This window comes from Manihot esculenta, chromosome 18 (genome assembly GCF_001659605.2).
Source record: "Manihot esculenta cultivar AM560-2 chromosome 18, M.esculenta_v8, whole genome shotgun sequence".
In the NCBI taxonomy this organism is placed as follows: domain Eukaryota; kingdom Viridiplantae; phylum Streptophyta; class Magnoliopsida; order Malpighiales; family Euphorbiaceae; genus Manihot; species Manihot esculenta.
The window spans coordinates 10,687,099-10,757,895 of record NC_035178.2 but is presented as its reverse complement, the minus strand read 5'-3'; the positions used below and the strand labels follow the sequence as shown (position 1 = coordinate 10,757,895).

At 30.7% G+C, this 70,797-nt stretch overlaps 8 protein-coding genes across 13 annotated transcripts; 3 read left to right on the top strand and 5 right to left on the bottom strand.

Moving 5' to 3' along the window:
- The first annotated feature begins 1,418 nt into the window (after positions 1-1,418).
- Positions 1,419-3,549, top strand: LOC110607004 (phytolongin Phyl1.1). Its single transcript, XM_021746045.2, has 2 exons — positions 1,419-1,522; positions 1,919-3,549. Exon 2 carries the CDS (start codon positions 2,272-2,274, stop codon positions 3,100-3,102), a length of 831 nt encoding a protein of 276 aa, XP_021601737.1. The 5' UTR covers positions 1,419-1,522; positions 1,919-2,271; the 3' UTR covers positions 3,103-3,549.
- A 1,860-nt stretch (positions 3,550-5,409) lies between these two features.
- LOC110607008 (tRNA-specific adenosine deaminase TAD3) lies at positions 5,410-15,011 on the bottom strand. 3 transcript variants are annotated; one of them, XM_021746050.2, is made up of 10 exons: positions 14,413-15,011; positions 13,685-13,784; positions 13,548-13,599; positions 13,331-13,404; positions 12,259-12,380; positions 10,139-10,221; positions 8,735-8,834; positions 7,828-8,274; positions 7,477-7,580; positions 5,410-5,924 (listed from the first exon to the last, which is right to left on the bottom strand). In XM_021746050.2, the coding sequence occupies exons 2-10, from the start codon at positions 13,764-13,766 to the stop codon at positions 5,699-5,701; spliced, it is 1,290 nt and encodes a 429-aa protein (XP_021601742.1). In that variant the 5' UTR covers positions 13,767-13,784; positions 14,413-15,011; the 3' UTR covers positions 5,410-5,698. The 3 variants fall into 3 exon arrangements, with proteins under 3 accessions (XP_021601742.1, XP_043809197.1, XP_021601743.1); XM_043953262.1 differs by lacking the exon at positions 13,685-13,784; XM_021746051.2 differs by lacking the exons at positions 13,548-13,599; positions 13,685-13,784.
- A 6,016-nt stretch (positions 15,012-21,027) lies between these two features.
- On the top strand, positions 21,028-22,551 carry LOC110606343. Its single transcript, XM_021745100.2, has one exon. The coding sequence runs from the start codon at positions 21,239-21,241 to the stop codon at positions 22,376-22,378; it is 1,140 nt and encodes a 379-aa protein (XP_021600792.1). The 5' UTR covers positions 21,028-21,238; the 3' UTR covers positions 22,379-22,551.
- Positions 22,552-23,037: 486 nt separating this feature from the next.
- On the bottom strand, positions 23,038-27,550 carry LOC110605959 (single-stranded DNA-binding protein WHY2, mitochondrial). The gene is made up of 8 exons (XM_021744654.2): positions 27,395-27,550; positions 26,801-26,901; positions 26,631-26,716; positions 26,450-26,542; positions 26,181-26,275; positions 25,977-26,050; positions 24,188-24,276; positions 23,038-23,376 (listed from the first exon to the last, which is right to left on the bottom strand). The coding sequence occupies exons 1-8, from the start codon at positions 27,427-27,429 to the stop codon at positions 23,260-23,262; spliced, it is 690 nt and encodes a 229-aa protein (XP_021600346.1). The 5' UTR covers positions 27,430-27,550; the 3' UTR covers positions 23,038-23,259.
- Positions 27,551-30,903: 3,353 nt separating this feature from the next.
- On the bottom strand, positions 30,904-37,021 carry LOC110607132 (laccase-14). The gene is made up of 7 exons (XM_021746207.2): positions 36,661-37,021; positions 36,394-36,545; positions 32,889-33,130; positions 32,669-32,794; positions 32,001-32,604; positions 31,129-31,478; positions 30,904-31,050 (listed from the first exon to the last, which is right to left on the bottom strand). Exons 1-7 carry the CDS (start codon positions 36,886-36,888, stop codon positions 30,911-30,913), a joined length of 1,842 nt encoding a protein of 613 aa, XP_021601899.2. The 5' UTR covers positions 36,889-37,021; the 3' UTR covers positions 30,904-30,910.
- A 4,313-nt stretch (positions 37,022-41,334) lies between these two features.
- LOC110607129 (disease resistance protein RPV1) lies at positions 41,335-46,163 on the bottom strand. 2 transcript variants are annotated; one of them, XM_021746199.2, is made up of 5 exons: positions 45,549-46,163; positions 43,806-44,886; positions 43,322-43,624; positions 42,108-43,208; positions 41,335-42,040 (listed from the first exon to the last, which is right to left on the bottom strand). In XM_021746199.2, the coding sequence occupies exons 1-5, from the start codon at positions 46,016-46,018 to the stop codon at positions 41,432-41,434; spliced, it is 3,564 nt and encodes a 1,187-aa protein (XP_021601891.1). In that variant the 5' UTR covers positions 46,019-46,163; the 3' UTR covers positions 41,335-41,431. The 2 variants fall into 2 exon arrangements, with proteins under 2 accessions (XP_021601891.1, XP_021601893.1); XM_021746201.2 differs by having other exon boundaries at positions 41,335-42,031.
- Positions 46,164-51,313: 5,150 nt separating this feature from the next.
- Positions 51,314-57,060, bottom strand: LOC110607133 (DNA-binding protein BIN4). Of its 2 annotated transcripts, XM_021746209.2 has the most exons (14): positions 56,947-57,060; positions 56,683-56,741; positions 56,294-56,570; positions 56,021-56,061; positions 54,563-54,803; positions 54,215-54,276; positions 54,078-54,131; positions 53,604-53,721; positions 53,176-53,222; positions 52,948-52,974; positions 52,673-52,748; positions 52,438-52,577; positions 52,153-52,279; positions 51,314-51,721 (listed from the first exon to the last, which is right to left on the bottom strand). In XM_021746209.2, the coding sequence occupies exons 2-13, from the start codon at positions 56,728-56,730 to the stop codon at positions 52,178-52,180; spliced, it is 1,233 nt and encodes a 410-aa protein (XP_021601901.1). In that variant the 5' UTR covers positions 56,731-56,741; positions 56,947-57,060; the 3' UTR covers positions 51,314-51,721; positions 52,153-52,177. The 2 variants fall into 2 exon arrangements, with proteins under 2 accessions (XP_021601901.1, XP_021601900.1); XM_021746208.2 differs by lacking the exon at positions 51,314-51,721 and having other exon boundaries at positions 52,002-52,279.
- A 3,315-nt stretch (positions 57,061-60,375) lies between these two features.
- LOC110607136 (probable ribonuclease P/MRP protein subunit POP5) lies at positions 60,376-65,079 on the top strand. Of its 2 annotated transcripts, XM_021746211.2 has the most exons (5): positions 60,378-60,715; positions 61,467-61,629; positions 62,655-62,842; positions 62,935-63,072; positions 64,658-65,079. In XM_021746211.2, exons 3-5 carry the CDS (start codon positions 62,665-62,667, stop codon positions 64,804-64,806), a joined length of 465 nt encoding a protein of 154 aa, XP_021601903.1. In that variant the 5' UTR covers positions 60,378-60,715; positions 61,467-61,629; positions 62,655-62,664; the 3' UTR covers positions 64,807-65,079. The 2 variants fall into 2 exon arrangements, with proteins under 2 accessions (XP_021601904.1, XP_021601903.1); XM_021746212.2 differs by lacking the exon at positions 61,467-61,629 and having other exon boundaries at positions 60,376-60,715.
- The last annotated feature ends 5,718 nt before the right edge of the window (positions 65,080-70,797 follow it).

The window sequence follows — 70,797 nt, the reverse complement described above, 5'->3', positions numbered from 1 at the left end:
GTACTATTCGGCGATCTAATTGTGTCTTTATCTACGAGTTATCGCTATGCCTTACTTTACCGAAGAAGGGGTGAAGGTGGTGGGGATATACTCTTCAGCGATCCAATTGCACATTCTCTGGGAGTCATTGGCATGCCTCCCTTTGCCGGAAAAAAGGTGAAGGTGGTGGGATGTACTCTTCGACGATCTAGTTGTATCTTTCTCTGCGAGTTATCGTCATGTCTCCTGCATCTAAAGAAGAGGATAACATGTGTAGGAAACTGTGAGCCTCCTAACCTGTATGCAAGGAGAGAACCACAATAAAAACCACATGATAGAAAAGAAAAATAAATTGAAGAATTCCTTTTATATAACTATATATCTACAAAAAGAGATAAAATAGAAAAAATAAAATATCAAAAGAAACCATTTGAAAGTGGAGAAGGAGACTCATCCTCCAGTTGAAGAGAACGGGGACGTTCCCTATCTAGACGAGGCAAGAAAAATCAATGTGGCAAATTGAGAGTGATGAATTAAAAAAAAAATCTCTTTAAAGTACAGAGAGGATAATATATTTTTTTTCTTTCTCTATGCATGAAAATATAAATTAAAAATATAAAAATCTCATCTATAAAATATTGTAAGTAATTTTAAAGTTTCAAAAATAATTTTAATTGGAATTTTAGATTTCAATAAATAAATCAATTAAAAAATAATAGCTAAATCTTCTGACTATTTCCTCCCTTGCCCTCTAACTATGTGTCCATTAAAAAAAAAATTGCGGCGATTCACTTTTAGATAACATACTAGTTAATTATTGTTATTTATATTTTTTATTATTATTGTTTGATTATATACAATTAATGAATTAAATAAAGAAAAAAGTGTCATAAATAAATATTTTTAAATAATTAATAAATTTAAATTACTAATAAAAAATTAGACAAAAGGTTTATTTTAACTTTTTTACATATGAGTCCATTGTCATATAACAATTATTAAAATAAATTAAATAACTCCTTCAAATTTTTTAAAATACATCAAATAGCACTCAAATTTTAAAAATTAAATAAAAATATTACAAATAAGCCCCTCCAATTTATATATTTCCTTTATATAATATCTCATATATTTATGATTAACATTTTTTTTATAAAGTCTATGAAATTATGTTGTTTACTCACTTATCAACAAAATAATTAGAATAAAATTTTATTAAATTAATTTTTAAAATTTAAAAAATTTATTTGATCTATTAATACATATGTTATACTAAAAAAATAATCAATATATGATTAATTTTACTTTTTTGCTGATAAATGATTGATAATATATAAATAATTTATAATTAATTATTCGATAAATCATAATTTCAAATTGATGTGTTTAATTTATTAATTTCAATCTAAATATATTTTTATAAAAAATTACAATTTAACGTTTCAAAGTAGAACTTTTCGTCTCTGCCCCCTCACTTCTCTCTCTCTCTCTCCCCATCTGCGGGCTTGACTCATAGCCTCAATGCTCTGAGAAAGTTTCACAGGTAATGATTCCTTCCAAGAAACGTATCTAATTGATCTGTTTGAAAGTTATTCTTTTAGTTAATTTGCACATCATCTACATGTTTTGATCTTTCTCTCCACTTCCTTCTCTCCAAACAGAATTTTGATTCCCATTCTTTATTTTGACACGAAACTCTCAGTTGCTTAGCTCGATCTTCCACTTCAGTGGATAATTTTATTGGGATTTCCCCAAAATTTGTACTTTTTGGATTGTTTCCTTTGCAAGTCAATTTTTCATTTAATATTGTAGATTGTGCTTTTGGGTTGTTGGCAGCTAAGATTTTTGATCGAAAACCCTAAATTTCTTATGAGATGTTGTCTTTTGAATGCACATAAGCTATTTGGCTTTGAATACGGTTTTAATTCGACTCTTACAGGTTCTGCTAGTAAGATTTAACTTGTTAATGCGGCTGGACTTGAAGAAAGGTATGACGGATTTCTTTCTCGATTTTGAATATTTAGCTGAAGGACTCTGCTGGTATTTGTTGGAAGCTTTTGACTTTGCTGTTGAAGAATTGATTGCTTTTTGTCTGATTTTCGCATCTTCTATTGAGGGATTTATTGGGTTTCTGTTCTTTCAAATCTTGGTCTCCTAATTCTTGTCTTATGCTCTTCTTCTGGTTGGTATTGACCTGAAACCTGGTAGAAAAGAAGAATTAGAAAGTTTAGTTCTTTAGTGGTTTGTAGATAAATTATTGATGTGAAACTTTCTGAACTAGTTATTAGCAAGATGGATTCAATTCAGAATACTGTTCATTATTGTTGTGTATATAAGGGTAACCGGACCATGTATGTGTATAGTGGGGGTGATCATGAGATTGAGAATTTGGCGGCATTGTCTTTGAAAAGAATTCCTGAATATCACAAGTGGTATTTTGAGACAATTGGTAAGAGGACTTTTGGGTTTTTGATAGAAGATGGTTATGTTTATTTCACAATTGTTGATGAAGGTCTTGGAAACCCAGCTGTACTTCAGTTTCTAGAGCATGTGAGAGATGAGTTTAAGCAGGTAGCTAGAAAGGGTTCAAGAGGAAGCTTTTCAGGTTTTAGCTCAATCAACATACAAGAACAACTAGTGCCTGTTGTTCGCCGCCTTATAACTTCATTGGAACATGTATCTCAACATGATTGGAATGCTGAGACTTCTTCATCTGATAATATGGGTCTCTCTCCATCACCAAGTGATGCAAATGCGCAAATTGAAATTCTTACATCTACTAAAGCGCCTTTGTTGGCAAAATCTAACAAGCAAGAGAAGAAGAAAGCAAAGGATCATGTGATTGTAATGAGAGATATTGAGTTGGAAGAGCATAGGAAATCTACAGATAGAGGAGTTAAAATTGATTCAATTTCATTGGATTCTAACACCCAAGGGGGAGTAGCATCTCCAATTTCATTACAAAAGGATTTGGGTTCAATCAGGATTCGGTCGAGCTCTCAAAGTATCCGGAAGAAGTGGTGGCGCCAAGTGAGGATTGTTCTTGCTATTGATGCTGCTGTTTGCTTGATACTATTCATAATTTGGGTGTCAATCTGTGGTGGTTTTGGGTGCACCCGTTGATTGTGAAATTGGAGCCAGAGATTCACCTTCTTACTTTATAAAGTGCCTGTCCAAGTACATATGAACTCGTTCGTGTCAGGTAATCAATCGTGGAAGTATGGGCGTGAAATTACATGGTGGTATCAAATTTACAAATTCTCTATTCAGTTCAATAGTTTTTATGGTATATATGAATCAGTTCATGTCAGGTAATCGGTTGTGGAGGTACGGGTGTGAAATTACATTGTGGAATCAAATTTACAAGCTCTCTACATAGTTCAATAGTTTTTATGGCATATACATGAGAATTTTATAATGGAGCATGATGCTACTATGTCTATGTTGCATGTGTTTGTGCTTTGTTTGTACCTATAGATATACATGATGTATATCTAAATGTTTTAATCCTAGCCTGTTTTCCATTTCATGTATAAAAATTATGCTGCATTGAAGCATCATTTGTGCTGCTGATGTCTGCCAAAATTTTCTTCAGCAAAATGGCATCATGCTTTTGTTTTTTAACCTTTACCATTTTCTTCCTCAACAAATTTGTTGCCTGATGATATGAGATGTCATTTGCACCATTAAATCTCACTCAGCCTATACTGAATTCATATACACCTCGTTGGTGTATCAATCTTTTCTTTTTGTAAGGTATCAATCTTTTTAGATAATGGGTTAGCCTGGTTGGTCTTCCAGCAGTAGGTGAGATTTTGATATTGACTTTTTCTATGGCCTTGACATTTTGTGAGATGGCCAAGTCAATTGACACTTAGAATAGGACTTGGTACTATGGTTGGGAAATGGAAACATTATACACCTCGTCTCTCAAAATAATGCAGCCATGTATTGCTTAAGAAGAAAGGTTGAATACTGAAAGTTACAATTAGACCCTTGTATTTTTCAGATAAAGTCAATTAAGTTTGCAAAAGAAGCCATATTAGTAAAGGAGAAAATAACAATAAAAACATGAACATTCAACGCGTTTTGTCCATTTGGGTCCCTTTCCTTTTCGTTTCCCTTTTTATTTCATTATTTGGGAGGAGTCGGTTGGTTCATTCCATAAAAAGTTGATTTAAACCTTTAAATGTTGAAATGCAAATGGATAAGTATGAATTGATTGTTGAGCAGTATTTAGATTTTTGTAATTATTTTATATTTGTTGATACAGAATATAAAATAGAGGAAGCCAAGGGAGATATTGAGAAATAGCATAGGGAAAGGAATAAAGGATGAGAAATGCAAGAATGAATGTTAATAGTGACCTTGTCTAAATATGTTTTTTTTATAAATTATTCTTATTTAATTCATAAAATTAAATTTAAAAACGTAATAATATAATTTTTAAATTAGAAAGATCAACTCTTGCATTGCATAATGATGATGCTTAATGCCTAAGCAATATATTTTTTTCTGATTTTTGTAAATAATAATTTTTAGGCAAAGTCAAATTTACTAAGTTTACTCCTAAATTATAGGATAATAATATGAAATATTAAATTTATTTATATATTCAATAAAAATGAAATTATTTGATTTTTTAATGATAATTATTAAAAAATAAAATTTAATCTTAAGGCAAATTTGATATTTTTCCAAAATTTTTTTATCATTTTAATTTTTGAAATCAATACACGTGAAATGTGTATTGAACAACAAAGTGCAAATGGGGCCACATTAATTTAAATTTATAAAACCTGAATGGTAAATTAAAGGAAAAAATTGCACGGCTATTTTTAATTTTTATTTAATATTTTATTACTTGTAATTTTTAACTATCAATAAAGAAAATTTATGTGATTAAATTTTAAAATTTAATAATTCATAATAATAATCATCTTTCATTTATACAAATAGAAAATTTTTATACAGTATTATTCTTAATGTTTAATTATATTTGATGATTTGAATAAGGTTCTGAGTAAACTTATATGAGAAGAGAGTGCTACTCTCCTTTTATTCTCTTTTATTTGCTAGTGACGTCTAATAACCTTGCTGCCACTGAAAGATAAGGACCTTACTGCCACTGGGCCACTTGTCTCTGACATACGAATACGTATATACAAAAGCGTTAGACATCCGTTCCACGCTGAACGGCCATTTAATTTTCCCCCTAACGTGTGCGTGAACAAATCTATTAGATGAATGAGCCGGTTATTTCCTCTCCTGATAAGTCTCTGACCGAGCTGGGGATAAAGAGACTGAAGCCCAAAGAAGCCTGATTTTAAGGTCAAATGATCCGGACCGGCCCATTTAAGAGGCTTCATGAACTTTGGGCTAGAGCCGTCATCGTAGACCCAGTCTGGTGAAATCCAACGATCATCAATATTGATATAAAACAATATTATATTTATTTATAAATTATCATTCGATATCAAAAATTAAATGAAAATACTGTAAAAAGTCAGGTCAAGAAAAATTAAATGACGAGAAGGCTGTGATGCAAAAAGAATACATCTGAACTATGAAAAACAAGAATACAAAAAGCCTAAACTCTCACATGCAGATTTGGAGAGAATGGAATCACCATGAAATCCTTCCCACAAAATGCTTGCATTTTTGGCAAGAGGAGAGAAATCACTCAATTGTCTTCATGGAGAGTATCAAAATACTCTTGTTAAGATACAGCAGTGGCAATTTGGTCATTATCATCATCAGCTCTTGCTACCACTTCAGCCACATTAAGAACCTCTTCTGGCAGAACTACCCTAAAAACAGCATAGTGATGATTCAAGCTTTTCTCTCCCTGTAGTCTGTGAACACTGCCTAGTGCACCAGCATTCGGATTGGGGAAAGCATAAAATATACGCCGAATTCTTTGATGCACAAGTGCCATTGCACACCTTCAAAAAAATAAAATAAAAAGAAAAGATTGTTTTGGTATCAAATGATAAGAGAGTTGAATCTCTAAGATATATATATATATATATATATATATATATATAAAGGCAAAACAAAAGAGAGAAAATAGAGCATCTTAATGCACTAATAACAATTTCCTGGAGGCAAAATCATCCAACAAAGTACGAGACTGACCAACTTATTATAGCAAAAATACTTTGAAAACCCCATTTCAATTACCCTTTCATTTCATGTCATGGACAGTATCTTCAAAAGAATGATTAGAGCCTATTTCAACTGTCTTTGTCGAGGGCACGGACTATGGGGTTAGAATTTAATGAAACATATATGAACAGGAGTAGCATGTGTTTCATAATATGATTAATCGAATCAACTAAGGTCGTTGCTAAATTTTATTTGGCTTGCAAAATGCCTTCAAGGAGAGGCAAAGAAAGATGGGATAACCAAGTAGTTTATGAAGTGATTTTGGCCAAGCAAAAGATGAATAAAGATGGTAACAGATTCCCAAATCAAATAATGAAGTTGATGTAGCATTGCATTTGCAAAGATAAGACTTGGAAGAGACTCCTCGCTAAAGAAATCAAGCAAGGGATAGAAATTTCAATCTGGCAATTGGCAAACTGGAAAGTCTGTAGAATGCAAATTAATTATTGGGAAGAAATGGAAAATCTCAATTCCAACCAATCTGGTTATATAGGTTGCTCTTGACAGCAGGGAAACTTTTGATATTCAGGTGCAGTATCTTACCACCGGAACCTGTTTCCTTGAAGTTGGCCAATGGTTTTAAACATTCTATTTTATTACTTTGTAAGTGTAAGGTTGCCTCTAGATAGACATCTGAAGTTCTGAACAGCCTTACACCAACTTGTTTGATAACAAGGATACAAAATGGTGCGTAACCAGAGTTTGATTTAACATCTCAGCAATCAAACTAATTTGATTTTGGAGGACTAAAACTTAAAAGGTCAATCTGGCAAGGAGTTTTGTTAAGCCTAGAAACCTCAAACAAATGTAAATTATTGAGGGATTTATTTCATTTTTCAACACATGTATTATGTGTTCCTCTGGGATGCCGGATATCTTCATCAATGTGCAGCATGAACTTTCTCCTCTTTTTTTTTCTTCCCCTTAATAAATATGTTTAGATTTGAGTAGAGTCCCTTGGTGACTTTGGCCAATGAAGCAACACCCAGCTAGGATAGCATGAGGCATGACAAAAGGCTACAAACATGCTCATTTGAGTCCGTGTACAGTGGCCAAACTTCCCTCCATACCTCTTTCAAATAGCTTAAGGTTCTAACACTGTTATTATTCCTATCAAACCAAAAAAGGGTTAACCTCCATTTCCCCCAACTCCAACCCCACAACAAAAAAATTTAAAAAAAAAGGAAAAAAGAAAAAACTTAAACAAGCAGTGGTATCCTTGACTAGAATCTAAAGAATGCACTAATGGACAAAAAGAAATTGCAGCCCTATAAGCAGAAGTTTGAATATGATAAAGCAACAGCTAAGTTATTGCATTAATAAACTTACATTGTACATGGCTCCCATACCAGGTAGATGTCATACCCAGTGCACAGATAGGGCCTCACTGATGTTACTTCAGAATCAGCATCCAATTCCTTCCCATCCTCCACCTGAAAAAGGATGACATGAAGTCATCATGCATTTTAACTATATCACAAGAAGAAATGCAATCATACAGTGAATGTGTTAAGGCCACAGAGCTTATGGTTTCTTTAACAATAATAAAATGTATCTTTTGAACATAGAAGAAGAATGACACATTTGAAGGAATTATAAAACCACCAGCTCTTTAGTGGTTTCTTAAACAAAAACCCAGTTCGACAAGGTTTCCCGCAGCAGAAGATAGAATTAACTCACATATGCAAGGTTAATTTTCTGTCTTTTTGCTGGAGAACCTGCACAAGAAGACTGCATATGTTTCACTTCAGAGGACTTCACAGTATGAAGCAAGCCAGGGAATAGCCGCCTATCCCTTTCAGCAGAAGATTCAATAGCAACAATGGCAGCATGTTGTAAAGGATGCAAATAACAGGAACTTCCCATATCCAATTGTTGCCCACACCAATGCCAAGGATTTAAACAAGAAACACCAGCATACAATCTTGCAGGTCCATTATGCAAATTGTTTGGAAACACAGTTAAATGATTTGCGCCACTGGGCTTGGGATTAGAAGCAAATGAGGCTGGCTGTTTAAAGTTGCTATTTTCAATGCCAGTCCTGCTATGCCATGAATAAATTTGATCATGTCCACTTGCAATAATCTGCTGAACTGAGGGATCCACTATAACAGCAGCATTGACCATCTGCAAAGATGTAAAACTGTTGAGTCCAGAGAAAATAGAGAGTAACAAAGAGCATGGCCTACTATAATAAGCAATCAGTGAAATTACGGTGCCAGCAAACACCACTAGACTCTTGAGTGCTTTGAATTTACTATTGTTAGCTGGCAGTTTACTGCAAATCTAAAACTTGAAAAGAGTGCATTGCACTATAAAAAAGTGAAAATTCTGCTTTCAATCCACAAAAAATGTTTATGGATGCTGGACTATTGAAATCATTCAAAACAAACTCACCCAACCTTAACTTGAGCAGTATAAACTACTATATGCCATCTTTCAGTACATAACCTGAATACAGCTTTTAGGTAAGCTATTAGTATACTTCCCTACTTCCCAGCTTGGCAACTTTGGCAGTTAACATTAAATAACCATATTGTATTCCTCATAGAAGTAAATTTAGTAAACAGAGGAAGTAAATAGTTACCAAACCACCACCAGATTTTGCCAAGTCAACAGCCACTTTCATGAAGTTGAAAACCGATTGAGAGTCCTCTTCGCCAAATCCAGTAATGCCGTTAATATTGCTAGAGTTGGAGGAAAAGAAAGAGAAAATCAGGAAAGCTGAAAATATCTCATTTTGATGGATGTATGTGAAAACTTGCTTAAAAAAAAATTAGTGGAAAGGAAGAATACAGGAAGAACCAAATATATGAATGATTTCTATCATCTAAGTAATCTATTGCCAATTCAGAAGCATGGCACACATCATATTAATAAATATCAAAGCCTGTGCTATACAGACTTTAAATACATTGCCAATAATTAACCTGATGCATGGTAATTAGTGTGGGGAGGTGGAAAAAACACTGCAATAGAATATAAGCACACTGCAAATTAGGATGCTAAGATGAATAAGTGAAAATGCAAAAGTGTAGCTAAAAAGGAATAAGACCACAGGGTGACTGGACAACTATTGAAGAAAGTAGAGAGAAGGAAGAATGAGTTTGTTCAGGAAACACATTATAGATGAGGGTTGAGCACGTTGAAGTGGTAGGATAGAAGAGACATTTGGTTGGCGGGGCAGACCTAAGATGATATGCAAGGAAATAGTGAAAAAGGACTCAGTTGATCTTAGATCTTTCTGAAGATGTAGCCCTAATTGGATAGACTCGAGGAAACAGATCCATACAGCAGACCCCAACTATTGGTATTAATCCTTGGTTATGTACAATTGAGTAATTAATTAATATGATGGCTGGATAAAGTATCTTCAGCCTAGAGCATAGTTACCTAAACAAGTAGGATAATGGACACATCTATTATCAATAAACAGCGTAACTCATCTCAAGCCATGCCAACCTAAACCACAACCCTGCTGAAGCTGGCTATATGTATTATTTTTCTTCTATTCTGCTTGGTCTAATGACAAATTTCAAAACAGAAAATTACCCCAAATAATTTCCCCTGTTCTGCAAAAGATGATACAACTGTCAAGCTAGGAGACTTGACCATTATATTCAAACTAATTTGGTCGTCATTTTTTCCCTTAATAACAGTTCCATTGACCACGGATTTCAGAGAAAGCATACACTATGCATCTTTAGAAAGGTTGCCTAATCATTTTGCATTACTTCAGCATCATAAAGGTCTAGCACTACAGCAGGTCATATAGCCGGCACAGAAATTTTTCCAAAAATTAATGACACAGACCCAAATACTCAGAAATTTTATGAATTAATTTTTTTGAGAAGGAAAAAACCAAATAAAGACAAAGACATTTTCAAAACCCTTCCATGTATAACTTAGTAGTTAGTAATCATTAAGTGATAAAGAAACAGGAGAGCAAATGAACATCAGGAAACAATATATGTGTACGGCATAAACTTACTAAGTAGGTGGATGATATGATGTTGGCCACAGTTTGCATTGTTCTTCCCACTCTTCTCTAGATGTTGCAGCCCATTTGCAAACCTGGAAATGGTTGAAATCCATATGGAAAACATCACTGCGTTAATAATATCCAAAGACATTGCTATATGATTAAAACTTTACAAAAAGGGAAACCATTTCAAAGAGGAATAACCAATGCCTAAAACATGAAATTCTCATAGCACAAACATATCCAAAAAACATGAACTTCTGGTGAACATATTTTTCAAATTTGGAAGATTATAGAACTTGGAAATTCCTTTCCCCAACCATCATCATAGATTGACGTCACAACTGAATTAATTTTATTTCATCAAATGATTGACCAAAAGGAAGAAATATTGATTTATATGGTTTGAATGTCCAAGAGATCTGACCAAATAATCACTAATTAGATTTTATGAAGGATGACAAAGGAAAAATTAAAGCACAAAAGAAATGAGTGACTGGAACTCAGAGATTGCCATAAAATAATTCTAGTTAATATTTGAGGAAGATATGGTATTCTAATTGTTAGAAGACCAACAAACATGATGCAAACAGGAAAATCTAGAATTATTTAATCCAATTATTTTGCGTGACAACAAATATATACAGGACATTGGATATCATCGACTTTATAAAAAAAGCCATTAGACATTACTTTGCAGCTTGACCATGAAGAGGAAAGAACTTCACTCCGAATCAAATTGTTTAAGCACAAAATTGGATCAAATAACCACAAGGTTAAGTAATGCATAATGATTGATCAAGTATACCATAAATTTCCTTAAAATCATGAAAAACCAGCTCTCGCAATAAGCAATGCAATATATCTATTTTGCAGGTATTAACACCACAATAACAATTCTTCTAACTGCTTGCTAGTAGTTACAAGTTACAACTAACATTATCCAATAATTTCTAGTGAGCTAATTTGTCCCTTAACTTGGTTGTATCAACAATGTCCCTAAACTTCAATTTGTGTCATAAAATTCCTTTTAATTTGAGTATTATTTAAGTCCTTGTAACCTGCTACCATCGTTTGATAAGTTAACTTATAATAAAATTTCACAACTTGTAGCTTAACTTAAATAATTGTATCACAAGTGCCCCTCAACTTTAAATTGTCACAAAAATTCTAATACTTCAGTTTAGTATATAAATAATGCTTAAAAATAATATAAGATTTGATACATTATTTTACTAATATAAATATAATATTAACCTATATAAAGAAAAAAAAATCAACCATATTAATTTGTGCTTGGATGTAATTAAAATAAAGTAAAATATAATATTGTATACATTAAAACAAAATCAATAGAATAAAATAAGTAATATATCAGCTTAAAATTGAAGTACAAAATTTTAAAAGTATACATTCAAATAAATAGAAAACCAATAAATTGTTTTAAATTTTAAACTATAAATTTTTAAAAGATAAATTATATAATTGTTTTTCATAAAAATTTTAAAGAAAAATAAGATAAATTCAAAATTAGAAACCTTTATTATGAAAATTGAAGTTGAGTGATAATTGCAATACATCAAAGTTTAGGAATGATGAGTGAAATTTAGACACAAGTTAACCTATAAACCGATAATAGTAAATTACAAGGACTAATAATACTCAAATTAAAGTTAGAAAATTTTATTATACAAATTAAAGTTGAGAGACGTCACTGATACAGCCCACTAAATTGAGAGGTAATAGGCGAAATTAATACCATTTCTAGCCCAATACTTCAAAAATTGAATTCAAATAAATAAATAATTCAAAAATCCTTCAAACTCCTCTCTATAATATCATAACTAAATCCACAAAATTAAAATGAGAAAAGCAATGGCAAGATAGATTACTACTAATATATTAAAAGAAACTAAATATTAAGCTTGTTCCCGAATAATATTAATAAGCCCCAATCAAATACGTGTGCAAATTAAAAAGAAAAATAATAGAGGATTATTCCTAAACCTACTTAAATATGCCCTAACCATTCATCACCAATGTGAAGACTGAAGGCAATCATAAATGATTATAAGAAGTTAAAAAATGCACAAATATGTAAAGGGAAAAAAAAAAAAAGAATGACCCACTTTTATGATAAAAGGACTCAACTGGTAAGAATTTATTAGCTCTTGTACATTCTGTGGCATGTTGCTTGACTGGTTATCATTCTCAGAAGCTAGGCAAAGGATCACAGACAACTGAATTTTCCCTGTCACAAAACCATTTACCATGATTATACTAAATAATGTGGCACACGGATAATATGCTTATAAGAATTACGAGAAGGTAAATGAAAAGAAATATTACCCTAGAAATCTAGTAGAAACTTATGATATATAGCATGCTATGAAAAAGCTCTTTATAAATAATATTTGAAAAATAAATGAAATGCTAAGAATCATCCAGCAAACCACTCTCTGCCTAGGAGCAAATTTTTCTAGGTGCAGCTAGAGATATAGGTGAAAATTCAAATGAAACTTAATACTTCAGTTTAATTCATGAGAAATAATAACTTTTTCACAAATATATCATCCAAACAATAAAGTGAGTATATGCTTTGTGCTGCATTGCTGTTATACTTCCATTGCTAACCAACTGATTTGATTATCATTACTTATTTATATCAACTGTAAATATCTGAAGGCACCAACACGTACTAAATACAACTGCAAAATTCTTTCATGCAATTTGATACTAGATTTTCAACTTCTTTTCGAATTTCACTGGCAATCAAGCAAGCATAATTTCCAAAAATAAGAAAGCATATAATACTTAAATGTCAAATCAATGATTAGGAACTTGTTTGGTATAAATAAGGTCCATAACTTTTTTATAGAAGTCATCTATGAGTCCACATTTGACAAGCTTGTTTTGAAATAAATTCATATGGAGTTTCACATTATTAATTCAATGGATTACACATTGTGTTTGTGCCAAATTCAGCTAGAAATGGTAGATTTTGCAAAATGGAATTAATAATTAAAATACCAAACATAGGAAGGAATTCATTTACAAATAAATTCTATTAATGAAATGCACTTGGAAGTTGGAAATAAATCCAATTTCATATATATTAACTCGAAAGATATTGTAGACTTCAACAACAATAAGAGTAGTTCAAAACAAATTTACAAGTATAAGATACATTCATACACTCACCGCTTTCATCATGTCTCTTCTGTATACGCTTCACATGGCGCATATCTTCAAGTGGAGCTATCTGATTTAACAGCCTAATTTCAACAAAATCCACAAATTCCACCACACCAATTTCAACATCCAGAAACCAAAAAATACGAATTTTTCAAGTTTGAATAAAAAAAAACAAAATAAGAGTATCTTTACAAATGCTAAATATCATAGACAAGAGCTTAACCTTATAAGAGCATTTGCAAGTTTTGGCTCAATCACTGAGGCAAAAGCATTCACTGCATATTGTTCAAAATATGAAATTAAAAACAAGAAGTGTGCACAGATTTAGTAACTAGAAAAAGGAGTAAATTTGGTATTCACCAGTGGGTTGCTCTTTAGGTGATATGGGACGCTTGTCAGGGATGTGGATAATTTTCCACACCTCTGTTTTCTCATTTGTCATTGCTTGCTTCCTCTAATACTGGATAAAAGAATGAGATTCCTTAGAAAATTTTTCTTTCCAGATGTTAGGGTTTCGAAATTGCTAAGAGGTTTATTTCAAAATTGAAAGCCCTTGATTTTACTGAGTTTAAATTTTTACTAGAGTATCATCATGGTAATATATTAGGGGTGTAATCAAATCAAGCTGAGCCAAGCTTTGGGATGTTCAGGCTTGTTTACTAAAAAAAATTTGAAGCTCAAGCTTGAGCTCAGTTACAGAAGAATTAACTATACTGCCATACTCACAAAAGAATTTGGTCATTCATGGGGTTTCAACTTAATCACAAAAGCAGCACAAATGAATAAAGTAACTCTAATATGTAGGTTGAGGAGAGCAATGACCTCAACCATTTCAAGGCTCTCACAGCATTCAAGGACACACGCCCAGTGACCAGTAACACTATCAAGCCTCAGAATGTAAGAGAAAACGTGCATAAACAGTAGCATGGATCTGGCCATTCCAAGATATTTTAGCATGTCACATATATACCAAAATGGTAAACAGCATTATCCTTTACAAATATGAAGCTTTAATTCAACCACAATGTAAATATCAAACCAGAACTTATTGTGAAAGATGTAACAACAACAAAGATTCAGAACTATACCCACGCCGAAGGAAAGTTTTGAGGCTGAGCAGAGGGAGCAAAAGGGTCAGTGAGGGCGATGACGCGGTTGGGTGCGGAGTGGCACTGGAAAGACTCGGTGAAAGGTTGTCTGTGCTTTTCCGGTTCTAATACACGGCCTCCGATTGCTTTGCCGGTTCTGCTACGCCGCTGGGTGCTTCGTCTTTGCTTTCACGGAACAACCCGAATCGGTGAATGCAGGTGGGTTTTCTAATTTTTGGGGAGATGATGAGGAAATGGTGGAATATTGATGGAGAAGAGGAGGAGCTGTAACAACGATGAAGGGGAGGACAATGGAGTGGGTTTCAGAGGATAAGCCAACGGAGAGAGGAGACGGGTCTATGAGAAATCGATGGAGGTGAAAACGATGGGAGAAGGAGCAAGGTGTGGTGAAGAAGAAGATGGGAGAACTGGATGTTGAACTTGAAGAAAGCGGTTAAGGGAGAGGCGAGATTCTGTGGGGTTGTGGCTCTGGTGATTGAAGGGGCAGAGGTCGAGGGAGGAGGTGGTTTTCGATGGGTCTTGGTGGAGGAAGGGATTCAGAAACGGTAGGCTTATCCGCGTTTTGAGGGAGAAGAGGAAAGTAATCTTAAACCTTTATACTTAAATAAATCCAATTTAAAACTTTTTACTAATTAAATGGGACCCGACTCTTTTGCCGCTTTTAAGAAAATAGTGTTTTCTAATGTTGTTTTTTAAGTCTATGTCAGAGGCTCGTGCTGTCAATAAAATTCATAAATTATTTTTTTCAATTTAAAGTTTTCATGTCATTGATCCTTTGAATTCAATTTGTTCAGAACCCTACTTTTATTATATTTATTGATAACTTTTATTATTATAATATATTGGATATCTTTTATTAATATTGTCCCCCCAGTTGAAACATATTTTGATCAGTCAATTAAATAATTTCGAACCGATTGGGATGAGAAATTTCAAGTCTTAACTTTTGATTTGGATACCTATAACATTACTCAATACATTTCTTACCCTCACTCACCAAATAAAATGGTTATGCGGAAAAAATATCGCCATATTTTTAAAATTGGTCAAACATTATTACATCATTTTTCTATTCTTACCTACTTTTGGATCAATGACTTTGAAATTACCGTTTATCTCATTAATTGTTTTCCCACTCTATGACTGAATCATCACACTCCTTATGAGATTTTGTTTACCATCAAACCTAATTATAGTATTTTTTTTGTCTTTGGTTGTTTATGTTATCTTTGGTTATATCCATATTCAAAGAGTAAATTGGAATTTCTGTCAAAACTATGTGTTTTCTTGGGTTATAATCGTACTCATAAGGGTTACAAATGCTTTGATCATTCATTGATTAAGTTTTTTTTTTTTTTTTATCTCTCATCATGTTTTTCTTTTTATGAAATTGTTTTCCATTTTCAGGCACAAGGTAATGCGACTTCCACTTCTAAATCCATGGCTGACTCCTTATTGATAATCAGTTTGCCCTTACCCGTGCCCACGCATGCCTTATCCGTGCCTATGCCTGACTTACTTGTACCTACGCCTACCTTACTCGTGCCCATAGCTAACATACCATAATCAGAATCACCTCCTTCCACTTTGGATACTACTCCATCCTCTCCATCTTCTCTAAGCATCCATACCATCATCCTCTCTGCCATCTGGGTCAGCAACATCTGCTTCTCATGGCAAAGACCTTAGTTTACTTATTGAATTTGATGTATTCACTTCTCCTGACCATGGCTCTGTTCCTGTTAGGAGCCAACCTTCTTCCTCATCTGATCATGCTTATCCCATGGTGATATGAGCACAAACTGGTAATCTCAAGCCGAAGCATATTCAGTCCTTCAATGCTTTTGTGTCTTCTACGTTGGAGCCTACTGCTTATGCTCATGCTGTCAAGCATGCCTCATTAGCGTGAGGCTATGTCCAAGGAGTATAATGTTTTTATTTTCAATGGCACTTGGAAACTTGTACCACTTTCTCTCTTCTAGAATGTTGTTGGTTGTTGTTGGGTGTTTAAGACAAAGTAACATGTGGATGGCACTATTGAATGGCATAAAGCCTGTTTGGTGGTGAAGGACTTTCATCAAAGACATAGAATTGATTTTGAAGATACATTCAACCCAGTTGTTAAGCCCACTATAATCCGTTTACTCCTTTCCGTTATTGTGGCTAATAACTGGTCTGTCACTTAATTGGATATTTTTAATACTTTCCTCCATGGGAAGCTTGATGAAGTTGTTTTCATGACTTAGCCACCAGGCTATGTTGATTCTAATCATCCTGATTTTGTTTGTCGATTGGAGAAGTTCATTTGTTGTAATACCCGGCTAGACTCCGGTATCGGAATTCCTACCGTCCGGTGGAATCTCGGATGTCGGAAACCTCTAGAAGGGTAAAATCATATTTTTATAAAATGTTTTAATGTATTTTATGATTTTAAGTAAGAAGGAAATTAAGTTTTGAATGAAAAAAGACCATGGAGGCATTTCCAGGTTCGGCCGCCGAACGTGGGATAGTTTAGGGGGGAAAGTTAGGCTTCCAAAAGTGGTTCAGGTTCGGCCGCCGAAGGTCATGTTCGGCCGCCGAACTTGTATGAGTTTTGGAGGCACCTTAGGCTGCCGAAGGTGGTCTGGCCAGCCCCTATATAAGGGCTCCATGGCCAAAACGGGCGAGTTTTCTCTCCATTTTCGGCCAACGGTAAGTCCATGCTCTCCCATGGTTGATTTTTGATATTTTCCTCCAATCTTTCGAGTTTTAACAAGTTTTATCTTGGTTTGAAGATATTTGAGCAAAAAAGAGCAAGTTTTGGAGCTTGGAGACCCAAGGTGCTAGATCTCCTCCCATCTCCAAGTTAGGGTCGTTTCTCCTCTAGATCTTCAAGAGGTAAGCTTCGATCCTACCACTCTTGTATGTTTTAAACAAGTTTTATGAGATTTTTGGGGTAGAAATGCATGTTTAGGTTTTTATTGAGCTTTTGAGCAATGTGGGTTGTTTATGCATGTTTGATGTGTTGTAGTTGGGGTTTAGGATAGTTTGAAGCCCCTAGGAGCTTATGTATGTGTGTATGCATGCTTTAGAAGTGTTTTGGTTGAGCTGTGAAGTTTGGGAGGCGTTTGTGCATGATAAAGGCTGGGTTCTGCCACTTTGGGAGGACCCAGGTTCGGCAGCCGAAGGCTCTTTCGGCCGCCGAACTTGCCCGTGGAGGCCAGCCTTTGGCTGCCGAACCCTGCCCCCGAAAGTGGACTTTCGGCTCTGGAAGGGAGTTTCGGCCGCCGAAGGTACCGTCGAACATGCATGAGTTTCGTCTCTGGAGAGAACCTTCGGCCGCCGAAAGTGCCGCCGAAGGTGCATGACTTTCGGCTCTGGAGGGACTTTCGGCCGCTGAACCTGCCGCCGAAAGTGCCCTATTCAGCCTTCCTTTGCATGATTTCCATTATTATTTTAAGGTGTTTTAGGGGATTTTTGGGGAGTAATTTAGAGTCATGTTCTTGTGTGTTGGTCCCTCATTTGAGTTCACCTGTGTAGGTTCGGACCCGAGGAACCGAGGACCCCAGCAGTGAGACAGCTGCTTCAGAGTCTTGTCTGAGCTAGCCTGAGGTTAGTAGAATGACTCTTTATGTTTCAAAGCAAATAATGAAAGTTTTAGCATGATTCACGCATCATGAATGCCATGAATTATATTAGGTTGTTGCATTAGAATTCACGAATATGTTGCATTGCATATTATGTTGTTGATGTGGATGAACATTGAATGATCCATTAGTCCTCATATGGAATGATATGATATGATGATGATACGGTACGAAAGTCCAGGAAGACCCATTCTACGTCCCTGGCACATTGGAATGTTATGATATGTTATGTAAGAGGAAGTCCAGGAAGACCTATTCTACGTCCCTGGCACTATTGGATATGTAGAGGACTATTGGTGACAAGTTCATCCTTAATGTGATTTGTCTGTAATGTGATGCATTCCATTATAGCATATATTTTAAATGTTTTATTATTCTGCTCACTGGGCTCTAGTAGCTCACCCCATTTTCCTAATCCCCCAGGTATGCAGGTACAGGTTAGGCCAGGAGGTCAAGAAGAGTAAAGTTATGTTTATGTAATAGTTAGATGTGGACATGATGTATTGTAAAGGATTGAATAGTCATGTAATAATGATATTGAAGATTAGAATTGTGCTTGACCCTATGTGTATGGTTATCCCCTTTGATACATGATCTATAAAATGTTTTTATGATGTTTATGTTTAACCAAGCTTAATGTATGTTATGATACCCCATTGGAGCATTGATGAGGGCTCCAGTGTGTGGTTTATGTTTATGGTTATGTGCATGCACAGGTTAAGCTTGGTAAAGGAAAGAGAAAGTTCAAAATTTTTTATGTATATGTTGATCATGTATGGGATTAAATAGGTGTACAGGTTGCATGTTAGGCTTGCTACGGGTCCCGGCGGCCTTAAGCCGATCTGGATCCTAGCGCCGGTAGCAGTCCGATTTTCGGGTCGTTACATTTGTAGTCTTAAACAAGTGTTAAGAGTGTGGAATCAGTGCCTCACGGATGCCTTGCAGGAGCTTAGATTCATTGGTTCTAAGTCTTATAGTTCTTTATTTTCCCTTAATCATGCCCATGGGAAGGTGTTTTGCCTCATATATATGGATAATATTATTGTCCATTAGAGCAGTACTATTATCGTCCACTGAGACTGAATATAAAGCCTTGGAAATGTATGTCTCAATGCATATATTTAGCCTAATATATTTAGCCTAATAGTACTATTATCAGATATTAGCCTAATATATGAGGCAAAACACCTTCCCACCAATCTAAATAGTACTATTATCGAAATAGCACTTCACCAATCTAAATATATTATCGTCCACTTTGGATATTATTGTCCATTAGAGCAGTACTATTATCGTCCACTGACACTGAATATAAAGCCTTGGCAGCGGCGACATCCGAGTTACTTTGGGTTCAGAATCTTCTCAAAGAACTCTAATTGCCTATTTCCTCCACTCCAGTCCTTTAATGTGATAATATTAGCGCTAGTTATATCATAGCCAATCCAGTCCTATATACTCACACTAAGCACCTAGAGATTGACTTTCATTTTATTCGTGATTGGGTTAAATAAAGACTGTTGCAAGTTCGCTACATTTCTTCTCATGATCAAGTGGCTGATGTGCTAACTAAACCATTGCTCAATGCAATACTATTTCTACTCCCATCTACACCTAGTGAGAAGTTGACATTAGCAGATAGTGAAAGTTTCCATGATGATACTCTTTTTTGAAGTATCGTTGGTGGCTTATAGTATCTTACATTCACACGGCCAGACATTTCCAATGTAGTCAATAAGGTTAGTCAGTTTATGCATTGTCCACCACTCATCATTAGGTAGGTGTTAAATGCATCTTCCAGTACTTAAAGGCTGCTGCCACTCATGGTCTTTTATTTTCTTCTCACACTGCTCATACTCTACATGGCTATTGTGATACTGATTGGGCAAGTGATGTGGATGATCGCAAGTCCACCACGGATTATGCCATCTTTTATGGATTTGCATTGGTTTCTTGGTGTCAGTTTCTGGATTGTTCTTTGAGTCTGAATATAGAGCCTTGGCAGCGGCGACATCCAAGTTACTTTGGGTTTAGAATCTTCTCAAAGAACTCTAATTGCTTATTTGTGATAATATTAGCGCTATTTATATTATAGCTAATCCAGTTCTATATACTCGCACTATGCACATGGAGATTGACTTTTATTTTATTCATGATTGGGTTAAACAAAGATTGCTGCAAGTTCGCTATATTTCTTCTCATGATCAAGTGACTGATGTGTTGACTAAACCATTGCTTAAGGCTCGATTTCATGATTTATGAGATAAGTTGAATGTATATGCTATACCGGTTTTACTTGAGGGAAGATAAAGAGGAATAAGTCTATTCTGTATAAGATTGTATTAGTAATTTAGACGTATTGTAATTTTTTTTCTATTTTGTCTCTAAAATTTTTGTATAAATATAATTTTTCTACTAATAAAATATACCGTTAACTAAAACTTTCAGGTACCATATTTAAATATATATTAATAACATCCAATTAATTGGTAGTACACATACTTTATTTTTATTGTTTTAATCAATATTACAAGTTTAAGTGATTAATAAAAATTTTTAAAAAACATATAAAAGAATATCATGTGATTTTATAGATTTTTTCTTTTAAATATGTAGTTTATTTTAAAATTTATAATTTAATTTTATATCAAAATAATATTTTATAATATGAGTTTCATATTAATATAAATTTAAAAATTATCTTTATTCGTAAATGATACGATATCGTAAAATATTAAATCACGCAAATTGATAAAATTATAATATATTTTTTTATATATTTTTTTGTAAAACTTTAGCGGAATAATTACCGATTATTAAAACAATTGATAGTGTTACTAAATCAGCTAATATTATCCAACATAATATAAGTCTAATTAATCAACGGATAAGCTAAAATAAATATTTGTCAAATGTTTATGTTTTTCTAATATCTTAAAATTCTGAAATCAATTCGTGCAGTTTGGTTTACGCTACGAAGGAACCTTCTTGTAAGTTGCTTGTAAACTGGGCAGCCAAGTCGCCTTTTCAAGTCAAGAGAGACAAATCCTCCATTTCTCAATTCTTATCCTTCAAATTCCTTTTCTTCATATAAACAAACCATAACAATAGTTTCACAGTGATCTTATCACTACCCTGATCAAGGTTTCCTTCAAGTTTTCTCAATACCCAAACAGAAAAACATGGATCAAAACAGTTCCAGGGTTGTTGCAGGCGAGTCCAATACTGGCAGAAATGGTCTTGTTTGTCAATACCAGTTTGAAGATGGATCATCCCAGTTTATTTTTCTGCAGGTTGGTGATAAAAATGGAGCTGTCGACATCGATCGTTCCCTCAGTTTCTGCACTGAAAATTATGTGCAAGCTATTTCTTCATGCAAGGGTTTGCTTCTGTTGTCTAGTATTGGAGATCTTGGGCTGAAATATCATGTGCTTGATTCAATGTCTAGGGGGGTTTCTACTTTGCCTCAACCTGCCATTACCAGGCGCATTATCAGGTCTGGCTTGGCCTTTGATGGGCTTCACTATCAAGTTGTCCTTGTACATGTTGCTGATGCAGAAGAGACTCCTGATGGTCTTGAAATGGAGATTTACTCTTCTGAAACTGGAATATGGACAAAATTCCATCCCAATGGTCTGTTCTCGCCTGTCCCTGTACCGGATTTCGAGTTTTCGGAACTCAAGACACCTCCTCTGTTCTCTAATGGAGCTATTCACTGGGAAATTAATGGACACTTGCTGGTGTATCAGGTTGAAGTTGGTTATTGTGAACTAATTGAACTGCCAAATTCCTTGGAGGACTGGTGCTGGCAATCAACCATGACTTATAAGCGATGCTTATCAGAATCTCAAGGACGAATTCACTATACTTACACTGATTTGGAAGGAATTCACTCCTGGATTCTTCTCAATGAAGAAGATCATGACTGTTACTCATTCAACTATCCCTATGATCGCAGAACATTCAGGTGGGCACTTGCTCACAGTGTCAGTCATCAAGACCTGAATTTGAAGCATGAAGAAATCTACCCACATATTGGCCAGGGGAACAGGGAGCCCTACGATGCATCTCCTTTGTCTCTCAGTGAAGATTCTGAGACATTGTATTTGCAGCTTCCAGGATTTTTGGTTTCTTACAACACAACGACAAAGGTTATTGAAGAAGTCTGCACTTACATATTTCCAGGTATAAATTTCAATTGCTGCTTGTTCTTTCCCTTTATGTATGGCAAGCAAATTCAGGCAGAGACTGCTGGCAAATCCTTGGAAGTTGGAGTGGTTGAGTTGCCAATTAAAGAGAAGCTAGACAAGTTGGCATTCTAAGTGAAATTTCTTTACTAGATTGTTAATCAAATATCGGCATTCCCATGTATATGGAGCTCCACCTATGGTTTTGAAAAGTGCGAGTAGGACTTTCAGTACACTTTGCTCATGAGACTGAAAGATCAAATTTGTCACTGGATTTATAATCAATGGTATAGAACAGAATATTAATATATTCAAATCTTAATGACTCTTCCATTTTATTTTCTATTTTATCCTCGTTTAGAATGACTTATTATATTAAAAAGAATTTAAATAAAATCTTATAAAATCATGAATGTTTTTAATTTTTTTCAAATGATTTTTTAAAATTAAAAAAATTAAATTATTGTACTTTTAAGTAAAAATGCATAAAAAATAAATCAATTGAATTAAATTAATACACAAGTGTTGTAATTTCTTTTTTTTTTTTTTCTGTAATAATGAAAACCAACTAAAATACATTTCCAACATTTAATATTTCAGAAAAATATGCAGAACAAGAAAATATATAAAAAAAGATAATCTGTAACTGGGACTAATAGAATGGCTGCCAACTAGAAAATTTTCCTTAAATATGAAAACAATAAATTATCTTTTTCTTGAAAACGAGTTCATTTTCTTTCTGGTGATTAATTTTTCTAAGCATAGCAAATACCAAAAGAAAAGACATTTTTCGATGAAACAAAGAAAGCCTAGAATTGTATTTCGAATAAGCCAGTCAAGTATTTACAAGCAAATTGCATACAACGACTACATAGGAAGAAATGCAGCAGATGTTGAAGTTATAATATATAACATGGATGCTCAAAACCAAAAGTCAGTGCTCTCAATATACAAATCATGAGGTAGTACTTTCAAGCACTGCATTGCATCCAAAGTTCTACAAGATAAGCGTGGCTTCACTTAGCCCACTCTAAATTGGGCTCTTGCCTGTTTGCTTTTGATGGACTTCCCACTTTCTCTCTGGGCAGCTTAGCAGTCAGCCGATCCCAACCCATGATATGGGGCAATGCAAACTGCACCCAAAAGAAAAAAGCTCAAGTAAACCCTGAATTAAGAGCACAATCAGGCATGCCAAATTGCATAGCAACACATACACTATCACAATAACGGATGAATAACCAGCACTAGTTCCGAACATTAAGTAATGGTATACATAACAAAAACATCGCCCAACTATCAAATATTGGTTAATAAGTAATTGTTATCAAGAATATATTTCCTGGCAAAGAAAATCTGCCAGGCCTTATTTTGGGCCAAATACACATTCCAATATCATATTTATATCTTTTATTTTTTTTGCAGCAAGAATGTTTCAGACGCATTTCAAAATAGCAGATGCACACTGTTAACTTGCACATCCTTCTTATGGTAGAAAAATAAATTCAATGAACATCAATTGAAGCCTTGCATTGCTTAAGTTCAGGTGTTTGAATTCCAGAATAACATCACATTGGCACTCATTGAACTCAAGGACAACTCACAAAAATCATTTTCAACCGGCAATCAATAGTAACCAACACATACAGTTTCACTATGAAGATCTATATAACTATATTACAAATATGAATCTTTAACAGTAGAAAAAAGGTCATTAGTCTTGGCAAAAATTCCTATGCTTCGCAAAATTTCCATTTCAACCACATATCAGATAAGGTAGCAACTTCTCCTATCTCTTAAATTCAAATAATTAATTCTTGTTTATTATGAAGTTATGTCATTTCGGATATCCATTTTCTGATTAAAATAAAGAAAAGGATTCATAATTCTAGCTATATTGTGAAGAATAGAAGCAGCAAGCCAAATGGAAAAGTTTTATTGTCTTACGCTGCAAGCTGTTTTCAAAACTGCAAATTCACCAGCTGTGAGAGGAACATTGAACCGCTCATTGGTTCTCAAAATATTATTAACAACACCTGCAAAAATGATAGGGGAAAAAGAGAAGTCAAAAGTCAAAACCACAAGTTAAAGATCTGCCCATGATAAAAATAAATAAATAAAATGGTTTCCCACAAAAACAGTACAGAGAACTTGATTACAATTGAAAAAAAAAAAAGAACAATACATACAAACCAAAGTGGAGACCGTAGATTTAAATCTTGGTCAGAGGTAAAGAAACTGGGATGGTAATGGTAATATTATTAGGGAATTATTTTTTAAAGAATTTGCCAAATTCATGAGATGAATAGATATTAAAATGTATAATTAAAACTAACTCACTAATAAATAATAATCATAACTACATCAAATCCCTCATTTTTAGACGTCATTGGCATTGATCAAATTAAAACTCAAACAACTAGGATCCTGAATGAACATATGGAGTGTAGCTCATTGCAGTAGGATCCTGAATGGGATGGCAGACTATGGATGTAGAAGCATGGATTAATTTTTCTCCTTTACTTCAAACAAAACTTCATTATTTGATGATAACTCAAGAAATGAAGATTTCTGAAGATGGAAAACTTAAGATGGGAAATTTGAAAGCAACAACTGGAGATGTATAGAAACTAGAAATAAAATAATATCTTTGCACCACAATAAAAAGAAGCACTATATGACCATATGAATAACAGTCTGTAACATGACTATTTTTTATATCATTATTTAAAGAGTTTGGGTAATGGTTCACCCAAAAAACCTATAAAATAAGTTATGTGATGGCTATTATTTAAAACTATGGTGTAGATGCTATTGACCCAAAAAAAAAAAAAAAACAGATGCCCATGTGCAGTGAGATAAGATTATTTTAGGATTTAAAATGATAGGAAACACAAAGTGTTTATTTTGATGTACTACTAAGATTTGGCAGGAAATGGATTGAAAGATAGTAAGAGCAAGTTTGATGAGATGGCAAGCAAAAAGATCTCGGATGGCACACCAAAGGATAAAGAAAAATTGAACAAAATACACTGAGTTCGCAGTTTTGAATGGTGTGAAGAATTTATGAAAATGGGTATGCAGGGATTCAGGGGAGCTTATTAATTGAAAGGAATATGGAAAGAAATTCACATAGGGACAACATTTTTACAGGTATGTAACATGTTCACCCACAAATTGCATAGCTATGTAAGAAAAAAAGAAACTGACATGGTGTGAGCATGTTCACAAGTATGCACACCTCCAAATTGAGACCAAAAAATTCCACTTCGTAATTTTGTTCCTTATCTTCTTACTTGGAATTTGGAGTATTAAACAAACAGGCAATTTGAGTTCAAAAAGTAAAATACACATACCCATTAAATAGGATCTCAAATTAAAAACTCTTAGAACTGTTAGACCCTAAATTATAAGATGTTGAAGCAGCATAAGTTGTATGAACACACTAATACAGTAACACTTTCATCAAATTTTAGCATAAATAAGATGTAATTATTACTTTATGGGCTGATATGAAGAACTAGATGAAATAATAATTTCTAGAAAAATGAAATACACTATCTTCCATATGTTTTTTCCCCCTCCTCTGCAACTAAGAAAGTCTATTGCATCACTACAAAGAAGCTATTCCCTCATGGTGCAAAATAGTGGCACAAGAAGTAAAAATAAATAAATGAATGCAGAAATTAAAAAAATATTCAATGCAAATGCAACCATGACGAGAAAGAAGGCTTACTTAATGACACAAAATAACCACCACCATCTGCCTGTGGCTTAATAGATAAGCTCTTTCTCACTTGTCCAGCATTACTGTGACATAAATTGGTCGGTCAAAGAGAGAGATTAGAAGGATAATGCTTCAACGAGCATACTCACCATCTAAATTTGAGTCTAGATATTTGAATAAAAGAGAAAAAGGGGGAAGATTTCAAATGTCAACCTTGACAACATTGAAGGATCATGGAAGAACTCAGAAGAATCTTTAGGACCCAAGCTAATTAAAGAACCAACCTCTGTTGCTGACAAGGCAAAATGCTGAAGAAATATCAACAGAATCAGTCATAAAATCAACAACAGTGACACCATATGAGAGAGAGAGAGAGAGAGAGAAACTAAAATCACTAGGAAAGGAGGAGAATCAGGACTGCACTTGATTGATAAACATATTATTATTAAGATAGTAAGTGGAGGAAATATTAAGAATTCTACCTGCCGCTTTTCATGATCATACTTGCGCTCACCCATGGCAGGCATGAAAGTCAACATCATAATACCACGGCGTTCAACTTTAACATGCCCTGACTGCACAAAATGCAGAGGAAATTAAGAGAAACCTATTACCTCTGTAGACATGCACATGAAAAAGGAAAAAAGTCTAAGTTAATCTTACAGTCAACTTAGTGAAAGTAGGTGGAACAGGTTGAACTGAAAGCGCAGCTTTTCCCTTGAAAACAGAGTAAGGTGCATATATACGTTCTGCAGAACCAGTTTCAGATGTACAATAACACATTGCAACAAAGATAGAAAGATGCATCGGAAATGTTCACATAAATGTACTACCGTTTGCAGTAAAGTCCTGCGAAGTTGAAATGCGAGCCTGGAATGTGAGAGTATGCAACCTTGAAGCATCTCTACCATCAATATGATTCCCAAATGAATTCCTATTTACGCAAAAGTAACCACCAGAAAATCAGAAACTAAAAGAGCAAATATTACAAGCCTAAACAATATTGAAATAACTAAAAGGAATCAACTTTATTATACATTAAAGTTAGAGATCTGTTATGTGTTTAATGACATTCCTAGGGGATTGTAGGAAAGGAATAATGAAAAGTTTCTCAAAAATGCCCAACTTCAACTCTCTTAACATGTAGAATAAATGAGAACAGACACTTCCAATCAAAGGAACTATAACTCGATATACAATCATTGCTCAAATGTAAATAAATCAAAACATGACCCTAGGAAACTACAATTTTCAAAAAAGAGCAAAAAGACAATGTCATAAACTCTAATTTGATTGCTAAGAAAACCCATAACAGGGAAAATAAAATGATTTTACTAAGAAACAAACAAAAATAACGAAACTGAATACTAATGGAGATTAAGAATAGAACTAGGGTTTTTAACTGTTTAAAGGTATGAAATTCAAACCTGGACTGCTGCAAGAACCGCGATAGCTTCATCATCTTGGAAGAGGGAGGAAAATTTTAAGAGAAAGAGAGAGAGTATGCGAGGATTTTGGAGGACTGGACTTCACTGAAGGGGCTTCAAATAGGGTACACTTTTCAAAGCAGTATCAAGGTTTTGTTAGAGTGAAGCCGTCGATGCACGAATGTTGTGTACCCCCCTGCAGAACTTATGCCACGTTGCATTAATCAGATTCATTTGTTCATTATTTTTTATTTTTTATTATATATATAATCGAAATAAATACAAATAAAAAATTTACAAATCAAAATCCACATTGAGAATCAAAATAAAAAGAATCAACTAAACTTAAACTATTGAACTATTTAAAATTCATTTTTAACTCTGATTTATTTATATTCGCTTTCTATTTATTAAATTGATTTTAAAATTAATAAATTTTATTTTTAAATTTATATGTGCAAGATAATAAAGTATATCTTTAAATACTTATACGCTGCGTTAGATAAGACCGTGAATTTTTAAAATTTGACATTTTATTTTTTTTATTATTTTTGTTGTTATTAGAAATTTTATATCTATTATTTTAAATTTTTTGCTGGCTTCATTCGCTGGTTAGTAAAAATAAGAGAGTTGTTTTTTCCTACTTAAAAGAAAAGGGTTTGGAAACATATTAGTGGGTAAAAAGGAAGTTTTTGTAAATGTCAGAAAGAAATCCTTCTCAAATAATTGGATCAAGCGATTCCTTCTTACTGTATAAATATTCTTTTTTGTTGCCCTTTTCTTTGTGTGAGGAGATTCAACTGATGATCAATTCCTTTTGGTAGGATTAAGGGGCTCAAAATAGAAAAGTTGTCCATTGGTTGTCATGGAACCGAATGTGTACTGGTAAGGATTTTAGGGGATTAGAGTTCAAAAACCCCTGTTGCGTTAATTTAGCTGGTAGATAATGTTAACACATTCTCTCGGATCTTAGTTCTTCTTTATTCAATTTTTTAAAATTAAATATTTTTCCGATGAGGACTTTTTAAGTTCGGGATAGAGTTCAAACTCAAATTTTATTTGGAATAGTATTTTGTAGGCTTGGAATTTGCTAAATTTGGGGGTGAGATGGAGGATTGGAAATGACAAGTCTAGGATGATACGTAGTTGCCTAAAGAAAATCAGTTTTATATCAACACTTCTCTGGCTGATGGTTTGAAAGATTCTACTGTCAATGGCGGGCTTGCCTTAATGCTATTCCATGCTTGGTTAATTTAATTTGTAAGAATGTCCAAACCAGTGAGTTTTGTCCTGTTTGCTCTAGTCAAAGTAAAACGATAATACATGCTCTAGTTATTTTCCCTTCTGCCCGTGATTGTTGGATGATGACTGAATCCGGTTGGCTCTTTCCCCACCTCATGTTGTGATTAGACGTAGAAAATCTCTTCTTTAAGATTGGAAGACGGCTAAAAGTTGCAGGGAGTTGGCTGTTAATGTTTCGGTTTGCGTTCAATGGAAAAAGCCACTATTGAAAGTTTTAAGTTAAATGTTGATGCCCACTATTGGAAGTTTTAAATTAAATGTTGATACTGCATTATTTATACGTCAGACTATGGGAATGGGTTATGTCTTAAGGGGATGAAATGTCTTAAGGGGATGAAATGTTGAGTTTATTGCAGGTAATTTTGATGCTTCTACAGCTGAGGCAATGAATTTTAGGAAAGTTTTAAGCTGTCTCAAAGATGGTGGCTGGTCCTCAGTTATTGTGGAGTCAGACACTCAACTTTTAGTTCGACCTATAACTGATCCCAATTATCAGGATTTGTCATCATTTGGTAGTCTTATTTTTTATTGTAAGTTTCTTACCTCGGAGATGATTTCTATTTCTATTAATTTTGGTCGTACGTCTGCTAATAGTGTAGCTTATGCGCTTACTCAAACTAGCCATGGTATTCTGGACTTGATTGAGATCTTTTTCTCGCCTCGTGATTGTATTTATGAGTTGATCGTTTTTGAAACTTAATAAAATTTTACATTTTATTCAAAAAAAAAAAAGCTCTTAGCACCAAGTGATGTCTAGCTAATATGTAACATCATGATTAGACGAGCTCCTTCTGACTATTAATGCATTTAGCATTTCATCAAATCTGATAAATATACTATCAAAGTAGGATATCATCTTGTTGTGAGATATGATCCTTCACTTTTATACAACGTTATGTCTGTTATGGAAACAACCGAAGGTAAAAAACTTTCTTTAGCGATTCATTCAAGACATTTTACCCGCTAAGAAAAATATGAGGAGGAGAGGGATTGAGGTCAAAGGAGCATGTGTTAGGTCAAATGCTTCAAAAAGATGATGCTCATGTCTTTTTTTCATTGCCCATTTGCATAAGAATTAGGAATCAATGTGGGAGCTATTTTGAGATGTTCCCTTGTGCTCAATACTTTAACCATTTCCTACATAATATGGAATCCATGGGTATGAAAAAAATTTTATACTCTTTGGAACAAGAGGAATAGTATGCTCTGGAATGGGTCACTCTCCTACCTCAAGAAACTTGGCAGGTTGGGCTAAGATTTTATTTGAATGACAAGAAGTGAGAGTTAGAACTACACACTATAAAAATTTATTGAATTAATAATGGATATTAGTAATGGATTTAAATCCATTACAAATTAGTAATGAATAGATTATTAAAAGGTTTACTAATTGATCCCTTCGTATCTGATATATTTTAGACTTTTTTTAATAATATTTAACTACTAAAATTAATGGAAGGAGTTCAATAAAAGTAAATTAAAGTTTAAAAAATTTTAAGAAAAAAATTAAAATTAAGTGATCAAATTAAAAAAAAAAATTAAATGACTTTGGATAAAAATTACCATTAATTCTTATTTGTGGCAATTACAACTAAGTGGTATTATTACTTGTCATCTTATAATTTTTAGCACCATTTCTTTAATGTATGTGATTGGTGCTCCTTTTATTGGGTTTTATAAATTTAATTATCATCTTATATGAAAAAATCAATTTTAATCTACGGCTATTATTATGATTATTAATAATAATACAAGGCATATTATTAATAGTATTATTAAATAAATATGATATTTATTGGCTACTATTGAAGAAGCATGCTTTTGTTAAAAGAATTAAATTTATTTATTTAAAATCAGTTCAATTCAACGTTAACAAATTCTAAAATTTTAATTTTCAATTTAATTAATGCAAATCAATTTCAAATTGAATCAACTGAATACTCACCCTAAATTTATCTTGTCATCCTAAGCTATCACATTAGCATACCAATGGTCCAAAAAGTCAATATTTAAAGGGAGGATGTGGAACTATGTTAGCAAAAATACATTTAGCAGCAAAGTAAATACATAAACAGAGCAAATTGAAATTCAATTTAGATTAATATGACTACTAGAAAATATATATATATATTGATTTTATTGACTTCCGTATGTATATCACATCCTAATGAATGATAATATATATATATATATATTAAAAGGGTAGGGTTCTAGCTAGGATGCAAAACATGGAGGCATGTAAGCAGGGGGTTTTCTAATGCTCGTCTGTGGAGTGCATCCGTTCTTCACAATAAAGACTGTGTCCATTCCCCAGCTTGCATGTCTTTCCAAGTGACAGTGCATAAACCATACTCCTGTGTTTAATCATTTTTAACTTTGATTATGCTTATGTAAGAGGAAATTCATTCTTGTGTGTTTAAATAATAACTCACCAGGGTTATTAGCAAAGAATCTGATGGCTACCCATCCACTCTTGGGGACGCCAATGGTGTTAACTCGTGGTGGATTTTCAAGATTGTAATGATGAGGATTGCTGGAATTATCAAAATTCCCAGAGCCAATTCCGACCACGTAGAAGCTAAAACCATGAAGATGCATGGGATGATTTTCCGGTGAAAAAATAGCCGTCCCTTGGAGCACAATTTCAACTGCTTCGCCATAATTTAGCATTATCACCTTCGTCCCTCGTGTTGTGTATTGTGAAATATTCGTCACATCTCCTGTATAGTTGAATACTTCTAGGCTATTTGGGAAATCTTCTGTGTAAATGTTGTTGATGTTCCTGCACACCATTTCAATATCTTGTTATAGAGATACTAATGATAAAAGACTAATTAGACTCTGTTAGAAATTTTAACCAATATCGTTTAGTTAAGACGATATAAAAAAAAAAGATAGATTAAAAGACGAGCAGTTTTATTGAAATTTTTCAAAGATTGAAAAGTGATTTTCTAATATGTAAGGAACACTATTTATAATAAAAATAAAATCCTAATATATAAAATTATAAAAATATCTAAAATATCTAAAAAATAATTAAAATATAAAATTGACTTCCTAAACAATGAGATTTTCATATCAAACTTTGTGATAAAGTCTGCAGCCCTCGTTTCATTTTTGAAAGATGTGCGTCTCGAAATTCCCTTTCCGAAAAGTTATTGTGAGTCTCTATTGAACGTCAGCAGTAAAAACTAGGTTCGGTCTAAGTCTGCCATACAATTCAAAACTAATTCCTCCATATCAATTAATTCTTGTCTGAATGTAACCTCCTAAACCATAAATGCCAAGTGGAGTAATATAGTACCTGTAATAGGCTTCAAGGATGTCAACTTTTGGAGTAGAAAAACTAACATTGTTCAAGCTGGCAGCTAAGATGGTCTGATTATCATCAACAGAAGGACCTTTGCAAAATTTTCCAGTGGGGCAAGGCAAGACATTTAAAGAGATAGCTATGAAAATATGTCTGGTAATATCCTTAGGAACATTAATAGGGTGCTCTGAAGTTGCCAAGCTCTTTAAAGCAGCAGTGAAGTGAAATGCAGCGGTTGTATTGTTTAATTCAGGAAGGTTCAGAGAAATAATAGTCGATGAAGGAGTATAATCGCCTAAATATTCAATTATTCCCTTGGCAGTTGTGTTATCAACTTCAGCAAAACCATCAGAAAATGGAGTTGAAACCATGTAATAACGGGTTGGAGTTTGGTTTGCTGTGAACAAAACATCCATTGTTTGGCCTGGTGTGACCATTAAGTAGTTGGTTGTGAGAGGTTGAGTGTAAGCTCCATCCATGCCTACAAGTGTGAGGTTGTGTTTTGCAATTCCGAAAAATTGCTCTTCATTCATTACAGCATTCACTATTCTTAGAAGATATGTCTTTCCACTTGTCACCTTCATTCTAAATGTTTCTCCTGCATTTATACAAACAATTAACCATCATTACAAGGTTAATGAATTAATTTTAGTTTATCATACCAGTAGGGCAATCAGTTGAATTCCCAGTGAAGCCATTGATGGTGTGAGCATCTGATATATTAGGGTTACCGCCGGTTTCAATAGCTTCCTCGTATATGGCCATGACATCTCCTCTGTACCATGATCCTGTAATAATTAAATTACTTTCATCATCAGAGATCAGTACTAAGAAATTAACTCCAAAATTAGAAGATTACTTGGAAAAAAAAAATATGTATACCAAGAACAATAATCTGTTGAAAATCAGGGGTGGGAAATGGATAATTGACATGTGGAGGTAAAATGACAAAGGCACCATGAACAGTAGCACGAGACCAATCGCTGTGGGCATGCCACCAAAGGGTTCCTTCTTCATCAGACAGTATGATTTCTTGTGTGAAATTGGTCCCTGCTTGAATTGGACACTGTGTTATGTTCTCTGGACCATCTGACCATGGGTTCCTTGGCTGCTTCACCCCATGCCTGTTCACTCAAACAAATAAATAAATAATAATCTTTCATAACTCGTTAAATTCTAGTTTGCGTTTATAAATCTTTACCTCTCCAATATGTTCAAAATTGATAAAAGACTATTTAAATCAGTGAATAATTTTAATCAATATCGCTCGAGAAAAATGGGGTAAAAACTGAAAAATTTTATTAAAATTCTTTAAAAATTGAAAAGTGAATTTCTAATAGTTAAGAAGGTTATTTATAATGAAAAAAAATCTTAATATGTAAAATTATGAAAATATCTAAAAATAATTAAAATACAAAATTCACCTCTAAACATAAAATTTCCATATTGAATTTTGTGACAGACCTCTGACCTTTCGTCACACTTTTAAAAAGTAGTGCGTCTCGAAATTCTCTTTTCAAAAAGAGATCATAAGTTTTCATTGGATGTCGGCAATAAATATTAAGTTCAGTTCAAATCTCCTGTAAAGTTCAAAACTAATTGATTCACATTAAAAATTCTTATAAGAGATATGTTATTCTACCTCTCTTGTTCAGAGCTAAATTGGAGAATGAAATACTAATGGAAAATCCAATATTGGATGAAAAAATTTTGACACCACATTAAATTTAAATAAATTTAGTTTATTTTAAAAATTAATTCAAAATAATGAGTGTCTAAAACTGTCGTATGAGACCCATTGCCCTATTTCAAATCAATATGAAAATTTTCAAGATTCAATATCGATTTTTTCATAAATATTTGGGGTTCATCTTGATTTGTGCTATGAGCTAAATGTGCTTATAAGCCTTAGGTACCCTTGTGAATCTCAACTATTTTTTGTCAGTGAGTTAAACTTGGTCTATTTTTTTAAGATTAACGGACAACAATTTGCCAAATTAACCTTTTTAAATAATTAAAAATTTTATTGATTTAATTATGGCAGTTGAAATTTTTGTAAACACTGTTTGTAGATTTAAACACTAAATTTATATATATATATGAACAACATATACTATTAAAACAATTTTTAAATACTAATTTATTTTTAGTTTTTAAATTTTAGAAATTTAATTAAAATGAAAAATAATTATTTAATAAATTTATAATGAATAATTATTTTATTATTTTATGTATCATATTAATTACTTCTAGAAACTTTTAATTATAATTAATATTAATTAGTAGATAGTAATTAATAATTTTATTTTTTAGTTATATCCTCTTGATAGTTTCGTAGAACATTTAATTCTAGTAAATTATATTTTAATTTTTGAATTTTAGTGTAATTATACTTTAATTTTTGAGTTTTAGTGTAATAAATGAATTAATTTTTATATTTTTAAAATTTAATACTTAATTTTTTTATAATCAACCCGTTTAAATAAAAAAAAATTTATTCTTAATTTTATTAGTTAACAAATCAAAGAGATAATAAATATTTTAAATATTTAAAATATCCTCGTGCACACTTATATCCTTGTCAACACTGGTAAAACATTTTATATTACGTAAATTATATTTGAATATCGGAGTTTTAGTATAATTAATAAATTAGTCTTTATATTTTTAAAATTAAATCCTTAAAAATTCATTTATATTCAGTGCATTCAAAATTACAGTTTTTCCATTTATTATAGATATTAATTTAAAACTAGTAGATAGTCAAACTTATAAAAGTATAATTTCTTTATAAAATACTTTTTGTAAAATTCTGTAATCTATTTAAAAGTTACTTGGATCACTTAACAATGGCTAAAATTATAAATATTTTCTGAAAATTTTGAAATTATTAAGTACTGAAATATTTTAATAAATAAAATTAAAGAAAAAAAGTATTAAAATTTAGTTGAATGTGATAATTTGGATAAAAGTTAATGAATTTCAAATAAAAAATAAAGGATTAAAATGTTTAAATTTTAATAAATGAGAGAAAATGGGTGAAATTCTAACTTTTTAAATATTTTTAATTTAAAAAGAGAATGATAAAAATATTTTCATATTTTTAATTGCAAGAAATGAATGAAAATGTTGAAATTTACACGGACCGATTATAGAGAAGTTAAGTGTTAAATTTTAAAAATATAGAAATTAATGTATTAATTATAGTAAAACTTAAAAACTAACATATAGTTTACTCATTTAAAAAGAGTAATAAAAAATATTCACACTTTTGACGGTAAAAATGGATAGAAAGATTTCATATTTAGACAGATTGACTACAGAGAGATTTAAGTGTTTAATTTTAAAAATATAGGGATCGATATGTTAATTATACTAAAATTCAAAAATTAAAATGTAATTTATCCTTTAATTTATATATTAATAATATATTATATTTTTTAAAAAGAATTGCAACAAAAAAATTAAAATATAGTAATAAATATTTAAATATTACATTTGGATTGTTTTTCAATTAGACAGGCACTTGAGGAGTATTTTTATCAAATTATCCTATATAGAGGTTTGATTTTGAATGATCGTAAATTTTTATTAGACTCTAGAATTGATATTTCTATTAGATGAATTCGTCGTAATGCTACTCTAATTGTTTATATTTTGACTAGATAATGTATTAAATATAATTTTCTTTCTGTTTGGGATGATATATATATTTGTTTGATGGAGTTTTGTTTTACAAAAAAAAAAATATATAATTTACTGACCGTTTTTTAATAAAAAAAATCATTTCACTCCTTAATTTTATTTTTATTTTATTTAATTTTTTAATTATAAATAACTTAATTTATATAATATGAGAATAGTTAAATTTTAGCTTTATTTAATTTAATTTTTTAACTTTTAAATTGTAAATAGTTTAATTTATATAATATAAAAATAATCTAATCTTTATGATATAACAGCGTGTAATTTAAAAATTAAAAAAAGTAAATAAAATAAAATTTAAAAAATAAAATAACAATAACTAATTCAAAAAAAAAAAATTAAAATTGTAGTCACAAGTTGAAACGGATAGTAGTTATTGATTAAAAAATTAAATTAAGAAAATAATTTGTATTTAGAATATATTTTTTATTAAAATAATTTATTTTTTATTATTTAATTTTAATTTAAAAATAAAATATATTAATAAATTTATATATAAATATCTGAACCTTAAAATATAAGAGTAAGTTATTTTTCTTTAAATTAAATTTTTTAGTGTTTCAAACATTAAAAAAACATAAAAAAATATTTTTCCATGAAATAAACAAAAGGTTAAATCTTAATTAACGGATTAATTTGCAAAAGTTAATGAAAGTTAATAATCTTAAGAGAGAGAGATTACCAATGAATAGTAACACCATATTTTGCTTGGTTATGGATATTAAAATAAACCAAGTCTCCTTTATGAACAGTAATCACAGGCCCTGGAAAGCTATCATTTACTGTCAACATGGTCTTCGTCCTACACAACTTTGTAAAGTTTGTCTCCTTCAGCTGCACCAACAGTAAACAAATTCATTAATTCAACAACCAAATCAACCCATCAAATATAAATTAAAAAAACCCAATTAATTCTCCAAAAACCCAGAAATAAACAGCTAGCTCTTACAAAAAATTCATAGTGATGGACTTTGCACTGATCATCAGCCATGAAAAGGAGCAGGACATCAAGAAACACAAAGCACAGAAACCCTAGCTTCACAGTGATGGACTTGGCCATTGTTTTCAGATCGCCCTTTTCTCTTGTGTGATTGGTAGTTTCAGAGAGCATTTGAGAAGAATTTATGGCTGCAAGGAAGCAGAGTACTCCAACTAATTGCTCATCCTTACCAGACATTCTTGGGTTGAACTTTTTATCGAACACCTAGCACTCATGAAAACAACGTGCGTGCATGCATGCATGGAAGCACGCAAGTTGACATCAGATTGATTAGGTTTATCCAGTGACCTTTGGTTGAGATATACATTCATTAAATTTTCATTCAGTTCCTTCAATTTTTGGATTTTGTCTAATTAGATAAAGTTATGATAAATACGTTTGTTTAGAAAAGGTCTAGACATTGCATTATATATACACATATTGCATGCGTATTGCACGCGTATTAAATTACAAAAATAAATATTTTTTTATAATTTTTATTTATTTTTTAAATGTCTGAAAATTATTATCTATTTTGTTATTTATAATTAATATATAATTTAACTATTATAATCCTATTTAATTTTATTTTAATTTCAAAATAACACTCATTAATTGTTAAAATATTTTTTAGTATTTAATAAATTTTAATATTTTTAAGATGGATATAATTAAAAAATTAAAAAAATAATTATCTTTTTTAATATACATCAAAAATAAAATAAAAAAACCTATAAAACGAAGGAGTATAATTTTAAAATATATTATGAATATATTGTACATGTATACATTCTTTGCTTTTTATTTTCTTATTCAATATTGAACGCAATTCGATGTAATACGATTCTTGATTCAATTATTAATAAAAAATAAAAATTGTATCAATATAATAAAATTATATTATATCAAAATTTAATAGGATCCTCACTTTCATTATTTTAGCCACCGCTAAAAAGCTTTTTTGTAATTCAATCCTTAAAAAGTTAGTTATATCCGTTGACCACTAATTTAATCTGAATCATCTAGTACATATTTGATTCAGTATATCTATTTGCAGATAATTGCCTTCTTTCTATTTGGCAGGTTGTGATTTGTCAAATCTGATTAGTTGTGATTTATCAAATCTGATTAGCTGCTAATGTATTTAATTCATTTTGTATAGTAGTTATCACGCCCGGCCAAAAAAAATTAAAAAGAAACAAAAATAAATGAAGAGAAGGCCTATATCCGCTCACTGAGTATTTTGTACTCACTCTTATACTTTTATTATTTCAGTTTCTTTTCGATGCTCCATTCAACAGTCTGCATCTTCTAGTTTTACCTTCCTTTCACATTGTTCACTCAGAGTCTAGAGGAGGTCAGACCAATCATAGGTCTTTTGTCATATCTTTTTGTAATTTTGAAAGATCATGTATAGATTATATATTCCAGTGAGAAACGTATTTTGTTTAATGTAAATATATTATGAATTGACTACAACAACCATCCGTTTTCTCTTATATGTTTAATATTTCAATTTTTTCGAGTCATATCCATCTCTACATATTAGAGAATGAGTGTGACAGTAGTTATCCATTTTTTTGTCAAGTATAGCATGCTTATAAAGGCTAGATTCTAATATTTTGGATAGATTGGCCACAAAAGATAAGCATAAAGGGTTGAATATAAAAAATAATTGGATGAAGTACCCGGAAATGATGCATCAATAATGTAGTCAAGTAATGTAGTTTGAGTGTGGGGAGACATTTTTTCGTACTTTGCTTGCAACGTAATTGATCCTGCAAGTTGTAGAAGATATCTGTGCTTTCTTTCTATAATGTCATTCTTTAGGGGTTGTATATACATGATTTTTTATAAATAATTCCTCTTTTTGAAAATAATTCATAGCATTTTTTTTTGTTAAGGAATTCAGTTCCATTGTCTGTCCTTATCTTCTTTGTGTTCTTCCAGAATTGAGTTTTGATCAAGGTGAAGAAATAGAATAGCACATATGAAACTTGTATCTTGCTTGCTACCATATAGGTCCATGTGTACCTAGTATGATCATCAATAATTATTATGATAAACACAGCACTAGTAACTGAAGATATTCTATATGGCCCTCATACATCGACATGAATGAGATCAAAAATTTCTTCTAAAATTAAAGTGCTAATAGGAAAAAAAACTTTGTGTTGCTTTGATAATGGACAAACAGTACATGCATAGTATGTTATTTTATTGTAACTTAGTATAGCAAGTGATTCATCTTAGATCTAGAGACATGGTCCAATCTATAATGCCATATTATATTTCTCAGATTTTGACATGTTGTAGCAGGTAACATTCTGATCTCCAGGTTGTTTTACAGTAGGCACCACTTTAGATTGTAGTATAGTCCAGCCTTTGTCTTCACCACATCTATGACTTTATTACTTTGTATATCATGTATCACACACTTATCATCAGAGAGTGTCGCTGTTGTATGAGTTAATTTGGTTAAGATACTAATAGATAGCAAAGTACATTTGAATTGGGAACGTAAAGTACATTTTTTAGTTTTATTTTGTTAAATAGAGTAACATGGCTTTTGTGAGTAACAAATTGACAAGTTCCATCAAAGAGATGTACTGGTTTCTTTTTTTCAAGGGGTGTGATTTCATCAAATAAGTATGGATTTGAACACATGTGGTTTGTTGTCCCTATATCCACAATCCAGAACTTATCTTTATCTAACATACTAATAAGGCAAAGGAGAGGGCGACCGACTTGCAAAATATGTTGTGTTTACACTAGATGTCTCTATCATAGATGACTTTTCCTTTAGTAGCTTCATGACTTCCTATTGAACCAAATTAGGTAGATTGCTCGCTCAATCATTATATGTATTGCTTAAAGTAAGATCCAGGAGTGAGTCAATAGGTTCAGGCATTGAATTTACAACATTTGCTTGTTTGCTTGTTGTTTGCCCTTCTTTTGCTTAAATTCTTTGTACTGATCATGATACCTAACCGACTTGAAGCAAGATTCTTTGACATTCCCTCATGTGTTATAGTATGTGCAAAATCTTTCTTCCTTCCTCAAATCCTTTTTCTTAAATTCAAACTTGAAATTACTAGTTCCATTATCTCTCCTGAAGTTCTGATACAATGGTTGTTTCACTTGATTCGATTGTCATATTCTGGATTTTCTTTTGTTTTTCTAGTCTTAATGCCATCGAGTAGGCTTTATTAACATTTGGAAATGGATCCATTAGCAGAATATGATATTTGACATGTTCATATCCCTTGTTACTCCCATAAGGAACTGCATGAGTTTTTTATCATTCTCTATGGTAGCCACAAATTTAGATCCTCCACAATTACAAACAGGAAATGGATGTAAACAAGACATTTCATCTCATATTTTTTTTTTATTTTGTGAAGTAAACAACCAAGGACATATTTCCCTTATCAAAACAATATATATTCCTTTTGATAATGAGCCATTGCTTTGGCTAAAACTTTGTTTCAATTCTTCCACGTATCCTTAGCACAGGCTGTGTAAATGACGGCTTCAACAATTTATGTCGACTCTTCTCCATTTTTCAAATGTAAGTGAGTCAACAAGAGATATTTCAATCTTACCAGTTATGAAACTAAGTTTATTTTTGACTCTTAGGGTTAGGATTATAATTCTATTCCATAGAAGGTAATTTTCACCAGTTAAAGAGGCGTTTACCAGATTCAGACCTAGATAATTTGAATTCTGCAATTGTAGAGGATCATTTGAGAGATTGGAATCATTCATAGCATTTACTGCTACCTGGTTTTTAGTTCTAAAACTTGCAACTACTTCCATTGATCTTGCCCTAAGCTATACTACCATGAACAGAAAGTATTTTCTAGAAAATAGTAAAGGATTAATCTAGAATTAGAATAGAAGTAGTAGAAGTAGATGAATTCTCATTGCGTGATTGCTACTATATATACACAACTGGATAACTGCCACTTAACTCACTCAACCAATCAACTTCCATTTGATTATAACAGTCTGCTAACAGTTTAACTAATTATTACCCGCTAATATTCTTTTCGAGCTTTCTAAAACTTTAACTTAGCTAGCTAAAATAAATATTTTTTAACTTCTACAATGTAGTTTAATTATATTATAATACAATTTTTCTCCAATTTCAATTCCTTTTTAAAGAATTCAAAATAATAGTAGCCATCAACACCTTCAATTGGAAAATTTTTTTTTGCTAAACATAATAAAAATTTAAAAATAATAATAATCATGAAAATATAAATATATATCCATATTATAATATATTCTTTAATTATCATAAGTATGAACATGATCTAAATTATAAACGTGAAGTTCATTTAATTTATAAATAATAAATCTTCAATAAATTAAATCGAAGAGATCTAAAAATATATATTTAATGTAGAATTAACTTGTCTATTTAATTTATATATATCTCTTGACAATACTTGAATGAACGGATATGATTTGCTTTAATTAAAGTATATATCTTTTAGCATGATACCGTATTATATTATCAAATAAAATTTTATCTAATAAAAATCATAATTATGAGCAAATTTTTATATTAATTTTCCCAATTAAGAGCCTTGGATATATACTACCGATTTTAAATTTTATGGAAATGGTCATCCTCTTACCCCATATAAATAAATTAAAAAAAAAAATCTTAAACAACTTACAGAATCTAAATCCGAGTTGATCATGATGAAATATAATCTGAACATGCAGTGAACTAAGCAGAACATCTTCTAATTCTCTTGCTAGATCTCCCACTTTCACAGGACTTGCTACCAGTAAAGCAATCATCATCAAGGTGGCCTCTCTTTTTGTTAGTATCTTCCATCATTAGTTGGCTTAAAGCAGTAGAATTCTTGTTAGCACTGCTCACTAGAGTTTCATTTGTGTCTTCACTATAGAGTAGATGGACGCCGCAATTTTTCATGTTGATGATCTTCTTTGAATGATCTGAAGCAAAAAATTCAAATGAAGCCTGATAATATCCATTGAACTGACCATCTCCTTTGGCTGAGTTCGTTTCCCAGGAGTTAAACCATAGGAAAATATTATCTGAATCAAGGATCATGTCTTCTTTATTTCCTAACCAGTAATGTGATGTGAAAATATGATCATCAAGTCCACCTTTTGCAGCTTTCAAATGACACTTGCAAGAAACATGTCTGACCGCAGAGCGGATTTCACAGCTAATGACAACACAAAAAGAAATGCCCATGAGCCGACGACCATTTGATGACAGCATTAATGTTAATGATGATCCTGTATCTTTATTACAGATCCATTTGGGAATTTCACCTCCTGGAAAGCGGAACTGAATCTGATGGCCCTACATCATAAATATCAGGATTCAGATACGCAAATAGTCAGAGAGAATGTGAGAATGAGAGACAAACCTTATTTTCATGGACTTGCTTTGAGGCAGTTGCCATATGCAGAATGACCGCTTGAGCATCTTCCACTAAGTTGTTGGTTTCCGTTTGATTTAATGTGGAGCAATTAGCAAAATCCCAACAGTCAATGTTTGGCTCCCATAAACTTTTTATGCGCGGTACAATTTCCAATGATGTGCAGTGACATGCCTTTAGAATTTTTATGCATGGGGGAATCTCTAGCATACACATAAGCCTGTTGCAATGGCTTAGGTTCAGTAATTTCAGTTTTGATAGATTTTTTATGCTTGCAGGTAGGCTCTGAAAATTGTTTTTGCTTAGATCCAAATCCTCCAATGAGGATAAATCACTCAGGTTGCTAGGGAAATCTGACAGATCACAGCTGCTTAAATCTAGGCTTTGTAGACATGGCAGAGATTTCAAGTTATGGAAACCCTCAAGTTCTGAGCAGCCAGCAAGAGACAGTGTCTTAAGGCATCCCAACCCGCACATGCTATCTGGGTAACTTTTAAGCCTTTTGCAGTTCGACAGATTTAATGCAGAAAGTCTTGGGAGTGTGAAAATCGTTGAGGGCACTTCTTCAATTGCAGTACCACTCAAGTCTAAACATTCCACATTTTTAGGGATATCTGGAATCTTTGTGATATTTAAGCATCCAGAGAGAAACAACTGACTAAGAGATGTTAAATTAGCAATGCTGCTTGGAAGTTTCTTGAGCCTTGTGCAGTTTTTTAGGGACAAATTAGCAAGAGTAGGAAGAGATCCAATTGACTGTGGGAGTTCTTCTATTGCTGTACCACTAAAACAAATAAATTGAACATCTCCTGAGATCTCAGGAAATTCAGTAAGGTTTGAACAGCTAGTGAGAATAAGAGCCTTGAGAGATTTCAGATTAATCCCACCCCAGAGACTCCTTAGATTTTTGCAATCACTCATATTTAGGTAGACAAGCTTGTTAAGACATCGAACAGAAGAGGAAAGCTCGACCAAATTTTGGCAGGTCCAAAGTTCCATCCTCTCAAGATTTTGGGCTTTCGATAGGTCTGGGATTGTAGTCAAATACCTGGAGTAACTCAGGTCAATCCGTTTTAAATTCACAAGATCCTGGGAGGAGATGCAAACAATGTAGCATCAGCTAGTAATGTAAGTTTCTGAGGATGAAATATGGCAAAAGTTTTTTTTTTTCTTTTTTCTTTCTCTAAAGTTGTAAAGCATACCTGCATTCCAGTCCAGAGTTGTTCTACATTGCTAGCAACCAAGCTAAGCTCCACAAGTTTTTCTGCATGAAAGCTAGATGGAAGAGATTTTGAAGGGAAACATTCCCAATGGAGTAGTCGTAGCTTATTAGAAAGCGAATGGAGACCTTGATCAGGTAGGTGCACTGTACTTATAGATTTTGCACTGGTACTGTAGAATTTGAGCAATCTAAGACTATGCATCTTAGCAAAGGCTTCAGAATTCAGGTGCATTTCTCTTATTTTTGACATATTAAGAACTATGCCTTCAACTACTTTCGTCCCCTGCACATAAAAAATATTGAAATGAGTTTTGACTATTGATATGAGAAAAAAAGGTAGAAAGTATAATTTAATATAACATATAAGAAAACTATATATAAATTATATAGATATATATTCTAAGCAGAAATGGCACTTCAACAAAGTATTTATTTTTTCTGTAGCATATGCATTAGCGTCTTACCAGGTTTTTGGTCAGTACTTGGAAAACATCATCAGGAATCCACAACCTACTACGTTTGCCAGGATCTTTAGATTCTTCTTTTACAATTTCATGGCCCATTTCTTGCAGCAAATCATGCATCAACAAATTATTTTCTGCAACAGTTATAAGAGCTTTGTCCTCAAGAACTGCAAATGCTATATCAGGGAAGAAGCCACAGCCTTCCAAAATATCTCTCACAAATTCTTTGTTCTCTCCACTGAAAAAGCATGCAATATCAAGAAATACATCTCTTTGCGTATCATCAAGTCCATCAAAACTTACTCTCAACACATCATGAATTTTCAAGTCAGGAATCATTGCTAGTTCCTTTTGCACACTTTGCCACTTAACCATGGTTTTATCATTGAGAAAAGAGCCCAAAACCTTTAGGGCCAAAGGAAGACCTGTGGCAAAAGATGTAAAATGTTTTGAGAGCTCTGCATAGTCTATTTTTGGATTATTTTGCTTGAATGCATGCTGACTAAAGAGCTGAAGGGCTTGATCAGTCTTTAGGCACTGAACCTCATATATGTCCTTCACTCCATGTGTAACTAGCAAATGTTTGTCACGCGCAGTTACGATGATCCTACTTCCTTGACCAAACCAATCAGACTCCCTGGCCAATGCTTCTAATTGCTTCATATCATCCACATCATCAAGAACAAGAAGCACCTTTTTGTGACATAGCCTTCTCTTTATCACATTAAAATTGGCATTGAAAGTCCAAGTATTTATTTTCCTTTTTTCCAATAGGAGTTTCTGCAGTAAAGAAGCGGCACCATGTTCTTTGAAAGATTCTTTAACGTTTGCAAGAAAACAGTGAACCTCAAACTTGCTACAAATTCTATCATAAATAACCCTAGCAATCGTTGTTTTACCTATGCCGCCCATACCCCAGATTCCTACCATATGGACAGCCTTTGACTCCAAACATAATATCCTTTCCATTTCTATAATGTGAGAACCCATTCCAACAAAGTCACCAGCATTGCCAGATGATGCATAAATTAATTTGTCCGAAATATCTCTTGCAATTTGTTCTATCAAGATTTTGTCCTCCCTGTCTCAGTGAGACATAAATGCAGCACAGAGAATAAATACATTATGATAGTAACTCATTGAAAAGGATCACTACCAAATGTGATTCGAAGATCACAATTAAGATTTTGAGCCAAGGCATTGTAATACATAACCATAGCAATCTAAGGGACTGACTTTCTCAAATTTTTTTTGAAAAAATGAGACAAGGGATGAGGAGAACCAGATTTATTACTGTAATTAATTGAAAACGGGGTCAAATATCAATAATTCACAAACCTTAGATTTCTTTTTCAATTTGAAATCATGCAAACATTGTATACATACTCAAATTAAATTTCGAATGAAGGAAGTTTTTGTAAGAGCAGTCACTTTCACTTGACACTCCATTCAGAACTTGTATCAGATTCAGATCAAATACATGAAAACAAATAAGAAGAAAACATAATAAAAATGCTGCATATTGGAACAACAAAGAACCCTAATATATTTGCAAAGAGATTAAACTCACAAACCAATCATTGCAGTCAACAAAAAGAGCATTTAGGAGGAAAATTAACAGCAACTACTCATTGAGCAAGAACAACTAGGTGGAATACTATAGACATTATACGGTGAGATCACTTTCTTGCTTTTAAGTAAATAGACAGGGAAAAAAAGTAAAATTAAGGGTTTTTAAATTACCATTGATGTGAATCCCACCCACAAATTGAGGCCACTTTTGTTAGAGCATCTTTCCACCTCTGCACCTTCTCCATGTACTCCCTGAAATCTTCTTCATGCTTTACAAAAGCTTCTGCCACTTTGCCTTTTTGATCTCTCACATCGATTGGATCCACATTATAGAAAATGGGTACAGCCATTTTTCCCATTGTCTCCCAGCAATCGATGATCTTTACAAGTTCATCCAAGCACTGAGTAGAAGAAACATAGTTTTCCGAGAGAAGAACAACAAAAGATCTCGATTCTTCAATGGGTTCAAGAACTTCAAGTTTTTCATCACTTCTAATAGCGTACACTCCTGCAAAGCTCAAGCGTGTACAGAGTTGACCAACAAAATTCTTGTGGTTATCTTCATTTTTGAAGCTCAAAAACACATCGTACGTCGAAGAACAGAGGGAGCCAGAAAGAAAGGTAGATGAGGAAGGCGCCATGGAAGCTATGTTCGAGGTATAAGAGCAAAAGAGAGTGAGGTACTGAGCTTCCGTTTGATGGATCGTCAAGAAAGCTGGTCAGAAGAATTACCGATCACTTTTCTTTCAATGAACATTTTAAAAGAGCAAGGCTTGGACCTGTAAAATTATAGAATACTATGCTTAGGCTTTTTTTTTTTTTTTAATCAAATTTATGGATTATATTAATAAAATTTCAGTAGAATATCATTTTAAATAAAGCCAGAATTATATTTGCTAAATTCTCTCATCACAGTATGAATAGGTAGAATAATATTATTATAAATTTATCTAATAAAAATATCAGTTTTAGAGTCTGTATAAGATAATTTGATAAAAATATTTCTTTTTCTTTTTTATCTCTCTTATATAAATCATTAAAATTTTTTAAATAAAATAAATCATTAAAATTTTTCAAATAAAATCACAGAAGATTTTTTTTTACTAAATAAACCTTAAATAAAGTTAAATAAAGTTTCAATACTGATATTATCATTGCGATTCTGAAAATATTTTCACAATACAAAAAATACAAGTGATAATCGAAATATTTATAGAGTTCTTAACAGAAATAACAATATTCTTTTCTTTATCTATAATCAATTGATACATATTATTTTTTATAAAAAAAAATTAAATTTAAAGACGAAAAAACTATAAAAGTACCACTAAAAAATACTTATTCTCTCAAAAAATTTTATATACTATGCTTAGGCTACGCTATAATAAACTAACATCCACTACAACTGTTATATTCTATGCTGGAAAAATTATTTTTTTCTGTCTTTTAAGTATATTATAATTAATAAATATTTCTCTTTACTTTTACAATTTAATTTCGTTAAAGTATAAAACTCTTTCATTTAAAATTTGTATTAAGTGAATAATATAAATCTAATAAAAAAATATTAAAATATAATTCTAAATATATTTTTATTAATGATAAAAATTACTTTTTTTAAAGATAAAAATTACTTTTTTAACTTTCAAAATCCTTTTCATCATCTTGTTCAAATTTCTATATCATCTTTCTTCCTCTTCTCTTGGTCTCTATTCTCCCTCGTCCCCAATCTCTTGCCCTCTTCATTTTCAAATCAAAATATATTTATTCTCCCTCGCTCACAGACTCTCTTGCCCTCTTTATTTTCAAATCAAAATATAAAAATCCCATTTCAATTTGCAAACATCTGCTGGCCTATTATTCCTCTTGTTAATCACCACAAAATTCTTTTGATTCAAACCCATATATAGTCTCCAGTAAATCATCAGTCCCTCAATCCCTGCAAATTTCCTTTTTTTCTAATATAATCTCTCAATTTATTAAACGCATAGCAAGTCTGAAGATAAAAAAATAAGAGAAATTTATAATTTAATTTTTGAGTACTATTATTATTAATAAGTCAGTTCCTACATTTTTTAAAATGTAACGACCCGAAAATCGAACCGCTACCGGCGCTAGGATTCAGATCGGCTTAAGGCCGCCGGGACCCGTAGCAAGTCTAACATACATCCTGTGAACCTGTTTAATCCCATACATGATCAACAACATACATAAAAATTTTGAATTTTTCTTTTTCATTCATGAACCAAACTCAACCTGTGCATGCATTAACATAGACATTAACATTAACCCCACCTTGGAGTCCTCATCAATGCTCCAATGGGGTGGCATAATCATGCATTAAGTTTGGTTAAACATAAACATCCATAAACATTTAAGATCATGTATCTAAAAAGGGATTTACCACATACTATGGTCAAGCACACTTCTAAACCTCAATCTCATCATTACATTACATATATAACTCAACATTACATTACAATATCCATCATGTCCACTACGAGCTATTACATGACTAAAACTTTACTCTATCCGACCTCCTGCTCTATCCTGTACCTGCAAACCTGGGGGTTAAGGGAGAGGGGTGAGCTAACAAGTCCAGTGAGTAGAACAATAAAAACATGTTAACAAACATGCTCACATGAAATGCATCATAACTCAGACAATTCACATCAAGGGTTGGGTGAACCTGTCACCAAATAGTCCCAGCATCATTTCGTGCCAGGCCGTAGCATGGGGTCTTGGTCTTCCTGTCATATCATATATTACTTACCATTGCCCCAGGGCCTCCTCTGGGCACCTGGTTTTCGAGTCCCATATCCGTGCCAGGCTGTAGAATGGGGTCCTGGTCTTTCATTTCCGTGCCAAGCCGTAGAATGTGGTCCTGGTCTTTCCTCAGGGACTAATTTGGTCATCCAAGATTCACCCACAACAACAACAAAGAATGCGATGCAACATATTCGTGAAATCTAATGCAATTATCCTATTGCATAATCATGATGCATGAAACATGATAAAAACATTTAATTTCTCAATTTAAAAGATTAAGTTTAGTTCCACTCACCTCTAGCTGACTCTGACAAACACCGAAGCAGCTGAACTCACTGCTGGGGTCCTCGGTTCCTCGGGTCCGAACCTACACAGGTGGACTCAAATGAGGGGACCTAACATATACAAACAAGACTCTAAAAACATCCCCCAAAAATCCCTTAAAACACCTTAAAACTTGTTTAAAACATATAATGAGCTCAAGATAGACTCTTACCTCTTGAAGATCGAGAGGAAAAACGACCCTAGCTCGGAGATGGGAGAGATCGAGTTCCTTGAACCTCCAAGCTCCAAAACTTACTATTTGCTCAAAAATCTTCAAAACAAAGTGAAAACTCATGAAAATCAAGAAAGATTTGAAGGAAGAAACTCAAAATCGGCGAGGGACGGCGGAGAGCTCACCTTGGCCGAAAATGGAGAGAAAACTCGCCTATTTCGGCTAAGGGACCCCTTTATAGGTGGCTGGCCAGGCCACATTCGGGAGCCGAACGTGCCTCCGCATGCATGCCATGTTCGGCGGCCGAACCTGGACTTCCCTCACTTATGCCTTCGGGGGCCTAAAGCACTCCCGAAGTGTATGCATGTTCGGCGGCCGAACCTGAGTCTTCCTCTCAAAACTATTTTCATTCAAAACTCAAATTCTTTTTTAATTAAAATCATAAAATACATTAAAACATTTAATAAAAACATACTTTTACCCTTCTAGAGGTTTCCGACATCCGAGATTCCACCGGACGGTAGAAATTCCGATGCCGGAGTCTAGCCGGGTATTACAAAAAATTTATTAAAATCTTCTTATATTTTCTTTCCGTCAACGAAATAGTCATTTCCTCCCTCTTTCCATTAAAAATAGATAAAAGATGAGAGAGAATTTTTAAAATTCAATTTTACCTTCGAATAAAATTATTTATTTAGTTTTTAGATATTGCTATTATTAAGAATTATATTAAAATATTTTTATCTTTTCTCATATCTATTAAAATGTTCTTATCGTTTCTTTCCGTTAACAAAATAAAAAATGATGATGATGAAGGAGAAGAATAAGAAAAAGAAGGAGAAGAAGAAGAAAAAGGATGATGAAGAAAATGATGATGAAGAAGAAGATGAAAAAAAGAAGAAGAAGAATCTCCTCCTCCTTAAAGAAGAAAAATAAAAAAAAAATTGGAAAAAGAATCAAAGAAGAAGAAAGAATCAACAAAAAAGAAAAAGAAGGAAGAAGAGGAGAAAAGAAAGAAGAAGAGGAGGAAAAGAAAATGGATAATTTAATTTTTTATTATATTTTTAACCGCAAAAATAGACGGAATTAGTATTTTATTGACGGAGAGAAAATGTAAGAATATTTTAATAAATTTCTGCAAATGTAGGACTGCCTTATTAATAATGATAATATTCAAAAATTAAATTATAAATCTAAAAAAAATAATAATAATTTATTGACTACTTCTTCTATTTCCCGAAAATCCCAATTGAGATATGAATAAATTAAAAAAAAATTAAATCTATTAAATTCCGAAAATCGCAGTGTCACGTGAAGAAGAAGAAAAAGAAAATGAAGACGTTGGTCAACAGATTTGCTTTTTCCTGTGCTCAATAGCTGCAATATTTAATGGGTAAGGAACTTATCTAACTTTAAGAGGAAATTTATGAGAAAAACATTTTGAAGGGGAGACAAATTGATCTCAAATGGTGAAAATTTGATCTTGAAGAGGACAACAAATTGATCTATTAGATTGTGATGAATTATGGGAGAAGGTGTTAACTGACTGAGAAGGATAAGAGAAATATGAGAGAAGGTATTGGGTATGATGTTCTTTTGTTTTTTGGATTTTTTAAAAAAAGAAACTTTAATTTTAACAAAATTAAATTTTATGGATTAAAGTATTAAGTTTAAAAATAAATAGATAAATTCATTAATTATAATATAATTAAGAGATGAAAAATATCTTTTTTTTTTAATCATTTTTTAATAATTTGTGAAAATTTTTTTAAAATTATATACCGTTCAATTTAAATATGACATACTATAAAATTGAAAAAAAAAATAATATCCACGTTTTAATATAAAATTTTTAATTAGTTAATTAAATGTATAAATTAAAAGCAAGAATTTTCCCAAAATAGTAATTAAGTTACAAAAAAATTTATTATATAGTCTGCTTATGTTAAACTCATTGATTAGTTGATTAGTTTGAGTTAATTATCACTATGTTACATTTTTCTTTAATTAATTAAATTATTTTTATATTTCTAGAATTACATTAAAATATAATTAAATTTTGCTTTTTTACCGTCAGTTTTCTGATTAAAGTGGGAAGACATAACTGCGTCCAAATTACACCCAATGAAATTCAATCCTCTCTCCTCTATTCTCTGGCGTCTATATGAGAAGGGAAGGTTTTGGCCCTGGATTCAGTTACCGAGGCTGCCACTTTAATTTTACAACTAGAAAGTACTCTGCATCATATTCATAGGAGAAAGTTGGCAGCGTGGACGGTGAATGTCGATTGTAGCACCAGAGACCTCTTAGGAGGCATAGAGATGCAGTGTCTATAAGAAAATCAAAACAAACAAAGATGGTAAAGAGTCTTGGCAAAACAGGAATGATTAACTAAATAGATCTTTACACTTTATTTTTAAAGTCATATAAATTTTAATTTAATATAATATTATTTTTTAATAATAAAATATTATCTTTTATAATAGAGACGAATAAGTAAAATTCATAAAAATTCAGAGATTTAATAGTGATTTATCTAAAATTAAATCAAACTAAAATTAAAATATCAAAACAATTCAACTGAATCAATTTGAAGCCAAAAATTCTTATTATGTTTGGTGCAACCACAAAAACCAAACTTAACCTGCAGACCCCTCCTTACGATGATGCCATTGTTTTCTTTCCTAACGCAAATGGATGTGCTATAAATTCCCTCAGCTGCATAGAACTGTTATTTACTTTTCGATAGTTGATTAGGATTAAAATTATTTTGATGGACATTTAATAGTACAGTTGCTACACCATCCACTGCTACAGAAATTCACGATCTCAACAATGGAGAAGCTGTGAAGATGGCTATTGAGCCTAATCATTTATAGTGATTAGGCTCTTGCTAGCCATTATTCACTCCTCAAAAGTTTTTCTTTGAGACCATGTCAGCAAGAGACGAATTTTATATATCCACAAACTTCATCAAGGTGCTTACAAAGTCTAACATGATACCTTCAAATTGTGGATTGCTATCCTCATCATTAATCTATCCTTGAAAACATCAATAGCCTTGTCTGTATGAAGCATTCTGCAGAATAGATCCAACAGGTTAAGAGGCCCAAATCTTGCAGAGAACACACAGAATATGGAAAATTTAGGCTTTTATACTCGGATGTATGATAGATGAGAAACATAACCCGCAATTCAACTCAAGGCAAGTAGTAGTCTATTGTCAGAATGGAATTGGTTCATAGTTAAATTACAACCGGCAGTTCCAAGTTTTGTCCAAATCGACGTTTTTGCATTAAAATTTATGATTCTGAATACACTAGACTGGCATGCAAGAAAGAGAAAGGAAGAAAGGGGGATGAAGAAGAAAATGAACTATAATCATGAACTTGAAATTTTGAAATAAATTCTGGAAAGCAAGCAGACCGAGCAGATACGTGATTTCTGTTCTCCTATCATCAGCTAGTGTTAATTAATTTATGCAAGATACTAATAGGAAAAAAAGAATACATTGTAAAAAAGAATAGTTGATCTCTCATTTCTTAGCCTTGGTTTTCTTCGATACTTGAGCTTTCTTTCTTATTCTCTTCCCAGGCTGGGTTTTTCCTCCAGTTTTAGCCTTATTTTGTGCCATTCCCTGCATCCATATCCTCCATTAGTTAAAAATACACGAAAAATGACATCACAAATATAGTCCTTTTTTCTGATTTCTTTATTTCCAAACATTTAAAGAGTTGCCAAAGCCATGATATATAGATTTAGGGAAGTCAAAATGAATTAAGTTCCAAAACATACAGAAGATTTCTTAGCTTTTCCTTTAGTTCTTCCATTCGTCTGTTCTTCATTGCCTTCATTTTGATCAGTTTGATGAGAAATAGCTTTTGGCATCTTGTCAGCCTCATCTTCCGAGTCAAAAGAAAAACCTTCAAGTGTTCCTACTCATGCAAATCATACGGTAAAGGGCAAGTTGATGTTAAGAATTTTATTTTTAAATATTACAGAGAAATGAAAGACATAAAAGAATCCTGACCTTCAACCATAGTTTCAGCTTCATAGACATTAGATTGTGCTTTTAGCTGAATGAAGTCATTCATGATAGCTTCTATCTAACCAAAGATTAAAAAAAAAAGTCAATAAGAGATATGTTATAGACATAGAATTTACTCAGCTCCATTTCACTTTTTGGACAGCGTAGCTTGCAATGAAAACTCTAAAACTTACAAAAGGATGGAAAAAAAAGTGATAATTTTTTTTGGACACATTAAATATGAGACCTTAAAGAGGACAAAGAAAGACTGAGCAAACCTTTGCCTCTGATTGACCAAAACTAACCTGAAACAAAAGGAGATGTACTTAGGTATTAGAAATCTAGAAAAAATGAGTGGGAGAGAAAATTGCTAGAAAATGAAAACAAAAAATGCTAACAAGACATCAGATGGTCAGATAAGGGGAGATTGAAATTTTTTATTCCTTTTACTGGTATTTTGGGTGAGAAGTTACAATATAAAAATACAAGTGCAGATCATGACATACAACGCAAAATGTCCGAGAAGGAACTATTGTTGTTCTGTATATTGTTCCTGAAACAACCAAAGTTAACCAATCAGATGCAGGTTCGTTCATATAGACAAGTTTAACAATTAGGTGTATCGCTGTGATGACAGAAATACTTTATATTATCTTTACAGTGGAACTGGAAAAACAAAGAGAAGCAAAAGCACAAAAGCGACACAGAAAAGTAGAATGCAAAGGCATTTGATAATGTAAGTACCAAATCTCTTGGAATTTTAAAAAACTTTTGCAGTGGTTTCAAGAGGGGAAGAAGGATAAGGCATTTTATTTCTGAAAAATGACCGAGTCAACTTTTTAAGCCACTAGAATTGGTTAGAAGTCTTCTAGCAGTATTGGAGATATGCAGAGAAGGATATATGAAATTTTCAACACACGGAGAAGAAAGATACCTTTTAAGTCCAGGTACATGTCATGATTTCCAGATGAACCATCTGGAATCACTACTCGTCCGACAGCCCCCATATCACCACTCAAATCTATGGAATCCCCTTCGCATTCAACAAGTGCCTGCACAAATTTTACAGCTTTTAAATAATGGAAATTAATGTATAGAAGTGGATGTGGCGCACATTTGTGCATGCACACATATGCATGCATTTATTTATTTATTTACCACCATAGGTTTAAATTGCAGTTAAACTCATGTATGCAACAGAAACAGAGCCACTCCAACCATAACAAGATGGTTGCAGCACAAAATTTTCATAACGATAGAATAACATGCTATCTAAATTGTGAGACAGCATCTTGGAAATTCAGATAAAATATTTCAGAGTAAGCAGATATGTAAATTTAAATAAATAAAATATAAAAAAAAAAAGACGAAAGAAAAGAAAGAAGATTAAGAAAAATTTCAAACCTACTTTTGAACGACCGACTTTCTCAGGGAGAAGCAAGGGCAGCCTAGATGTTGATACCTGGGAGTTTTAACTTGTCAAGCCAATCTAGTGAATACCGACTTGCAGAAACAAAGAATATGTGTGATATTGATAATTCTTACATGAGGATCAGTACGCTTCACAGAAGTGTCTTCATCTACAACCTCTACAGCATCATGGTCTCCTGTGGCATCATCAAAATCATTTGTTAGCTTCAAGTAAACTGCTTTACATTACATCTTGCTTTTTATTTTTGGATGGGATATGAGAGAGAAAGAAAATCAAATTCAATGCACTTATAAAATGTGGAAATATAAGCCAGATCTATTTTATTCTTTTAAGTTTCAAAAGGGTTTCATCTACTTATTTTTTAATTCTATCCAGGAACAAAAGAAAATATTGACAGAAAGAAGGATGAGATAAAACCCCCTTCTAAATAAAAGAGAAGGGTCTCTCTGCTCATTTCATACCCTTCAGCACATTATCATTTTTATTCTTCCCTTTCTTGTGTGTATGACCCTCAACTTTTAACAATTTTTTAGGAGATTTTTCCTTTGAGGCCTTCTTCACTGCTCCACTGCTACTACCAACCATTGAATCCTCATCCTCTCCACTCTCTTTGCTTTCAATATTTTTTGCCTTCCTCCCAGAGCTATTATCATGAGAAGACTCAGAATCAGATGATAACGCCAAAATTGAATGATTCACTGCCTGCTTAACAAGATGAGTACTTATCATCAGTGGTCAACTATTGACATTTAAAAAATTTTAAAATTGGTCAAAACAATGACAAGGTTAACATTTCTAGCAGATGAAATTAATGCATCCAGTCTTTGAGGAAACTGCAATGCAGGGTGCATGTGACAATCCTTATAGAATAGATACCTCTCATACATTGGGTGTATTTAATATAAAGAATATGGTAAAAAAAATAAGAAAAGAAACATATATACATAAAATCTTATGTATGGGTTAACATATAATATCTAATGGAGTAATAGTTTACCCCAACCATGGACACGTAAATAGGATGTCTTTCAACATAGAGAAGATAGATTATATTGACTTTTCCTCCAGAAGTCTTAGTATTTCTCTCCCTCTAAACACCCAAAAGGCTAGCCAAGTAAGCCCCATATGGCCATATTTGTGTTTTCTGCTCTCAAATAGTTTCATATTGCATTCTTTGAGGTTTGAGGGTATCCTTTGCCATCCTTAAATGCATTGGGTACATTTCAACATGAATAAAGACAAAAGCTCACATTGATGAGTAAGTGGTCATACTTTCCTATCACTAAATATGCATAACATATCCACTAGCCAAAATGAAAATTTCAAATTATCAAATGTAAAATAATATGATCCAGCAAAGCTTGCGAAGAAAAGGATGCCTTTAACTTCCACAGTTTCCTCCAAGGGAAAGTTGTATCTCCTTTGCACATGAAGGTTCATAACAAATAATCATGCTTCCTAGGCAAGAGATCTTTCGATTCCAATGGTCAGGTAAATAAAATTTGCTTTAGTTAACAGAATATGAACAAAACAACAAATGTTAACATCTATTGGCTAGAGAAAATTGAAAATTGACAATAACCAATGCACCCCTCCAATCTCTACTCCCATGCAGCAGGGAGCATTTCAAGTTCACTGAACACAGACTTACCAAGGATGTGGAACATACCGGTAGTTTCTATTTCTAGCAGAATGTGAAACACAACCCCTCCAACAGTTTCTAGCTCCAATAAAATTTCTTAAGATACTCTCACTATTCCAAAATATTATAAAGCTTTTAGCTTCTTCAACCAACTCAAAACCAATAATTTCAAAGCATTCCTCAAAGTAGCATACAGCAAAATTTCTGCACATAACTGAGTAATTATCCTACTAAACCTCAATAAACATAACATAATGCCAGAGCAGAGGTATCATACATGAGTTACTTCTTCAGCAGCTAGCTCATCAGCACCATTCCCTGTATGAATCAAAGAAAACATAAAAACTTGAAGCAAGTATGCTCTATGTAGTTAAAAACAAAGAAAAGGAAAAACAAGTCAGAAAATCAACATAAAAGGCTCACAAGTTGCAATGTGACTTTTCCTTCAGTCCCTTTCCCTCGAGTGTAAGTATTAAGAAATTTAAGGCGCCAAAGTACCAGTTAATACTGTTTTAGAGTAATAAAAGACATATCTGAAATACTATTTCACCTTCTCTTTGCTCCTCCTCCTCCTCCTCCACCCCCTTCTTCTTCTTTTTGTTTCTCTCTTTCTTCGTTGGCGTTCCATCTCCAGTTCGCCCCCTTTTGGGAGCCTTTGCCTTAGAAATCTGTTGTAATGGAGATTCTGCACCAGTTTCACCAGAAGCAATACCATGATTGTTGTATCTTTCTGGGGATTGAGAGTCAATTTTATCATCCCTAGAAGGACTAGCATTTGGCAATGAATCAGAATCCGAGGATAATGTAACAGTTGAATGAGTTGGCGCCTGTTCAAGAATGTAAAACCTTCTCAATTTAGCAACTAAGCAAACATGGAGACCCGAAAGACCCAAGTAGAAATAAACATAAGTGCAATTCCAACTTATGGTAGTATAGAACCTGGAAACAACGGAGCCAATCCGGAGAATCCTCCCTTGAGCTACTCATTTCGGGGGAAACTGCAACAGTTAAACAAAATAATGAAATTATTCAGTTGGTTTGTGTAAAAAAAAAAAATCATGATTAGTATCGAGCGGGGGAAAACGAGGATTACAAAATTCGAAACCCTAATTGTAAACCATTGCAGATTTGGATGAATGATTTATTGAAGTGAAAGGATTGCAGCATTGTGAAAATGATTTAGAATGAATCAGAAAAAAATACCAGAGGGTTTAAGTAAAGAACAAACGACAGTGCTCCGAGCTGGGAATTAGCGCCAGTATAGGCACTAGCCCGACATCTGTATTTGCTTGCTTCTCAAGCGCAACTCTTCCAACACTGAATTCATAAAAGTTATTTTTAATTTTTAGGGGTATTTTACTTTATGCATAGTTGTTTTTATTTATATTTTTTTAATTATGACGAGTTTAAGTTTAAATATATATTTGTACTTTTTTTTTAAAAATGTCTTACTATAGACTTAAATTAATTAAAAGTTTAATTAAGATCTTATAATTTTAATATAATGTAGTGTGAATGTTTGAATTATAAAACAGTGCATAACGAAATAATAATAATTATATCATATATAAATTTTGAAATTAGGACGTATTTAATATTTACACATTCAAAAGATTTTTTACTGATATTATAAAACATTTTTAAAATTTAAATTATCATAAAAAAATTTTCTATATAAAATTTAAATATATATTTCATTTAAGCGATATATTAATTGGCTATGAGAGTTTAAACTATAATATTTGTAAGTTTATATTTTATATATGTTGTGTATTTATCACTTAAATTTATGTCATTGAATTAATATAAATATATTAAAAATTATATCATTGAATAAATATAAATATATAAAATAAAAAAATTATGTAACTATAATGTCATCTCAATTAATTGTATTATTGATTTTTTTTTTAAATAATCTTGGGTTCAGTTCCTTTCTTCAACAGTTTGATTTATTTTTTTTCTTTCACTATTTGATCCAATTGTGTCAATTGGGTTTACCGGTTCAACCTTTGAATTAGCTAATAAATTGAACCGATTGGGATTTGAACTTAAAAGTTTTCAATTTTAAAAATGATTTCAGTACTAATAAGAATGCCTATTTCATATGACGATGAATGGTTGCATTTTCAATTAGGCAAAACACGTTCGCTTAATGCTCTTTAAATTAGGAGAGAGCATATTTTGGTTCAAATTAAAAATCGAATCGATCAAATTTAGTTCAAATTTAATTTGGTTCGATTAATATTTTTCAGATTATTTAATTTTAGTTCGGTTCGATATAAATATATTAAATAACCGACTAATCGAATTAACTGATTTTACTATACATTATTATATTAATCCTTACTTAACCTAACGGGAGTTTAAGTTTAACCTCTTTTGTTCATTTTCTTATTCAATTAAATTGAAAATTCAAGTCCAAACGTGTTAAATTTATAAATTTTAATTTTAATATAATCGAATTGATTTCAATTTTAATATAATCGAACTGATTTTTATCGATTTAATTCGATTCAATTATATTTTAATAATTGATTTAATTTAATTTCTAATATTTTTAAATTTTAATTTTAATATAATTCAACTTTTATCGATTTGATTCGATTTAATTATATTTTAATAATTAATTTAATTTAATTTCTAATATTTTTAAATTTTAATTTTTAGTCCAACAGAACCGACTGATTGGAGCACCCTACATTAAACTGTGATCATGTGGGATTTACCGATCAATAATTAATATTTTTGCTTATTAAGGTGCCACATCAATAGAGTTCAATCTCTAATTTTGTTTGAAGATTATAATTAATATAAACTTTTAAAATTAAATTAAATTATTAATATAATTAATAATTATCAAAAAATAATTAAATTCCGTTTTATAATTAAATGTTTAAAAATTACATTAAAATTGATAAAATTTTTATACATAAATATATATACAAATTGATTATATTTATATTAATATATTTTTATTGTATGTAATATTTTTTGTTTGTGTTATATGATATAATTTTTAAATTAAAATTAATGATAATATTTTAATAAAATTATTATTAAAAAAATAAACTATATTCCAAAGTTTTCGTAGTTTTAAAGTATTTTAGATGAAAAAAATTCAAAACTTCATGAAAAATCACTAAAATTTTAATATTAGTTATGAATTTAGTAATTGAGTACCCTGAATTGGTTTTTAAATTTAATTTAATTAATAAAATAGTCATTTATAATAAATATTTTTTTAACTATGTTTATTAAATTCAACTACATTATTTTCTGTTAATTATATTATTTTATCCATTAATAATTCAAGAGTGCGAAAAATTAAATTTAAATTAATGTTAACATATCATATTTTTTTATTAACAAATATTAGAATAGCAAAATAATATTTTTCAAATTAGCTTTAACAATATTTCAATTTTTTTTGGCTTTTAAAATTCATGAACATAATTTTTCAATATTATTAAGTATCAATGAGATAATTTCAAAATTATACTCAATATTCAAATAGTTTTATAAAAAGTTTATACTCAAAATTTATGCTCAGAATCATGTAAATGGGAAAAGTGAAAAATAAAAATAAAAAATAAAAAATATTTTTTTTCACGTCATAATTTTTGTCTATTTTATTTCTTTCAACCTATTAAGAAAAATTATTTTTTTAATTATATCTTTTTAAATACATTAAATTTTATTAAATATTAAGAGATATTTTTAAAAATTTCATGAAATAAGAAAAATTAAATAGAATTATAATAATTAATTTATATTTATATATTATTATAATTTAAAAAAATAACAATAATTAATAAAATAAATAAATAAAAATTATGAAAGAAAAAATACTATTACACTATTTTAATATTTATTAAAAAATATTATATGTGAATTTTAATTTAAAAATTATTTTTAATAACTCCTTAATTATTATGAGATTAAATAATATAAATAATAAATAAAAATATTAAATTTTGTAATGTGAATAAAGACATAATTAAAATAAAAATATTTACTTTAAAAAACTTTACTGGCAAATAAATTTTTAAAAATTATTTATCATTTATCATTAATTTCTTAATTTCTTAAATCCAATCTAATAATTAAAATTGTGACTAACTTTTTTTTTTAATTGGAAAAATTGTGACTAACTTTAAAATTTTAATTTTATTTTTAAAAAATAAAATTTAAGATATAAATAATATTTTTCTCAAAATTATTTATCACAATAAATATTAATGAAATAAATTCAATTAAATCTATGTATTTTTATTAAATAAATTTAATTTAAAATTTTAAATCAATTAAATTTTTATATTTTTATTAAGGATTAGATTTTAATTTAATATAATATATTTTTTAATAATAAAATATTGTTTTTTATAATTTAATCATCATAGAAATTTTATAAAATATATAATATAATAAATAAATTTTAAAATTACAACAATAAAACTTTATCGTATAAAAAATATTTTTATTTTTAAAAATAATATTATATTTAATAAAAGCTTATTTAACTTTTTAAATAATAATATATAAATTTAATTGATCTAAATTTTAAATTAATCTTATTTAACTGTAAAAGAACAAGAGTAATTGGAGTTGCATCCAAATTTTAATCTAAAAGAACAAAAATATTTTGTCAGGCAATTTTTTCTCATCGTGTATAACTCTTCAGCCATAGCCCCCCGCAGCATCTCTTGAGCTTCTGATGACACTCTCCGCCGCAAAGCCTTGAGCCCCCGACTCACACTACACTCTCCGCCGCAACGCCTTCAACCAGTGGTTCAATTGGACAACGAGAAGGAGTAGCTCTGTTCGATTCAGCTCTGGTTCAACCGTAGTTATAGCTGCTTCGCACCATCACACCGCTGCACACCTTTCATTTTGTCACCGTTGTGCGGTTCACCTTGACCAGCCATTTTGGCACCGTTGTTCGATACTGTTTCATTCTGCTTAGGTTGCGGTTAGTATTCCTAAATCTATCGATTTGGTTGTAGAAATTGCATGGGGTTTGCGTTTGTTTGGTTGAAAATCACAAGTTCTATTGCTCTTTTTTTGTTATTTTCCATTATGCGACCGTCCTAGCTATTTGGTTTTTGAAATTTCATGGGTTTGTGTTTGTTTGGTTGAAATTATATGTTGTAGTTCAGTCTAAATCATGGATTGTGTTTGTATTGATGTTTTTTGCGACGTCATGAATATCAATATTATGGGTTTGGTTAAAATTTCATTCTAAATCTGAAATTTCCAGTAATGACCGAGTACAGATTAAGAATGTGCTGCAAAAAGTGTGTTTTCTGAATCTGAAATTCGAGCTGGAGATCCATCTTTTAAACGAGCTCATTTTTTAGCCAATTTAACGAGTGCACTAACAAGCTGAGCTTGAGCTTGGAAACATGTTGAACGAGTTTAACTGAGCTCGAGTTCAACAAATTGTTCACGAACTGAGCTCAAGCCTCAAATTTTTTTCTCAAGTCGAGCCTGAGCTTTGCTCTTTTTGGTTTGATTACACACCTAAAAGTGCTCAATAAGCAACTATCAATTCCATGTACATCACTTGCTATCATCAAAATTTCATTATTGCCGTGTTTTCCTTTTCCCTTCACTCCTTGAGATCTCTTCTAGAGTTCTACCTGTTAAGGCCATTTCACTTTTTACTGGTTTTCCCATAATTTTTAGGTTTCTCTAGTTATGGTGTTCTTGTCATTGTTTAGATTGAAGTATTTGAACTGAAGGAGTTAAATAGCTGCAAGCTACTTACCGCTCTCCCTAGCTACCTTCTTTCCAAGGAGTTTCACAGTCTTAACTGACCAATTGAAGGAAGGAATTTTGAGATACGTTCAATAATTTCCCCAATTGGAGTGTCGATAAGCTCAGGTATATATCTCTCTACACTAATTCTTGTATCTAGCTGGGTGCTGTCTTTGAATATGATTTCTTTAACTCCAAAAGGTGAAGTAAACTCTCGCTAAAACTAGTTTTTATTTTTGTTATATGGGTGCTGTTATTGAACATTCTTTGTTTAGGTTTGATAATTTTAAAATTGCAAATAGAAGAGGGGGATTTCTCTTCATTTAGGTTGAGCTTTTGAAACTTGTTTAGATTAACTTGCAGATGACAAGATAGAGTTTTTATGTCATATTTTATTTTTGTTGGGTTCTTTAGTATCCAAGCTGAAGACAGCTTATTCAAACTGAAAGTAGAATATGATCCTCTAGACCTGCATTGAACCTGATCAAAGTGCAGGTATAACTTGATGTGTAGTTATTATACTTGCACTGATCCTGATCAAAGTGAAGGTCTAACTTGATTAGTAGTTTGCAAGCATTATTCAATTTGCTTTTGTGCTGTTTATGTGCTTTGGATTTGTGTTGTATTACGCCTAACTTATACATGCAAGTACCCTCAGTTTATTCACAGAGAAACAAAATGCACTACATCTGCATATTGGTATAGTTGGCATTTGGACTTATGAGCACCTCGGTTATAAATTAATATATTCTTTTTACAAGTCTCATGAGTTATGTGAGTTATGTGAGAACTACATAATTAAATTATTTAACCATCACAATGAAAATTGATTTTTTTTTTTTGAGTTTTAGTCGGAATTGATGTTTGTTATCTATTCTTCGTATTTACTATTCTAATATGGGATGGGTATAGCTAGTAAGGGAGGAATTCATTGAGGTTGGGATGGGTACAAGAATGGACATAAGGATTATTAATCGAGTCGGGATGAGCAGGCAATTTTCATTGGTTCCCCTTTACCTAGTGCCATCCCTTGGAGGAATGGGGCTTGGTCCACTTGGAACTTGCTTTTGGAGAATGCCGTGTAATGTTGAATGAGGGTGAAAAAATAGGCTTCATCATGCTGATTCACTTTTCACGGGTTCACATTCTAGGTAAAGGATCATGGTTGCATTTAAAAATAGGTACATGGTAATGGAAGTTTTCTTGGATCCAAATCGGGACCTTGTGGGGGATGATCCTATCATAATCACACAATTTAATGTGTCAAAAGCAATAAAAGACAGCATTCTAGTAAACTATGGAGAGTGTGGTTTGGCTTCATCGCTTGGATCATTACAAGGTAAATTATCCTATATTTGTTTTGTTGTTTGTCTTGTATGCCTTGCTATGAAGGTGCTGTTCCTTATATTTGTAAATCCGTATTAATTGCAGTAAAATATGTAAATCCCATCACAAAGCTATGTATTATCAGAGCCTCACGAGAGGATTACCAGAAGGTTTGGTCTGCAATTACCATGGTTAGGAGTATTGGAAATTGCCCAGTGTTATTCAACTTACTGGACCTAAGTGGTAAGTCAAACAACCAACAATGATGGATATTGAAAAAAGGGGAAAAAAGTATTAATTTATCTTGAACACTAACTACCTTGTTTATGGATTTTTTGAAGTTAAAAGAAATAAATGCAAATATCAAACCTTTTAACTCTAAGGTGAACCGAAGGTCACTATTAACTTGTTTTTGCCATCTGCCCTGGTAAATGGTTGACATAGCACACCTAATACAACAAGAAATAACACCTCTCTCTCGCTCTCTCTAATGAAAAAGGAACAACAATGTAAAACTAACCTCTCTCTGCCTTCTAAAAAAAAACTCCCAATCCCCAAGCTCTTCTCTCTGCATCCTTTCTCTGTCTGCAAACACAAATCAAGCTATCATTGGCCTTATAATGCCATCCAAAGCCCAAACTCCATTCTCATAATTCATAAATTCAACCCAAAAAATCAACGACCACAAAATCAAATTCATAGCAACAAAATAAGCTTTGGCTTGCAAAGCATTCTTTTAATTTTTTTTTTAAAAAATTTAGTTTAATTATCATACAAAATGAGCCTTTTTTGTTTTTCTTTGATCATGTGTTTTCACTGCTGAATGAAGCTTGATTGCAACTGAGAGAGGTTGCTGAAAATTTTATCTTAAAATTCAACTGAATTTAGTTTTTTTTTTTTTTGTGATTTTATTTATTTATTTTAATTGGGTCTTGCTATGGATCTTTTTCCTCTAGTTCTTTCAATTTAGAGCAATATAATTAAAAAGATCCAAAATGACTGAATCCCTTTGTGCTATTCTCCTCATGTTTTTCTAGTTTTGTCCTGCATTTAACTTGAAAGCATTTTTAATCTCTTAAAAGTTAAAACTTATGTATGCTTGACCTTCCATGATGGTGAACTGTTGGCATAAAATGTTCTGTTCAAACCATGTTGATTGTCATTATCTCAAGTTTTCTTCTATATGCTACCTCCAGCTTATTTGTTCTTGTATTTTTTTTTTTTTCACTTGATACCCACTGCCATAAATCATAGCTTAGTATTCATGGCTATGGTGTAATGTTCACATTTTGCACTTTCATAAATTTTTCCAGAAGGAAATAGCAATGTCACTCAAATAGATAGTTCAACACATAATTTCATGTGCAATTTTTTAGTACTTCTATTATTTAATTACGCTACTCATTTTTCTTAAAAAAAAAAAAATCTTTTCATAATTGATATCAAGCCAAAATAAAATAATATGAGATATACTGTTGAGCCTATACCACAAATTTCTGAAATAACTATCTTGTTTATATGAATGGGCTTGTAGCCTTTTTTACCAAAAAGGAGAAAAAGGAAAATGAAAGTTGACTATATATTGACAAAGAATCAAAACAAGGGGGTGTTGGTAGTACAAGGACTTGAGTAAATAATTTCCAAACTTATCGATATTTTTAGTAATTTTGTCTGATTTCTATAATGTGACGCCTAAACTCAAAAATAAACAATAGTCGCATTTAGCCAATGATTTTTGTCTGATTTTAAATTTTATTCTGATTGTAATCCTTTTGCTAATTGGGAGATGCAATTGGTGGTCTTTGTTTTTGGGGTGCTTGCATACCAGGGAGTATTAAGGCCTGCAGAAGTGCTGCTTTAAAGTGTGATGAAGCTAAATTTGCACAGTACAAGCTTGTGGTTGGAGACCGTCTTTCAGAGGATGTTACTAAACACATGCAAAATTGTCTTGAAAAGATCAAGATTTTGGAGCACTGAGAATTGTATGTGTAGCCTACTCTTCTTTCATGCAATTTTTTTCCCCGCAAAATTTAACATTATAAGCTTGATTCTTTCTGGAAGGACTGCTAAGTTCATTTTCAACAACATAAATCATATTTTGTAAATTACCTTCTTTGATTGAGTTGACATGTTTTTATCTAATAGTTGAAAATCAAAGTTCACAGAAAGTAAATTAAATACAAATTTACCTTTGAGAGCACCAATTAGCTGATCTGCTTGTGTCTCTCAATAAATGAATCTTGAATTTTAGTCGATTGTCATTGTTTTTAATTTGGATACCACTCTAGGTGTCTGTAAAAGGGTGAGATCACATTGTTATTCACGCATGTGTATGGAGTTTGGATGTGCTAAAATTGATGCATCTTACCATTACGTGGGCGGCAGATATATCATCAGCCATGAATCCCTTCCCTTTTCCATGTTTCTCTTACTGGAATTAAGAATTTTATGAGAATTTAATTGATTTTTTTTAAAATTTTTATCTGGATTTAAATTCTTTTAACTTGAAAATTTTTCAATTATGTATAGAGGTGAAATCCTGAATAACTTTGTAAAATTTTATTTAAATTCATTTTTTATAAAAGAGATTTATAATTTAATTTTTAAATATTATTATTATTAAAAAGTTAATTTTATATTTTTTTAAAATTTATTAAAATATTTTTTTTCTCTGTTAATAAAATAATATTTTTATTTTTATTTATTTTTACTGTTAAAAATATAATAAAAATATTAAATTATCCTTTTTTTCTTTTTTTTTCTTCATCAAATTTTTCTCATTTTCTTCTTAATTCGTCCTTTTCTTTTTTTTTTTTTTTCTTTAAAGGGGTGATTTTTCTTGAAGTTATTTTTTTCTCTTCTTCATCTTCTTTTAGAAATGTCATTCAAATCTATTGAACAAATAAACAAACAAATTTAATTTTAAAACTTTAATAATTAATTTAGAAATGTCATTCAAATATATTGAACAAATAAACAAACAAATTTAATTTTAAAACTTTAATAATTAATTTATAAATAATTTATGTTAATTTAAATGGTGAATAACACAATTTTCTGAACTTTATAATTATGTTATTCACAATTTAAATTAACACAAGTTATTTATAAAATATTTTAAATTTTAAATTTATTAAAATTTGGTTAGAAAAAAAATTTCTTCAACAAAGCATTAAAAGAATTCAAATTTTCATTTTATTTCTCATCAACTAAATACTAATTTTAACCTCAAAATCCCAATTAAAAATGTTTGAAATGCCATTCAAAATGTATAAATATTATTAGATAATATTCTATTTGTAAGATAAATACCAAGCTATAAAAATATATTGAAATTAAATTTAAATAGTAAAATTTGGTATTGTATTTTCTTAATATAATTACTAAAAACCATAGACATATAAATAATTATAAATATTTAAAGTCATAAAAATAATTTTCTTTATTCTGAATTATTGCAAGTTCAAATCTCCTATCCATAAGATATTTTCAATATATTTTATGGTTTTTTATTTATTTATTTTGCATATAAATTAATGGTCACATTATTTACACTGATATTTTCAAAGATTTAAGAGATTTTGAAGTATTTAGTTGATGTGTTTAGTTGCAATAAATGCCTTTTTTTCATATTTTTAATATATCTATAATATATATAAAAAAGTATGAAGGGAGTGAAAATAATAGGATTTTCATAAATGCCTATGTTTATATTTTGTAATTATAATTTATTCTTTTATTTGATTGGTTCAATAGATTTCTATTTAAATTCAAATTAGTGAATTAAATTTTAAATTTTAAATTTAAATTTAAGATGGAATTATTAATATTGTTATGAGTAACAAAATCTAATAATAAAAAAGTTATTAATATTATTTAAATTTTTAATAATATTAATTTCAATTTTTAAGTAAATATCTTATTGTTTAAAAATTTTATAAATAAAATAGATCATACAATTATATTGTAAATTAAAAATAAAATTATTCATATTTTAAAAATTTTGTATGATTTTAATAATTTTAAATACTATCATGAACATACCTATTGAACCAAATAAATAATGTGATATTATATAATTTTATAGTAATATTGTATTATATAAATTCTCATACTTGAAGAGTTTTGGTAATACAAACAATTGTAATGCAATATTATATGTAAAAATTTATGAATAAGAGTAAAAATAATGTGTATTGTAAGTTTATGAAATTAGTTTAAATTTAAATATTTACAAAATTTTAGTAATGGTAATTTTGTGGTGAGTTAATGTGGATATTAAAGTTAATGCTAAAAGTATATATATGTTTTATAAAAATGATTAATCTGGTTTTGGAAAGGTTTATTTTTAATTGTAGAGCTATTTTTTCCTGGTTGTATTTTAATTTTTGTATTCATTTATTTTGATACTGTCACAAAATGAAATTAATTATTGTATATAACAGGGCGATTTCATGATTATAAGTAATGAATTTGTTAAATTGTATTTTCTAACATTAACGTTTTATGGAATTTCACTACATCTTGCAGATTGAGAGGACGAGCAAAGAGTTGAGACTTAAACCGTATGAATTTTTATTTTTTTTTGATGAAATCGAATATCATCTGAATAAAATTTTATTGTGCTATATCAATATAGCTACTCACATTATATCGCGGCCGGATGACCATTTATTATTATCATTCAAAGGTGTAGTTTATTTCTCCAAATTAATCTATTTCTCCAAATTTTATATTTGATTCTCTTTCATTTGTTAAGAGAACTTATTTTATAATTCACTTTAATATAATAAATTTAAAAAATAAAATAAAATAACTATTGAGCTCTTATTAAAGATTTATATATTGTTTTATAATTAATTAACAAAAATTTAATGAAGTTAGCACTTTAAATTTATACAATTAAATTATTTTTAAAACTTGATAATTTAATTAAATTATTATATTTTCGTGGAAGTTGAAATAACTATATGCATATTTATTAATTGCTTTTAGAAGGAATGTTATACACATCAACATACTATTTTCTTTAACAATTCCAAGAAAAAGGCCGTTGTAATTTTATCTATAAATAATTCTTATCCTTATCTCATTAAATGCTTATCTAAATTATGCATTTCTTTCTTTATCTCACAACAAAACTCTAATACTGGGGTTTGTTTATTTAAAAAATAAAATATATTAATAAATTTACGTATATAAATGATAGTTGATATCCAGAAATAATAGGATTAATAATAGTTGAATAAACTCTCTTAGATTCTTCTCCTTTTATCCTTTTTTTTCTTCTTCCTTTTATTCTTCTTTCTGATATCCAAGGTCCGTATATACAGTGGGGTTAGTCTCTTTATCTATATCAAGCGGCCATTTAATTATTTTCAATGCGTGTGCGAAAATGGCTGCAGAAGGATTGAATCGGGGCTTTTCTCATCATCGAACTGGTTTCCTTCTTATCAAATTTGGATTTGTGTACAATCTGACCTGCCATGTATTCCAGAACTTGAACCCGAACTGTCGAGCAGGATTGTCTATAGAAGTCTTGAGTTTTGGACTTGATGCACTCTCGAGAGAAGAAGAGAGATTCAATGGTTATTAATAAATATTGATAAAATTTTTAAAATGTAAAAAAAAGTTATATTTTTTAAATAGTTTATTTTTTATTATAAAAAATATTTTTATTAATTAATTTTTTTGAGAGTTTACATTGTTAAAAAATATAAAAAATATTTTTTTGTGAAAATAAGTAAAAAGAGAAAAATAAATAATATTTAATATATTAAAATTATAAAAATAATTTGTTATATAAAGCCTTATTTAGATTTAAGCATTAAATATACATTTTTATTAGAAAAAAAAAATTGGGCTCTGATAGAAAAATAAATTATTAGGCTATTTCAGTTTAAATATTTAGTCCAGTTTTGATTTGATTTTAATTTTTTAAAATAAATTATTTAATAAAATTACTACATATAAAATTACACCATTTCAAAAAATTACTACATATAAAAATTGATTATCATTAATTTTTTTATATTTATAAAGAATATTATTTCCATTTAAACATAACATTATTTTTTTATATTATATAAATGTATAACATTTTACATTTTATTTATTTGTTCAATTATTAATTTAATAATATTTATATTTATTTTTTATTTAATTTTATTTAAATTTTTTATTTTTAGATTTTTTAAATTGAAATCTGATTGATTATTTAAAATTTGCTTTAATCGTAAATGTATCGCTTTAAAATTGGATTTGAATTAGATTGAATCTGTTAAAGAAATGAAACCATTTTTAAACCCGTTAAAATTGGCCCAATTACGATTTGATCCAAAATCATATTGAACTGTTGATTTAAACCAACCAGAACCAGCCATTTGCTATTTCTATTTGTACTTATTTTCTCACTCGAGAGAACGTTCAGTCGGTTCGATTTAAAATTAAAATGAATCAAATAAATTAAAAATTAAAATTTTGATATTTATGAAAATCAAATTAAATTAATTTTAATCAGAAACTGATTCGAATTGAATCGATATGATTTAATTAGATTCGATTCGGTTTAAATTTTTAATAATTTTTTATTTTTATATTTTAATTTTAATATTTTAAAATTTAATTAAAATATTTTTAAATTTAATATCTCTATATTATTAAAAATAATATATTATTATCAATTCAGTTTAATTTTTTTTGATTTTTTTATTAAAATTCAATGAAAAGGGTCATTTCTTTTTTTTTTTTTAAATCCCAGTTAAATATATGCTATTAAAAAAATACCTATTAAATATTTTTTAAATACAAATTATTTTCTGTAAATAAATAAAAGCTAAATAATTAATTAACTGAAATAAAAATAAATTATTAAAATGAAGGGTATCTTATTATAATTTAGGTAATTTAAGGATTCTTTTAATTACTACACAAAAGCTTTAACCTTTCATTTCACATAATTCATTTCATAAAAATGATATTATTTTTTTGAAAATTTTAATTTCAAATAAAATGTAAAAGTTACATAATACAGAATTTTTTTTATGAGTGCAATATTATATTATTAGAATTTATTGAATAAAGTTATTTATTATTAATTTGCATATTTAACATGTAAAACATGTTTTATATTATTTTTGTAATGGATGTAATATGGACATGTTCATGTTGATTTAATACACTAAATTATTATTATTATGGAAAATCATGATTTTAATGATAAATGTGCATTTTTCATTAAAATTATTGTACGGTATAATTCCTCATTTGTGGTATTTACATTTACATTTTAATTTAATTTTTATATTTTAATATAATTTTAATTCATCATTAAATTTTAAATTTAATAATTTTATATAACAATTTGATAGTATGACCCATATGGCATGTATTATTATTATTATTATTATTATTATTATTATTATTATTATTATTATTATTATTATTATTATTATTATTTAATTGATCAATTGAAAAAAACTTAACTTTTGTATTATTTTATATTTTAATTTAAATATTTAAATTTTAAATAAATTGACTTAATTTTTGTGTTTGAGTATAATTTTAATTAATTTTTAAAATTAAAATTAAAAATAAATAATCTAATTATTAAATATATAATTTACATTTGATAAATTTTATTTTATAATAATAATTATAAATATTTATTATTTTGTAACTCTTATATTTTAATTTTTAAAAATTAATTAAAATTACACTAAATGTCGGGTAATTAATTTAAAATTTAAATATTTAAATTAAAATATAAAATAATATAAAAATTGAATATTTTTAAATTATTTAATCATTAATTTATATAAAAAATAATAATTATTATATATGACACTAAATTATTAAATTGTCACATAAATTATTAAATTTAAAAATTTAAAAATTATATTAAAATATAAAAATTAAACAATTAAATTAAAATTTTAAAAATTAAATTAAAATATAAATATGCATATA

Coding starts and splice junctions, on each gene's coding strand:
- LOC110607133 (XM_021746209.2), bottom strand. CDS start 56,730: ATGAGTAGCTCAAGGGAGGATTCTCCGGATTGGCTCCGTTGTTTCCAG. Junction 56,571..56,682: donor ATTGGCTCCGTTGTTTCCAG/GTTCTATACTAC, acceptor ATTCTTGAACAG/GCGCCAACTCATTCAACTGT. Junction 53,223..53,603: donor CATGTACCTGGACTTAAAAG/GTATCTTTCTTC, acceptor TGGTTGTTTCAG/GAACAATATACAGAACAACA.
- LOC110605959 (XM_021744654.2), bottom strand. CDS start 27,429: ATGATGAAGCTATCGCGGTTCTTGCAGCAGTCCAG. Junction 26,717..26,800: donor GCAGGACTTTACTGCAAACG/GTAGTACATTTA, acceptor CTGGTTCTGCAG/AACGTATATATGCACCTTAC. Junction 24,277..25,976: donor TGGTTATTTTGTGTCATTAA/GTAAGCCTTCTT, acceptor TCATTTTTGCAG/GTGTTGTTAATAATATTTTG.
- LOC110607132 (XM_021746207.2), bottom strand. CDS start 36,888: ATGTCTGGTAAGGATGAGCAATTAGTTGGAGTACTCTGCTTCCTTGCA. Junction 33,131..36,393: donor TATGGTGTTACTATTCATTG/GTAATCTCTCTC, acceptor TTGAGTGAACAG/GCATGGGGTGAAGCAGCCAA. Junction 32,605..32,668: donor TTCAACTGATTGCCCTACTG/GTATGATAAACT, acceptor GTATAAATGCAG/GAGAAACATTTAGAATGAAG.
- LOC110607004 (XM_021746045.2), top strand. CDS start 2,272: ATGGATTCAATTCAGAATACTGTTCATTATTGTTGTGTATATAAGGGT.
- LOC110607008 (XM_021746050.2), bottom strand. CDS start 13,766: ATGACAAATGAGAAAACAGAGGTGTGGAAAATTATCCACATCCCTGAC. Junction 10,222..12,258: donor TGAGTCCTTTTATCATAAAA/GTGGGTCATTCT, acceptor AACCATTTCCAG/GTTTGCAAATGGGCTGCAAC. Junction 5,925..7,476: donor GTATGGGAGCCATGTACAAT/GTAAGTTTATTA, acceptor ATTTTTTTGAAG/GTGTGCAATGGCACTTGTGC.
- LOC110607136 (XM_021746212.2), top strand. CDS start 62,665: ATGGTTGCATTTAAAAATAGGTACATGGTAATGGAAGTTTTCTTGGAT. Junction 62,843..62,934: donor ATCGCTTGGATCATTACAAG/GTAAATTATCCT, acceptor TATTAATTGCAG/TAAAATATGTAAATCCCATC. Junction 63,073..64,657: donor CAACTTACTGGACCTAAGTG/GTAAGTCAAACA, acceptor CTTGCATACCAG/GGAGTATTAAGGCCTGCAGA.
- LOC110607129 (XM_021746199.2), bottom strand. CDS start 46,018: ATGGCGCCTTCCTCATCTACCTTTCTTTCTGGCTCCCTCTGTTCTTCG. Junction 44,887..45,548: donor GGGTGGGATTCACATCAATG/GTAATTTAAAAA, acceptor TCACTGAGACAG/GGAGGACAAAATCTTGATAG. Junction 43,209..43,321: donor AACTCTGGACTGGAATGCAG/GTATGCTTTACA, acceptor ATCTCCTCCCAG/GATCTTGTGAATTTAAAACG.
- LOC110606343 (XM_021745100.2), top strand. CDS start 21,239: ATGGATCAAAACAGTTCCAGGGTTGTTGCAGGCGAGTCCAATACTGGC.